Source organism: Camarhynchus parvulus, chromosome Z, assembly GCF_901933205.1.
Source record: "Camarhynchus parvulus chromosome Z, STF_HiC, whole genome shotgun sequence".
Lineage (NCBI taxonomy): Eukaryota > Metazoa > Chordata > Aves > Passeriformes > Thraupidae > Camarhynchus > Camarhynchus parvulus.
The window spans coordinates 35,692,231-35,764,319 of NC_044601.1; the positions used below are offsets into that span (position 1 = coordinate 35,692,231).

The 72,089-nt window shown below is 38.6% G+C and overlaps 2 protein-coding genes across 2 annotated transcripts; both read left to right on the forward strand.

Moving 5' to 3' along the window:
* Positions 1 to 5,559: 5,559 nt before the first annotated feature.
* LOC115915765 (cryptic protein-like) lies at positions 5,560 to 9,281 on the forward strand. The gene is made up of 6 exons (XM_030969442.1): positions 5,560 to 5,672; positions 5,832 to 5,881; positions 5,995 to 6,171; positions 7,041 to 7,155; positions 7,263 to 7,372; positions 9,157 to 9,281. The coding sequence occupies exons 1-6, from the start codon at positions 5,560 to 5,562 to the stop codon at positions 9,279 to 9,281; spliced, it is 690 nt and encodes a 229-aa protein (XP_030825302.1).
* Positions 9,282 to 28,621: 19,340 nt separating this feature from the next.
* Positions 28,622 to 37,357, forward strand: LOC115915813 (protein FAM240B-like). Its single transcript, XM_030969505.1, has 3 exons — positions 28,622 to 28,645; positions 35,795 to 35,939; positions 37,279 to 37,357. The coding sequence occupies exons 2-3, from the start codon at positions 35,800 to 35,802 to the stop codon at positions 37,355 to 37,357; spliced, it is 219 nt and encodes a 72-aa protein (XP_030825365.1). The 5' UTR covers positions 28,622 to 28,645; positions 35,795 to 35,799.
* Positions 37,358 to 72,089: the final 34,732 nt, after the last annotated feature.

Consider the following 72,089-nt stretch of genomic DNA (forward strand, 5'->3'; position numbering starts at 1 on the left):
ACACAGCCTCCCTGCCTTCTGCTTCTGCCAGCCCTAGTGTTCATCTGGCAAATCACATCAGGGAACAAATCCAGCAGACCACTTGCGATTTTTTTTTTTTCCCCAAAGTTGAGTTTTCATTCAGATAAACTCTCTACTTCAGCTCATTCATGGCTGAACAAACAGCAGTGACGGCATGAGGGAGAGAGGCAGTACAAACAACCCATGTTGTAGGACAAAGTGGGACTCACCCTTTTAGCAGCAGCAGCCATTTATCCTGCCTAAGTTCATCATGGACCTGTGGCACCAGTTAAGTGGTGCCAGTCACAACATGGATTATCTAACTTTCCTGCATATTACTTTCTCAAGTCAATTAGTGGCCAATTCCAACTAAGCCAATGTAAGCCGTTCTTAACATGGAGTGAAAAAAAGCTGTTTGGGTAATTTATACTGTTCACTCACATGGTGCATGCATACACAGAAATGCAGAGGCAACAACAGTAACCTCTACATGATCCTATAGGACATTCCTGACAGTAATAATACCCGGTCTGACCAGCCTCTGTTGAGAAAGCTCTGTGATACTGTAAAAATCATTCCGTTAAATTGTGTCGAAATCTTACCTAGTCTTTAGAAAGAAAAAAATACTTGGGTAGATGTCAAAAGCCTTAGTAGCAAGCCAAAGAGCATAAAAAAAAAAAAAAGAAACAACTCTGAGGCTGGCTAGTGTTAGGTCTTTCTCTCCACTACGCTCAACATATAATGAGTTAAACACACTCTGAGACATCCCAGTCTAGGTTGCCCACGGTCTGCCCTTTCCTCGGAGAAATATAAGTCACTCTGACTGAGTTTTCCTTCATAGAAGCCTATAATTCCAATATTTCAATAAATGTTCATGGAGGTTCAATGTTTTTTGTTATTTTCCATAATATTATGCATAGCTGATTTAACATTGCCCAACGTGGTTAGAGATCTAGTGCTAACCCAAAGCTGGAATTTTGGAATCCAAAGATTTCTAGTCAGCAGATATTTTGGCTGCACTGACCTGAGTTGAGCAGACCCTGAGCAGGTTTTCAAAGTGCTAGCAGGAACATTCACATTTTCTTCATCCTTGCTTCTGACTGTTCCAACGCTACCTCCAGTCTTTAGGCATCTATTTATCCTGAAGTTTACAGAAATACAGAGTATCTACAGAGCAATACAGTTGGAATGAAACACTAATACACCAAAACACAGCATGTATTATCGACATTTCAGCTCTCAGACTAGTGGTTCACTTGCATTTTGGGAGAGTGCCAGAAGGTGCAGGCCACCAACCTACAGTTCCTGGCACAAACACAAGAGGAATTTTGGGCATCAATAAAGTAGCACCACATTTTCCTATCACACTTACGCACACAGGCTACCTGATCTGTTGTCAGAACTAACTGTGCTGAACACCCCTAATTAATGGTTACCCATCTCCTGTGTATGCAGGGCTTGATTGAAATGCTCAGGAGCAGCGCTTTGGTTGGCTCCACTCTTATCTTACTTGAAGCTGATAAAAGGAGTGTGTCTACCCTTACTGCCGCTCTTCACAAATCCCTGGGCAGAAGCAATCACTGGCAGATTCTGTCAAAAACAAACAGGAGCACTTTTCTGCAGTGGCACACCAATCTCACCTCTGGTGCAGTCAGGCAACAGCAACACCAGCAGAGCAGATTTCTCTGTCCCCATTCCTCTGCCTGCCTTGATGGTGAGGCTATGGGAAGAAGGAAGAAACAAGGTACCAAAAGCAAGAAATGTTTAGTCTGCTTTACAGTTCTTCTAGGTTGTTGGCTCTTGCAGTTACAGGAATGGCTTCTGATCTTAAGCAAATAGCACAGGGTGGGAAAATTGATCAATATTTCTTCACTGGCAGCTGCATTTTGAATGTTACCACTAATATAGGGCTGGGAATTTGGTACCCAAAAAAACTCTCAAGGAGAACTACATTGACACTGCATTTTAGTAAAAAAACCACTATGTGATGTTCCTGTATTTACGTATCTCTGTTTATGTTTTCTCTGTCTTCCATCTGTGGAATGGGGAAACAAGAAGTTAAATAGTAAGTGACAGATACATATTTATGTATCTGAATATTGTAACTTAAAATGATACTACCGGTTAGACCTAACTGAAAATGATTTTTTTTTTCCTAATGCACTAGCAAATAAATACTAGAATAACTGTAACTACAGCTCTTCTTTTCGAAGTCAAAATACTAGCCCCATTATACTGCTAGAGAACTCAAATGAAAACAAGAGTTGTTCAAATTGCAAGTATTTTCCAAAAGTAAACATTTTCAAGTGTGGATAATACATACACATTTTCTGAATACATGCAAAAATTACATGTATTCAGAAAACATGTATGTATTATCTCTTTTATTTGTCTGAAACATTTTTTAGTCCTAATTCAGAACAGTATCTGTTGTTATGACAGTACTTTAAAATATGATATGTTTTAAGCAAGCACCTAAATTTTTACATGTTTAGTTTAGAAGTCCTTGTCAATCACAGCAGGTAGGGGCAGACAGCATAATGGTGAGACTAACTTGTCTCTTCAAAGTTGCTGCTATTTAAGACAGGAAAACCAAAATCCCTGCCTGAATTAACATGTTGTGATTTTATCATAACATGCTTTCTGTGAAACATCTTATCCACAAATGTTAGGATAAAAGTTCTAGTGCTGATTTAGCTGAATTGCCCACAAATGTACATCACAGACTCTCAATTCTAAAAGGTTTGATACTTCAATACAGGTCTGGAACAAGAATATAGCTTCATCTAAATCTGTTTAAGTTAGTAACATAAAGCACACCATGAAACAAGATGCCATGTAGCTAAAGGGTTAGCCTGTATCTACAAGAAAATGGTTGAGCTTAGAACAATTGGAGCCAATTATTGCAGCAGCACTGGGAATGCCTTATCCCCTAAAACAGGTGTAGCCCTGCAGAGCATTCCCTGCAGGCATTCCCTGAGGAAAAAACCATTCTAAATCTTCAGCAATGCTCTTCTGTCCTCTTGTTGAAGACCAGTGTACCCCCAGGAGACATGAAAGTTCACATCATCACAGAATCATAGAATGTTCTGGGGCTGGAAAGGACCCCCAAAAATCAGTAAGTTCCAACGCCCCTGTCATAGTCAGGGATACCTTCCACTAGACCAGTTTGATAAGGGTCTCATCCAGCCTATCCTTGAACACCACCAGGGCTAGGTAATCCACAACTTCTCTGGGCAATCTGCACCAGGGCCTCCGCACCCTCACAGTAAAGAATATCTTCCTAATAGCTAACTTAAACCTGCCCCTTTTCAGTTTAAAACCATTGTCCTTTGTCCTGTCACTATCTCACCATATAAAAAGGTCTTCACTGTCCTTTTTTCAAGTTCCCTTAAGGTACTGGAAGATCATAATGAGGGCTTTTCAGAGCCTTCTCTTCTCCTGGCAGAACTGCCCCAAATCTCTCCACCTCTCTTCATAGGAGAGGTGCTCAATCCCTCAGAACACCTCATGGCTTCCTCTGGACCTACTCTAAGAGGTCCACATCCCTCCTGTGCTGGGGACCCCAGAGTTGGATGCAGTGTTCCAGGTGGGGTCTCAGCGGGGCAGAGCAGAGGTGCAGAATCCCCTCCCTCAAGCTGTGGTACACACATTTGATGCAGCCCAGGACGTTTTTGGCTTTCTGGTGTGCAAGCACTTGATGTTGGATCATATCCAGCTTTTATCTTCTAGAATACTCAACCCCACAAGTATGCTCTCAGTAAGTTCTTCTCCCCATTTGTTCTCAGGTCTGGGATTGCCCCAGCACCTTGCAGTTGGACTTGTTGAAATTCATGGGCCCAACTCTCAAGCTTGTCCAGGTCCCTTTGGATGGCATCGCATCCTTCTGTTGTGTCAACTGCACTGCTCAGATTTGTGTCATTTGCAAACTTGCTGAGGGTGCACTCGATCCCATTGTCTCTGTCACTGAGGTAAACATTGCAGAGCAGTGGGCTCAAAACAGAGCCTGAGGACATCACTCATCACCAGCCTCCACCTCAACACAGAGGTATTGACCACAACTCCCTGGCTGCAGCCAGCCAGCCAGCCAGCCAGCCAACTCTTTATCCATTGAACTGTCCATCCATCAAATCCAGGTGTCTCCAATTTGGAGATAAAGAGCTTCTGAATAGCTTGTAGCTCTTGACTGCAGTGTTCCAGTTGTATGACTTTTCCCACTGTTTCCATGATAGCAATTACGGCAGAGTTTTCTAATTTCACAATGGTTTCCAACTTCTCTTGCTTGTTACCCATGCAGTGTATAGCTGTGTAAGAGATCATGTCTTAAATACATTCTCCATCTGCTTTAGTGCCTCTTTAGTGCCAAGAGGGTTAACTTTAACTAGGACAGCTATCTTTGTAAATTAAGCCTGTCTTTGTACCAAACTGGATGAGAAGTTATCACAGCTTCCAAACCATTCATTCAGAAGGGGCAAATCTGACAAATGACAGCCACAGGGACTTACAAACAAGGGATGATGTCTTTAGTCAGCGCAGCCGTTTCTTCAGTGAGGTCTGACCCATACTTCTGATGTGATCTTGGATCTAGCCAAGGTGAAACTTGTACTACCTTGGTTTGCAGTGACACAGTGAAAACATCCCTCTTCTAACGCCCCTCCAAAACAAAACAAGTTGTATTGCTTCAGTTTCCTGCCACAACTTAAGTAAAGGCCGTGTGCATTTGGTGGTACAAAATGTGGAAATGTGATGAGAAAAGCCTGCACAGAGCTATTTTTTAGCACTGCCCAGCTGCAGGCCTTTTTGCTCACGATACTGAGCCATGGCAAAGCCATGTGAGTGGTCCTAGCCCATTTCAGTACACACAATAAATTATATCTAGGTATCTGCTGATACTGCATAAACTCAGACTAGGAATACCCACTAATGGGCCTGATTTTACTAACAGTAAAAATTTTCAGAAAATGTTTCAAAAGGTTATTAACAGCTCTGGTGAGACAACAATCCTCCCTCAAGGACCTTATACTGCTTTTTCCAGTATTTTTAGTAGAAATCTCAAAAGCAGGTTTTAAGGATCTCTGCTGCAAAGTAGTACAATCTCATAAAGCAGATCCCTCGTGGAAAACCCTGCAGAGACAAGGCATGTAGGTAGAGCTGAGGCTTTTTAACCTTCCTCATATATATCTACTCCCGTTTACGATATACCTATTGCAGTTCTGATTAATGATTGTTTGTTTGTTTGTTTTTGCTATGTACTATATGGTGATGCAAAGTTTTCTGTCTTGAGAAACGCACTGGGCCTGAGATCTTCCGGCCTTGGGCTTTTGGCAGTGCTCATGGGCTCTTAAGTCTCCCCGCACCTTGCTCCACCCTCCAGCAGCGCATGTAAATCGAGGGCTGGCCAGGGAGTCCCAGCCCCGAGGGATGTTCCTGGCGCCCGGGCAGGGCTCAGACAGCGGCATGGCTGGAGACTGAGCCTTGGTGCAAGCTGGACAGCAGGAGGGAAATTCCGCCAGTCCCGCTTTCCCTGTCCATCGGTGTCTGCGGTGTGAGGACTGCTGCATGCAACAGCCTGAAGTAGAGGGCTCTGGACGTCTTCCTTCTGCTCAAGCTCTCCCGGAGGACCTCACGGCTATTTCTGGCTGCAGGAAAATGTACTGGGGAAATCATGTTAGGTAAGCTCGCTTGAGATGTCGGGGACCCTCTCTAGCCAGGGATGCTCATTCCTTTCAAAAGTTCACATACTTACCATTCGTTTTAGTGTTTGTGTCTTATAAGCGCAAATTTACTTCTCATTTGATCTTTTTTTTTCTCTCTTTTTTATTTTTTTACAGAATTCTTTTCACTGTGACTCTGGTCTGGCAGGCTGTTCATTTAGAAAAAAGTAAGTGAACTTCATATTTCTCCCCGCTCCGCTGTGTTTTTCTTCTACATTTACAGCATGCATTTCTTCATCACAAACTACCTTTCCCTTACATATTTGCACTTCTTGTCAAGGCCCTGAAAAAGAAGAACAGAAAGGAGTTGTGAAAGGTCTCAATGCTACAGCCCAAAAGCAGCAGCCCAAGAACGAAGGGACCTTTACAAATGCGCTCAGTGATATGAATCAGAGTTACGAAAGTAAAAGGCAACAGAGTTCCAGGTCTTTAGTACCTTTCACTGGAATTACAGAGAGTAAGTAACATTATTTTTGTAAACAATGACATAAAATTACTTTTAAAAATTTTAATATAGTATTGCTTTAACTGTTGTCCTGGAAGATTCCAGCCTATTAGTTTTCTGTGACCACCCATTTCAATTATATCCATGGCCACTTAGTAAGTGGTGATAAAAATTTAAGGTAGAACTGAAGATCTCTCACTTGCAAAATTGTTAAGGAAAAACAAAGAAGAATACTAAGAATGAAGAAGTGCTTGGCACTTCGTGTTTACAAGAGCATCTGTAAAATTTTGTAACATTCTGTTCATTTTTTAGATTTCACGATATCTAATGGCCATAAAAAATGTTACTTTTATAAAAAAGGTTTGAGCTACCTGAAAGCAACAGTACTAACAGGAAAAAAAAAATTATTCTGTTTTTTTTCCATATACAAAGTTTTAGATTGATGCTCAACCCCAGGAGTCTGAGAAAGGTTTAAGGGAGCATTTCCTCCACCTCAAAACCAAGTAACTTCCCAGTTTTTATTAAAAAATAAGTATCACTTCCCAATAAAAATGCCCCATTTCTTAGTGTGATTGCAACCTGCATCTGTCAAAGTGAAATATTTCACTTGAGCACATCCTACTGCTACAGAATTTGTCAGGCGTTGCTTCTTCACCATCCTGTAATCCCTAGCAGCTTGTTTCTAATCCTTAACTAAACAAACTGGGTTTAGCTGAGCAAACACTACTAACAGGCATATAATTTTATTGTCTCTGAAGACAATAAAACTAGATATCCTTAAGAGACTTTGGCAACTGGAGAGACCTGAGGGAACAAGTGAGGAAAAGGTGAGGTTCAGAGCCCCTGAGATGCTTGTTAACCTCTGTAATATTGTCTTGCAGGTAAAAAACTGAACAGACGCTGCTGCCAGAATGGAGGGACTTGTATCCTGGGGACCTTCTGTGCCTGCCTGAAGTACTTCACCGGCAGACACTGTGAATATGATGAGCGGCTAGGGTAAAAAAAACCAGTCCAAAATCAGAGGAGATGAGTGTGGTGCTCTGAAGGGTTGCTTTCTGTGATGGGATCAGGGACGTACCAAATGTCTCCCTTGTCGTTGACAGAAACTGCGGCAGCATTCCCCACGGCATCTGGGTGCTGAAGGACTGCTGGCTTTGTCGGTGTGCCTATGGTACACTGCACTGTCTCTCAGAAATAAGGCAGAGTAACTGCGGTAAGAAATGGCATTAAATCAAACATTTTTAACTCCTGGGTGACACAATTGCCTTCTGCAGTGGTGGGGTACTTGGAGGATGCAGTATGTGCACTAGTTGGACTTCTGCAGTGGGTTGCTTTGCTTTAGAGAATGAATTAGTGAGACAGTAAAAAGCACTGCTCTTTGACTACATAGTACAGCACAAAAGACACTTTCAGATATTCATAATTCTGTACAGTAGGAAACTTTCCACCATTCTAATTGAAGGTTACAGAGGTTAAACACTTCTGGTTCAGCAAAATCTGTACACCTATGACTTCCCACTTAACCAGGACAATTTCTACAACTAAACTAAATCCAAGCACAAAACATGTTTCTAAGGCAAAGAGAAAAAACAGTAGTATATATTGGTGTAGAGGAAGTAGAAACTGGTATTTCACTAGAGAAAAAAGTTGTGTCTACTAAACACACAGAATCATCAATCATCATGCTTAAATGACTCAAAACTAATCTGAATGTTTTTTTAAGGTCTGTATCTCAATCTTCAGAATATTCTTGTGTGAGTTGTAAGTCTGAACACACTCCTCACTAAAAAATATATAACCATAATCCTGATCAGTGTAAAGTAGTGCCACCTAGTCTCCTCAAAAGCATTCCACCATTTTAAGTGAAGTCTTGCGCCATCAGCCTGTGAAATTCCCTGAATAAATGGTTGAATATTTTTGAGAACAGTCTGTCAACTAGCATGAGGATTTAAAGAATTGCTATACTGGTATTATTTTCCATGGAGAACTGACTGATCCAGACTGTTCTCAATACTTTTGAGATCACTAATAAGGATTTAATAATATTTTCGCTTCTGTGGCAAAATCAGTGCAAAATATTCTTGCCCTTTCCACCCATATCTCAATCTCATCTTGCACTTTAGTTCACTTGTGCCAATATCACTTCTTAGCAGGGTAAGAAAAGAACCGACTTAAAGGATTTCAAGACTCATTTGCACCCCAAGCAGCCTCTTGTTTCCTGACCAGATTCCTACCTGAGTATCAATGCCTTAAAGCTGTGACTTCTGAGTTGCAGCACCAACTCAGATGTAAATCAAAACATTAAAAAGGTGACATTCCTACCTTTGTAACCCTAGACAGAAAAAAAAAATCCACCAGAACTGCTTTTTCCTTGAAGCGTTCTGTATTGAGCAGTTATATGTGTCATACAACTTGCTCATTGAACTCTTTACGTGTTCACCTTTTAATCAGCCCTATTTCTCCTCATTACTGGAGCAAAAGACATAATGGGTCTCCCTGTGCTCTGTAAAAGCAATCAACTGCTTGCTACTCTTGAACTCAATTTAGGAAAGACAATAAAGGTCTCGGCAGAGAATCCTTTGAGCAGGGACTCCGTGGCTTTCACGTACAAGAGGGTATGGTTTCTCTTCTTTTGCTAAAAGCTAACTCCCTTGCTAAGGGAAGGGTTAAAAGGCGACATTCAGGCTACAGTGCTTACCTCTTGTGAAGTTCTTCCTCTTGCTTTTGCTTGGTATTTACTTTTGATTATTCTGAGATTAATGCCTGCAAGAGCTGATAAGTGCTATCAGTTGCTCCTCAAACGATCATTGATGGGACATCTATTTACATCTCTCCCCTGAGAATAGTCCCTTTGATTGGCTTTAACAGCTGGTACCTTTAACTTAAGTACCTGTGAGATGTCAGAGGAGTTTTCAAGTACGTTGAAAAACCTTATGTTTTCAAATTTACATACTTACTTATTAACCATTTTATTTTCTTGATTTTATTTCTTTTAAGAACTGACATCGGAAACAGAGGAAATTATCAGGCTGTATTCTAATGGTTTAAGATTACAGCAAACAGTGTTTTCAGTCACTTGCCTGCTCGCCGTCCTCTGGAGTTCTGCTAGCTGGCAGTTGTGAAACTGGACAAGTGGAAATATTCAGGGTTGATACAGCCCTCACCATGAATCATACATTTCTTCTATGAGCTACAGAAGACTCTTCTACCTGCATGTTGGAGGCAGATTAAGGTGTATTAGTTAATGCTGAAATACATGGGTTATTATAAATTCAGATTATATGAATGTGAAGTATTTATTATTCTATTATTATATTAATACTGCTATCAACGTCTGATTCTAACGATCTTTATTTTCAAAATACTGCTCTTCCAGTGGAAGCAACCCCCCCCAATATTCTATGCCTGAAGTATTGTAAGTTATAGTAATTTCCTTTGTACACAGTACAACTCATATAACAAATAAAACTGATTTCATTTCTGAAAACTTTTTGTTTAACTTTATTTAAACTTGAAAATTCTTATCTACCATTTGTCATTATATTTTATCTTGTAAGAAAAGCACAGGGGAGAATGAGCAAACAGTAATTTGACACCGTAAGGAGGGGTTTAAGAGTAGATATCTTTCAAGCTCTAATACAAAGAATTGTAAAAGTTACATAGTCTTTCTTCTTCTTTCTTCTTCTTTCTTATTCATTACAGCAAAATTGAATATATGCATAATCTGCATGGCAGGAATCATATGTCTATTAAGAACACATAAGTGATGTTTATTTGTCTTTTGGGGTTTACTTTATATCCTAGAAATATGAATGTCTCCTTTTTTAAAGTGACAGCAAAGGGCAACTTTGTTTAACTTTTTCTACAGCAATAACCAATTATATATTGATTTTTATATAATTTAAAAATTAGTATATCTAGGCTGTAAAATATAAAATGTTTGTAAGTGCATTTTAATGCAAGTTTATAAAGCAGAAACAGGTTTGTTTTGAAAAAAAATGCAAAGATAAACCTAAAATGTATCTTTATCCTTTTGGAGTGGAGCTACCACATTGAAACAATCAGATTCATAATTTCATTTAATAAAAAAGCATTACTGATAAAGAAAATTCTTAATGTCTTTTAAAAATTCCATATATTTAATCCTCAAAATTTTAATCCTTTCTTATTTATTTGGTGCTGCAAATCGAGACAATCCAGTTCTTAAGCAGAAAAGGATGCAATACCAACAAATGATATAATGTAGTGCCTGCCTTTAGATATATGACTACTCAGAATCAGACTTTTATAGAGTAATTTTTTAAAAACATATTCATGTTTAATACTGCAAGTATTCAGACTACTCCTTCCCATCTCGAGACTTGTGCTGAGAGACAAGGCTTCTCACACTTCACATAAGATACACTAAACTAGAAATGGTCCTTTTCCCATTATTTCACACAAATTGGTCTGTACCCATCAGCGTGTGTTTCCACAGACAATCTTAGGATATAAGTAAATATCAAAGAGAGCAGCTGGAGGAAAATAGCTGTGCCTTTATTTAACAGATGCTGAAATTTCAGGAATGCCATTGTTAAATCATCTTGGTTTGCCATAAAGCATACCTGAGAAGTCTGTAATACAGCTTGTAATGTGATTCAAATAGTCTTTACTTTTTAAAGGAAAATACATAGCACAGTAAAAATACATCTAAAGTAATAATTATTTTTTATCCCTGTAGAAAGCATACAGAGCCATTAAAGATTGCAATTAACAAAAGAAAAAGTGTTTTAATACAGGTTTTACAACAGAACAGCTATTTCTGTTTCAATAACACCCACAGCAGATTTAATCATGAAAAACTGAACTGGAATAACTCCGTATGTAGATAAGCCTATGTGCCTGCAAGAGTCACCCCGATGAGGCTATTCATTATTGTGTTGGTCTGATTTGCAGAATTAGACCAACTGAAATGTCTAGCAAAATTGTATTTTCCTGCCATACCAAAAGATTAGTGCAGAGCATCAAATTAGATGCATGTTCCTGTTCCTACAGTCTCAAAGTATTGCATGGGGAACTTAGATGCATAAGTAGTTTTAATCATGTCAGTGCAATTTATTACTGACTGAATGCCAGAATTTGAAAATTTTCTCTGGATGAAAAAACAGAGTTTTTGTTTGTCTCATTTTAAGATAAGAATTCTCTTTCTATCTTATCCCATTGCATTCTGTTACTGGAAAACCTGAAAATTCTGCTTCAGGATGGTTTTATATCAACCATACTATGGCAAAACTACTCCCTTAGTGTCAGCTCTGGATGATATTCATCTTGTCTTTTTGTCAGAGCTCTGGAATTGGTGAGACATAGGTAGAAGTCCAGTCTGTGTTTCTCACATACCTCTGAAGCAGAGGCAGCCACAGGAGTCGAATTAGAAGAAAAACCTATCTCCTTAAGTTAAAGAAAAACAAGAAGAGTGGAAAATGAAAAAGCATGCAGAAGCTGTCCCATGCATAGTCTCTTTTGCAAATAAAAATGTAACTTAGAGGGAGGAAAACAGAAAGCACTGAGGAACAAAGGAAAGCATACAGTCACAATCTTTGCTTGGGTTAAAACTGTCTCCGCTTTTATCTGTCTCCAGCTGTCTGCAAGAGCAGATAAAAGAAAGCATTATTTTCCTCCCCTGTTACCATCTAGGCCTGGCCTACCTTCTAACAGTGCAATTACAGGCACTTTGCTAAGGTTTGTTTATAGCAAACAGCAATGCTTACTCTTCAGCTTCATGCTAACTCACAGACCACTCTGTCAAACATGGCACATCCCAGCAAAGTAGACATCTGTCGCTGCAAGTTCATGCATGTGCCTTCTCTATATACAGCCATATTTGTGCAGCAGGAAGACCCTCAAAGAGAAGTATTTATCAGATGATCCACAGGGCCCCAGAGCCCAAGATCTTTTCCTCCTCGCAGCTGACTCCAGAACTAAAACAAATGGTGCTGCCTGCAGCTGGCCTTAGTGGCTTCTCCCTTGCAATTGCTCCAGCCTCCATCACTCCTAGGGGCATGCCACAGCTGATAAGAGCCCAAACCGGGTAAGAAGGTGGTGGAGAGACTGCCTTCTCTGCAGCCAAGAGCCCTGGAGCTGGAGCTCTGCTGCTAGGCACAGACCTGCAGGGGGATGCTGCCATCTGCCCTTAACACACTGCCTGTTTAAAGGAAGGAATTCGTTTTGCATAAGGCCACGTAGTGCACCGAGGCACACACACAAACCTGTAAAAGCTAACTTTGAGGTACCAGATACTGAGGAAGTGTCACTTACATGTCTCTCTGAGTATCTGATGGTTATCTCCTGAGATTACTTTATTCCCATCAAGGAGATACAGGTTTCTGTTGCCTCTGAGAAGTGTTAATGGTACCTATAGGTGCCAATAGCCTTCTCTCACCTAGAGAGAAGCCAGGCAAAACAGAATTAGAAGCAATTTCCCACACTTGTTTATGCAGAGTTATTTGGGGGTCCTTTTTATTTTTAATCGGCATATTTGAGATTGCTAAAGTTGTATTTTGCTATTCATCTTTCATTAACTCTCATAGTGTCAGGTCATTACACCTACAAATTTCATACACCCGAGCAAATATTCAGCACCTTTATATTTTGTCTTCCATCAGTTGGAAGGGTAATATAATACAGCAGGCTGGCTCACGTGTTGAGTAGCCCTGTGAATTAGAATCACATAATAATAGAATATTCTGATTTGGAAGGTACCCACAAGGACCATCAAGTCCAACTCCTGTATCCACACAGGAGAAGCTAAAAGTTAAAGCATATATTTAGGAGCATTTTCCAAAGTTATAGGTGTATATCTTATGGAGACCTATCTAGCTACCCTGCAATCATCTTCTCTAATTCACCGTCTGCCTCATCTTTTACAGCATAGTCATGTACAAGCATGGGAGACTTAACGACAACACAGCAGCTGTATACTTGCCCTCTGCAAAATTACCTAGCTTTGTGCATACTCCTTGTGATTGCAAAGCACCTTCTTGGTCAGAGAAGATATTAAAACCTGTAATTCCCTCTGCATTTGGCTGATTGACCTTGCCCTTGGCTTATGCTGCTGTGAGGGTGACTTCTTGATAAGGCCGTGAAGCTGCCATATCACTGGAATAAAACCAGATGCCTTATGCATGTTGGGTCTATCATTTTTCTTCAGGTGCATGTGGGTACAGAAATAGCCTTCATTAGCAGCTGTCTTCATCTGCTGCAACCCAACCATATCTTTACAAAACTACAACTTCTAATCAAACTGAAGTGAGGCTTCAGTTCAGGTACTATTTGTTTGATAACATTTGGATGAAATGCTGGGAATGTACTATGAGGGCAAAAGCACTGGTAAAGTCTCAAAAGCAAACAGCCAGAAAGGCACTGGCATTACAGCTAAAGGAAGCACACTGTCCAGCTGAGCCTCCAGCAGCTGATCCCAAGGACTCAGATCTCTTTCTCTGACAGCTGAGATACTTCTCTGAGCTTCACACTTTGTCTAGGGCATAGCTTGTCACCTTTCACTGGCTTTCTGTGAGCAGAAATAGGCATTCAACCTGTGAAGCTCCAAATCAAAGAACTGGGTCTGGCAGGACTATGACAGTCATTTTCAATGCATCCTCACAGAGTTTTCTGTCACTGGACAGCAAACAGCGCTGAACATTAAATTCCTTTGTAGGCATGGCACATAACATCCTGCATCTCTTACCAGCAATGTGTCATTCTGCCTGTTCTCTACAATACAATGTTTGTATCTTCCCAATAAACAGAAAGATTCCTTTGATCCATCCTACTTATAAATCATTACAAAATATTATAAACAAGAATAAATCTCATATATGCATATATATGAGAAAGAAACAAAAGAACAAAGAAACTTTTTTCTCACCAAAGCAACAAATAGCTCTATCTCCTGTGCTGACATAAAAGCTCTTGTCAAATTCTAGGAAGTTCTGTGGGGAAAATTGTGTTTCATGTTTTTGAATCACCCAGATTAAGTCCTTTCAAAAATATGAAAAGGAGTATCAGGAAAAAAATTAATTAAAGATAAAGAAGAGGTACAATGCTGAAAAGACACTATTCGCAAAAGCATTTTTATGCACCACAAGCAGAGAGTCAGGATCAAAAATAAAAATTTGTGTCAAAGAACCTTCCCACCTGATTCTGTACATGAATTCTTTTAAAGAGTGTTTCTTGGACAAAAACCTTTTTAAAAAAACCCAAAAGATTATCAGACTTGTCAAGTCCTATGCTTACATGTCAGTCTTGTTCTTCCAATCCCCACATTATGTTTCCTCAACTCAAATTTGTTTAATATAGCACCAATACTGAAGATACTTCTTATACAAGAAGGATATCTCCTGGAAAACAATGTGCCTATACACCTAATTAGCTTTGAAGGTGTGTTATGAAGGCCATGTGATGTTAAAATGGGTTGAGCTCGGTTTTCCTCTCTGTTAGGCTGGTGTTGGTTTGCTAAATCATGTCAATAACATGATGCATTTTGGTAACAGAGACAGAAATTTCTTATTGCTTTTAACATCAGTCTTTAGTGGAAATAAGATATACTGCAGCATGTTCTTTGCTCTGTGTCTCTGCCTTCCACTGCTCTTCACAGAGGCTATACCCCAGCACCCTCTGTGTGGACATTCTCTGAGTAGAAAAAGACTTATGCAGATATGCTGTGCAGTATGTCTCCAGCAGTGCACGCAATAATTCTTATGTGTGTTTTTCTTTTATCTCGGTGCACATGATATGCTTATCACTAGTTATGCTAACCAAAAACAACTGCAAAAGTTCAGCAGCGTTAAAATATATGGAGGCCAAACTCCAGTCCAACAACTCAGGGAATCGCAGAACAGGGGATCACCCATGCAGGTAAAACGAAGTAGCAAATATGAATTCAAGAGGCCAAGTATATATACCCAGTGTTGCAACCTTCTCAAATAGTTTGAGTAGACAACAGGACTACAGAGGCATGCGTCCTCTGTCATCTTTGTAGTTGTATCATCCACAGTCAGACAGGTCCATTCACTTATCCATCTGAAATGTTCTTTTCTCATTCTATTGGCTTAATTCCCAGATCTTTGCTGACAGAGGGATGCAGCAGAGACATGCAGCAAAAGTGAAGGGGGACCCACAGCTAGACAAGCCAAAACTGGTTTTGGAACCACTGCTTTAATGTTAACAGCTTAGTTAGAAAGATTGTCAGTCTTAGCTTCAAAAAGACATCAACATGCAAAGACAATGTGAAAACTAAATGCTAATGGGCAAAAAATCTGCTCCTGAGTTTCCATTATAGTATCTAAGCAGTACAAAATCCCATGGGAACAAGAGAAAAAGATCATTATTTACTTGGCAGTAGTGACACCATTAACAGAATATTACATAGCCTTTTGTAATCTTCTCGTTGTAAATGATGCTGAAATGTGTAGAAGTTTCAGGAAAAAAATAGACAGGTATGATTTAACATACAAAAATAGACACTCCAGTGAAAGATGTAGCAAATTCAGTTAATTATGAAAGCAAGAATTATGAGTAACTTGTTCTCCCAGAGGATCACATGGGAAGATACTGAAGCCCATAAGTTTATTAAAATGACAGAGCCATTTTTACTGTTTTACACAGAACTACCCCAATGCAGACAGTGTAGCTTTCACCAGGAGACAAAAATGCCAGTGTTAACACCAGTGTTAAGAATTTAGATTCACTTAGTATTTGCAGAAAAGCTGTTTGTTAAAAGTCTATCAAGCAAACGAACTGGCATGAATGTTGGGGAGTGTGTGTACGTGTCCAGCAAATGAAGGCAGTTCTGGAGCAGGCTTTGATGTCACAATCAATGGAGGTTCCACAAGTGAAGAAAGAGAAATCCTGAAGAAAACAAGAGAAGAATATGAGGTATTATTAGGTAGCTGTGGGCTGATTAATTGTAAACACTAACATTAAAAGCCATGTACACGAATTGCAATCAGCACCATTGTGTTAAAACACAGCTATATCATTTGCAGTGTGTAGCCTCTAGTGTGCCTACAAGCCCTGACCAAGGCTGAGATTTTTCTGTGCTGGGCACTGTGCAAGTGCACAGGAAGAGTGAACCCACCCTCAGCAATTGATACACTGGTGGATTATTTTCTTACAGTTAACAGAGTACCTGCCACTGCACTCTGGCTCCATATTCCAAGACAAAATCCTTAGTGTGCACACACACCTACTTCAGTCATGTTTCATGAGTCCTGTTGGTTTTAATGTTTATTTTCCATCTCCTCTGTACTGCTCCTCAATAACAACATAAGCACCAGTCACCAGGAGATGGCATCATTAGAAGTTAACAACACTGACTCTTAAACTTGGCAGTGAGATACAAGTCTGAGACTGAATATAGCACTAATGACTGAATTCCTGAGCCTCACAGTACTGATAAAAACTAACATTCTCAAAGCAAACCATAGCGAGTATCCGAATGTGGATTTCTCAAATGTTATTTTCAAAACATGGAGCTGCTATTATCTGCTGCTTTGGCTACTAACCATGTATCCCTCAGTATGAACTAAGGCTGAGCATATTGTCAACACATAGCAAAGACCGTTCTTACTATGGAATCCGTGACAGACAGCTTTTCCTCGGCAATTAAGAAAAAGAAAAATCTTGGGCTGGTAAAAGTAGCATACAATTAGACAAATGTTTTCACAGACAACATTTATAAATGTTATGGGAAATAATATATAATTGTTCGAGTGGTTTTCATATGATCATTCTACTCGTGTTAAATCAAACTTGCAGAAAGTGAATAAGCTTGATCTGTCCTACTGCAGGGATGAGTAGTGATTCTTGTATCACTGTGCAAAGTCTTAGAGAAAGTGAAATAATTGCCTTTAATCTTACTGTTCTATCAAAGAGACTAAGGAACTCACTTGCTGGGTTAAGTGTGTCAGAAAGACAAATTATACCAGCTCTGTGTGCATGGATTCTGAGGTGTTGAATACTAATTTTAAAGGAATTTTATCAGATAGCCAGATGAAAAGAAGTAACAGGGACTTGTTACATTTCAAGAGTATATGCTTTCCCTGGCTGCTGGCAATTAAAGTTTGACAGCTTTTCAAGATAAACATATAAAATAGGCTTGAAAATATTTGTTTGTTAAATATTCTAGTCTTAGGATATTTTATGGAGTGGAGGTAGGAAAAAAAAACTATTGTATTTTGATAACATCATTTGGAGGAACCATAAATAAGTACACGATGATAACTTAATTAAAGTACTTCACAGAACTCAGTCTTATAGATTGATGATAAAGAGGAAAATGTGTCAGTGTGTGAAATAACATTCCCAAGAGATAAATTAGTTATCTGTGGCATTTATTGTTTTTCCTTAACATTATCATGCCCTGACCTTGATATTCTGCCTTTGTAATTATCTTAGATATAAAAAAATATTTCTTTAATAATTCAAAATATACTGGAACAGGCACTGTCATATTGGCTGCCTGGTCTCTTTTACTGTATCTTTCTGCTCCTGAATACTGATGAGAACTGCTGCTAGGCAAACTGAAGGGTTGCTTTAACCTTATAAAAAGCTATGAGTAAATAGCTCTGCCTGTGAAAACACTTTCAGGAACTAAGAATAAAATAGACTAGTACGTCAGTTATGCCAGTGTATCTCAAATCACAAAATTATTAAGGTGAGGAAAAACAATATGATGCTTTGGGTGGTGAACTTTCTTTTAGTGAGTTGATGAAAGGTCTGTGCTGGATGTATATTTTCCAGCTTCACGCAGTATCTTTGAGGCTCCAGCTAGGCTAACACCATACCTATACACCCATTTAAAAGCAGCACAAAAATACCTTCAGGTTTTTATCTGTTCTTCCAAGAATCTTTCACATATTGGTATAATACAGTCTCACTACATATTTGTTCTCTCCTTGCCCCAGTCTACCTGCAAACCCACACACATTCAACAAGTGCTACTCATTCATTTCCAAAGAGCATAGTCAACTCTTCTTCAATGTTGATATGTGAAAATGTTTCCTGCCCAAAATGCTTCTAGCTGTCACATGGAGCTGACATGCTCACAGGTCTGTGAAGGATCATCTCCCACAGAGTCTGCCCTCTCCTACAAATTTGGATTAAGCTCAAGAGATGCAAGATCTGATTTCTACTCCTTCTATAAGGTCACCAAGAAGAGCCAAGGGAGCTGAGTTTCAGGAACAGCCTGAAGTAAGCAAAGATCAGCTCTAAGAGCCAAAGAGCCAGCTCTAAGAATTGATCAAACAAGAAATTTGAGTAACTCTTCTTTTAAGGTCACATTTAGGAAAGAATAAGCGCAGAAGCAGTAATAGACTTCTAAGCCTGGTAAATGCTACTACTCATCCTTAATCTAACCAACAGAAATTTAAAATAACAGAAAGGAATTTTTAAGTTATGGCTGAAAATTGCAACAGATTATTTTATAGATTGTGGGTAGGATGGATTCATTTTAGTTGAAAGGTCTATGCTCCCCCACAGACTGACTTGCAGGACATTTCTTTGTTCCCTTTTTTATTCTCCACCAGTGTTTGTGTTTCAGGAAGGAAAAACAACCCAGAATATACAACTAATATGGTTTTTAACCATTTTTGAGTAGTCTGGTTGAAAAAATCACCCCAAATTTCTCTTTGCATAAGTGGTTGTGGTGACCATGAGTGTGGAAATTCATTCCAAAGATAAATCTCCAAAGCAGAGGCCAGTTTCTTCACATGTACCTGGTACAAATAGCTTGTGGTGGAATTCTGAAGCATAAATTCTTCTTGTTTAGTGAGGCCTAAAAATACGGAGATATGTACAAAACACATAGGAATATATTATGGGTACAGGGGTGAAGTCACAGGGAAAAGGGCCTATGTTACTTGAAGAAGGAGTCATTAACCTGTGTGTTACGTCGGCACATTTTTTTATTACCTCCTGTTTTTTTGCCTCGGTGCATGCAGTCCCCTGGTGCAGCTAGTTAGAGGAGCTGCTCAAGGACACAGGCAGCTCCTCACAGGCTCACACAGCTGTCAGTAGGTAACTTCAGCCCCAGCTAATGGTGAAACCATGGCAGCCAAGGAGGAAGTCGTCATATAAGAGTAGTCACTTTGCAGATGTGTAATAGGAGGTCATAGTTGTGAAGAGGAGGTGCTGCCTATCAAATTCCCCAAAAGGCTCAATGTCCTTGAAAATAAATGGTGAACTCCCTTAAAAACCTTAAAAAATTAAGTTTCAAAGTAGTGGTGGGACTATTGAAAAACAGCTCCTAAGGATGAACATAAACAAGATCTGGTTTTGTGATGAGAATCACAGATGTCTCCCAACTGCCTACGCAAGATCATGAGTATGAAGTCAAATGGGGGAGTGACAAGGGATTCCAGCTGCAGTCTTGGCACTGGCAGCCTTCTTGTCAGGATCAGAGGAACCATTGGTACTGATTTCACGGGGCTTACTTTATATTGAAGGAGGTTTCTATTTCAGGCCTATTTCTTTTATAGGGTCATTGGTTTGTGTAGTTACCTTAACACCAGCACGTAAGAGGGATTTTTTGACTCTCTGCATCAACAGTCTCCTTGGTCCATATGGCTTTTCATTCTCAGACCTGTTGAGCACTCGTGACTCACCAATGTGCATTCTGATTGCTGACCCCATGCTGCCAAGAAAATTTACACAACTTGGAACAACTGGAAAAAGGGTAGATGCAACAGGAGAACAACCACTTAAGGACTTCTCAGAGATTTCCACACATTCTTGTTTTCACCCTACTAGTCCAAAGCAGTCAAGTTAATGCACTTCCACTAGGAATTTCTACAGTCTTCCAACACTTTCATCCATAAGACAGCTCTCTGACAAGAAAGTCAGTGACTGATTCAGATGCCCGAGATCTACTTGAAAGACATGAAAGACATGTACAGCATGTACAGCAAATATACAGCATTAATGGTATTCACAGCCAGAAGGCAACTGATACATAATACAGTCCAATAGGGTCAGGTTCCCTCATCCCATTGAAATAGGTATTTTCCCAGAAATTATTGATATGGTAAATTTTTGTGTACATGTACAACATAATGGCTAGAAACTTTGAGCAGTTAGCCTATAGGAAGGACTAGAGAGAGAGAGAAAAAGAAAGAAAAACATTCTTGCTTTGATCATAAAGTGGTACAGCAGACATATTTGCTGAGTGGTGAAGCCCCATGGGTATTGTGTTGTCCTGATCAGAAATGACGATGACACAAATGCTGACAAGAATAATCTCCCCTTCAAGACAAAAATTTTCTAAACACAGGTGGAAAGCAAAAAATATATTTCCTCCTGCTGCTTATAGGTCTTCTTTGAGACAGTAAATAACCTTTAAATACTTAGAAGATTCTAATTTTCCTGGTTCATAAAATGAAGTTGTTCATTCTTCTGCAAACCTAGAAGAAGATTGTCCTTATCCTCTGCTGTTAGATGGAGTCATAGAATCTTGGAATACTTTGTGTTGGAAGAGATGTTCAAAGCCATCTAATCCTATGCCCCTGCCACAAGCACTGATACCTTTTACTAGATCAGGCTCCTCAGAGCCCTGTCCAGCATGACCTTGAAAGTTTTCAGGGATAGGTCATCTACCATGTACTTGGGCAATCTATTCCAGTGTTTCACTAGCCTCATCATAAAAATATTCTTCCTGTATTTAGTTTGAATATACTGTGTTTCAGTTTGAAACCATTATCCCTTGTTCTTCAACAACAGGTCCTACTAAAAAGGCATTAAGGTAGCCATGACCCTTCCTTGTCCACTGGTGTTGTCACCCCATCACCAGAGGCCACTGGGTCAGTCAGGAAGGACTTGCCCTTAGTGAGTCATGCTGGTTGTCTTGAATCACCTCCCCATTCTCCATGTGCCTAAGCACAACTTCTAGGAGGATTTGTTCCACGATCTTCCCAGACACAGAGGCAATGCTGACAGGTCAGTAGATTCCAGGATCTTCCTTTCTATCAATTTTGAAGACCAGGTGCATTGTCTCCCTTCTTCCAGTTATCTGGAACTCCACCAGACTGCCATGACTTTTCAAACATCATGGAGAATGTCTTGGCGGCTACATCAGCCAATTTCCTCAGGGGTTTTCTGGGATATATCATGTGAGGTCCCAAAAACTAATGTAAGTTCAGGTTCCTCAGGAGGCCATGAACCAGAGCCTTACTTACTTTGGGACGGACTTTGCTCCTGCAGTCCCTGTCTTGAAGTCCACTCATGGCAGAGGTGTAGGAAGAGAGGAGGTTATTGAAAACTGAGGCAAAAATGTTGTTGAGTACCTCAGCTGTCTCTTCATCCATTGTTACCCATCTGCCAGTCATGCCAGTCCCATCAGGATGGGATCCATCCAGACTTGTAGTTAGAATAATAAAAGGCAGACTGGTCTCTTCTGTCAAAGCTATTCTTGAGCCACCTCCTGGTGGCTTTCCCCATATCTGAACTGTGTGCTTCATCCATTGAGATCCATTAACCTATACTATGCAGACAACAAGGTGCTCAGCTGCAGAGTAGCAGTTGACACAAGAGGGATACAAGCAGAGGCCAGGAGCAGGACATTTAGTGACCACCACCATACCTCTCCACTAACACCTCTGTGTGCATAAGGAAGGAAGACAAGATGATAGTCCAGAGAGCAGAGATAAGTATGGGGATGTGCTTTGAGAATACAACTAAACCGACATGGCTCTGAAGAATTTTCTAATATTCAATCTTGTACTTAGTTCCTGGGAAGAGAGGTTATTTCTTGGTAAATCAGCTGTATAACAACTTTAGCATAGGTCAAACTTGTACTGAAGAAATTTTGTCTTCAAGTTAAAGACTTTGTAAAATACATTCTGTGAAGGTTTTTGTAGTAAACACTAGGGATATAATAGTTCCTTACATGAATTTGATTGATATGTTTGACACAGTAAACATTTTAAAATTTTATCATCAGTACTTGTGTATACTACAGACAAGGAAAGAATTTATTCTGTTCATGTTCAGAAAAATGTTTGTAGCTGATGCAATGTATTATTTCCTTTTTTATTTTATTTAAAGTTATTGTGGTCCTCTCTCAACAACTATGAACAAAACATTCAACTTCTGATACAAAATATTAGGCATTTAAATCCATACTTAGGAAGTGGCCTAAATGGTCATAGCAGTCACACTTAAAACTATTTATCAACTCATCTAGTTTGCATTTGCTATATACATTAATGCAAGGGAAAATAAACAAAAACACCCCGCCATTTCTATTGGCATTCATCCCTCCTTAAAGTTGTCTGTTTGATGACAGATCTGTGTCTCCAAGCTGGTTGACTAAAGCAGAACTTCTGCAGTGCTGGGGTTGCCAGAGTCTGCTACAGTGTATTGGCCCAGGCCACTCCTTGCTCTCCTGTAGTTAAATGATCTTAATCTGCCATGATTTAGGTTTTACTTAACACATACCTGGTGCCTTTGTAATCTTGCCAGCAATCTTGCTCGATGAGGACTGTATTAGCAAGAGCCTTTTATACTGGCAACTTCTGGCGGATAATGGACGTTTTAGGCCTGTGTTTTCAAGAAACATGTTGGTGATAGACTTTCATATCCGAATTACATTGCATTTCTGGATTGAGTGCAAGAGCTAAACCAGACTTCTTTCCAGGAAGCACACAAAAGGCAGAATGGGCCCTCAGATCCCACATTCATGCTCAAATTCTCAGGCCAGCCAAAGTCTGGTCTGTTTTTTTAATGAGGATACAGTCTTAAGAGAGGACAAGAAGCAGCAAAAGACAGCCTGCTTATCATCTTGTTTAACTGACATGGTAAAGCCCTGAGTCACAGATCTCTGATACACTGGTAGAAGCAAAGTACATCTGTGCTTGGTTCTAAGTAGAGTTTGAGTTAAAACTGGGATCCAGTTGGTGCACAGCAAGGGTATAGCAAAGCAATCCTTGAGGTATTCACAAAGGAACTACAACCACAGATTAATCCATGACCATGAAAATCAGATTTAAAAGCCTTCCTCTTACCTTGCCTTACCTTCTTCCCAAGTAAAATAGCTCAAACTCATCCAAAGATGGTTTGACCTTCCATAGAGAAAACGGCGAAGTAGTATTGCCTCTATAAGAGGTACAGAGTGCTCAAATATTTAAGTTCTATGGGATATTAAAAGATGATAAAAAGTCATGCAATCAATACACTGCCCTAAATTTCTACTTCCCTATCATCAAAGTATCTGACATCATCACATGGAGATTAACATCAACAGCAAAATCCCTCTGAACCTTCATTAATTTGTTATCAGTAAGTTTGCTGTCTCCAACAACTCCAGTTCAGCCGATTCAACTATTTCTAACTGAAGCACCTAAAATTAGGCTGTATATGAACAATAATGCTATATTTAAAAACCCTTAAGATGCTGTTTACTCCACTGAGATACTGCTTCTCTCCACAATTTTTATGCCCCAACCCCAGCTCAAGCAATACGTACACTGGAGCAGGATCTACATTGGCTGATTTTAACAGAGGATCAAAAATCTCTTTCCTGCACTCATTAAACTGATGCCTGAGGGTGTCTAGAACAATTTTTTTCCTAACTCACCTGTGGTAGTAAGATGGAAAATCATCCACGTCAAAATCACAGGCAAATTCAACACATCATAGAAGCCTTTCTGGACAGGTCACCACAGAATTTCATTTGGACTGGAAGGTAGTATCAAACACATAGAAATGCTAGGACAGGGCAGGTGATGCTAGCAGCTTTTTCCTTTCTTGCAGTAAACTTCTCCCCTGCAGTGCACAGTCAGGCTAATTACACTTTCATAGGGAGCATCTGTGCATCTAGCAGCTCCAGTATCTAAATTTCAGCTTGATGCAATTTAAACTGATTGAAAATTTTACAGTCCTGGAAAAAATAGAAGCATGGAAAAGATTCAGGTAGACAACTGATAAGAGCATTACAAAAAGCTACTAGTGGATCTTACCTACCTAATTTTTCTGATTGCACAAAGGCAATATCATGATTACAATAAACACTAAGCAGCTTCTGTAAATGTTTCAGGGGTCATGTAACTGGTGCCAATAAGAAGTTTCATTCAGCTAATAAAACATATAAGCTCTTCATTCTGCCACTTTACTGACCTTGAGATTATCCTGTAAGAGGTATTTATAAAGAAAACAGTTGTGTGTCATAGGCATGGATGATGTGATGTATGCACCATTGAGAAGGCACTCAGAGGAAAAATCCTGTTTAGATGAAAGATATTATTTTATTCCATGTGAAGTGAAATTCCAGCTCCTACTTAATGCTGACTTTTTTGATGTTATTTAAACAAGTCTCAACCACCCAATCCAAGGCTTGACCCAAGAGAGGAAAAATGAGTTTGTAAGCCTCAGAGAAATTAGGTGACCTTTTCAGTTATCCAGTCATGACAATTTTTAGTCCAACACTGTGTCCTACCCAGCAGGCAGAGCTAAAACCTTTTAAGCAGGTGTGTTTTCCCCAGATGTACTCTCAGAGATGCCAACACAACATTGGTTTAAACCAATACATGTGCAAGAGGGGGACATGGAAACATCATGCCTCCAGCACGGTATTGGCTGCAGGGCAGTCCATCAATGATCATCCTGCCTGCTTTTTCACTGTGGAGTACTAGACCTGATAAAGGACCAGTGGTGGTTTTCCAAGGAAGGTTTTAATATACTTACACTGCAAGTATTTACAGAAGCATGAAAATCAGTTAACAATCAGCTTTCTTGGGAAGGTACTGTGTTGGGTTTGTGTGGCCAGGTTTTAGTATCAGCGAGGGACACAAGGATATTCTATGAGAAATTCTGTATCCAGTAGACCCAGTCCCTGGCAACTTCAAATACAAATGTGCCACTGGCCAAGGCTGGGTCAATTAGAAATGGTGGTAACTTCTCTGGAATAACATATTTAATGGAAAAAGAAGTTGTTGCGCAGATGTAAGTGTGGCCAGAGAAGAGAACAGCCCTGTAGACACCAAGGTCAGTGCAGAAAGAGAGGGAGGAGCTGCTCCAAACATCAGAGTTGAGATTCCCCTGCAGCCCCTGGTGCAGCCCATGGTGAAGCAGCTGTGCCCCTGCAGCCCGTGGAGGTCCATGGGGATGCTGAGATCCACCCACAGCCCGTGGAGGAGACCCACATCAGGGCAGGTGGATGCCTGAGAGGAGGCTGTGAACCCTTAGGAGGCCCTTGCTGGAGGCCTGTGGAGAGAGCATCTCAGACTGGAGCAGGTTTTCTGGTAGGACCTGTGACCCTGTGGCCTGTCCTTGCAAGACTGCACCGTGTGATCCAGGCTGGAGCAGTTTGTGGAGGACAGTTTCCGATGGAAGGAACTCACATTGGAGAAGTTTGTGGAGAACTCTCTCCTGTGGTATGGACATCACTCTGAGGCAGGGGAAGGACTACTCTCCCTGAACAGGGACACAAACGTGTGATTAATTGACTGTAACCCCATTCCCCATCTCCCCATGCTGCTGGAGGGGAGGAAGTAGAGTTCATGAAGAAGCGAGGAGTAGGGGAAAGGTATTTTTTAGATTTACTTTACTTCTCATTATTCTGCTCTGATTTTGTGGGTAATAAATTCAATTAACATCCCCTTTTCAAGTTTGTTTTACCTGTGATGATATTTGGTGAATGATCTCTCCCCAGCCTTTATCTCAGCTCATGAACCTTCATCATATTTTGTCTCCCCTGCCCTTTTGTGAAGGAGAGTGATAAAGAGCCTTTAACGGATGTCTGGAATCCATACAGGGTCCAGCCAATACAGAAAGACGCATAAACTGATCAGACTCCTAATTTCCATCTAAGTAATCGACTCCATTCTAGAATTTGTGAAGTTTGAAGAGGGCTGCTAGAGTTTCTGTGACCTGTGCTCCACCTGGACTTATGAGGACATTGTCCAACAGTGACAGAAACCCCTCTTCGCAACTTTCCAGCTGCTATTGCATCAATCCAGAACAAGGAGGATGTGAATACCAGGTGCACAGTGAATACCAAAGGAAGTTACCCCAACGACACAGTACAGTATCTGCTTAAAAAACGTACCTCTCCTGATTTTATATCCTCTAGCATCAAAGAAAAAAGAAGCATGAGATGTTTACTTAATTGGCAAGATTCTGTGAAATGCCTTTTCCTTTCACCTCCTCTCCTTTAGCATCAGGTCTAAGAATACCCATATGGTGAAGGGTCCAGGGTGACAAAATACAGACTAAGTGTACCAGGATTACTTGTGCAAGAGTAAGAGCTGACTGCTACTTTTATTTCCAACTCTCTCACACATGAACAACAGCACACAGTCAGAACACTAAGACAGGATTTGATTCCTGCAGATATGTAACACTTCAAGCATGCCAAAGGTCTACATTCCATCCATTATTTTGCAGATTCTTCTGTGGTCTCTGCTAAGGACATTAAGCAGGTGCTTACAAGAACTTTTGCATACTAGAGATGAGAGCTGTTATCCAAGAAGTTTCTGGTAAGCAGCTGTGAGATATGCTTATGAAGTAAACAAGGGCTGAGGTGCACAAACAGCTGAATAGTTTTTGGGCTGTATATAAAGGCTGCCCTGCTTTTGAGAGTGAGCCATGTTTTTCAAATCACCTGTCACCTGAAGTGTTTTCACATATGGGTAGCCCAGCAGAGTACAAGTTCCGTCCAGGATTACTGGATGCACCATTTGTCTTTCACTAGAAATCACTGTGAATACACAGATTAAATGTTCATTGTAAATACAATCAGCAAGTATAATAACATATCTAATCTACTGCAGATGACCAGAGCATGTGCAATGTTATATCACATTTTGGCCATCCTTTACACAGGGCATCTAAACTGCACAAATGCCCATGCTTCTATCAGAGAATATCTGACCAGAAACACATGTTCTGGTCTGATGAAGCCTGGACACTGCAGTTCCCCCCTGAAATTCGATCTTTGCAAGTGTTTATGGAAGGTATTCACTACATTATAACATTAGAAACTAAACAAACCCTCAAATTCACTGCAAATTTAACAAGATGTGTTTAGCAAACAGGAAGTGTTACTCAAGCTCTGAGTCAAATGGCAAGGAAGCAGTTCTGTTGGTCTGCAGCACCATGGTGGTTAGCACCACTTCCCCATCAAGCCTGGGCTTCGGCTTCTTTTTATAACACCATATTATTTTAATATTCACCCAGCAGATTGTATTTGTTTGTGATTTCTAAAGGCAGCCAGAGTTTGAGCTATTTTTCCAAAAATAATCAGTTTTATCTATTATATGTTGTTGTTTTCTTTTTTCAATGCCACTTATGTGTAATGGTCCTAAAGCTCTGAGACCACATTACCATTGTTATCACATGTGTGGAGGGACAAGTTGATTTCTGTGTTCTCATATGATGTGAGGTGGAATTAGACACACTGGAGAAAGCTAATAGGTACTGTTTCTTAGGAGTTAAATTTATTGATCAGGTTTTGGAAATAACTGACATTTTCCTTTACAGAGAAAGGCTGTAGCTCCTAGGTTTTGCACAGGCTTTTTTTTTGTTGTGCTGTAAAGGAAACTGCAGAAAAAGTAAATAAGTAAATATGAACTACAGGAAGCATCCATCTAGTGGCTGCTGCTTTTGCTACTTGAGGTCTGAAAAATTACAACAAAGAGAGGTAAGGTTAAAATAATCAGCACTTGTATAAGAACTACTTAAGCCAGCATCACATATGGTACATTAGCAATGTAGATGGATTTAATGAAAACTGAAATAAGTGCATGCATATGTCATCAGCCAAACTACAAAATGTTTTCCTCAGAAAATGAAATGTAAAGATATAAGCATTCATCTTTAATAGACTTATAGCAACTCTAAATTGTAAAAGTAGTGCTGCTTTAATGCATTTCATGAGCTAATGCTAAACATACAGACAATTCCTATGACAATTGCCTTGAAGAGAACAGATTTTGTGATAGGTCATAATCAAGCACACATCCTTAGATTAAACACCACCAAGGTAGTGCATACTTCTGTAAGTCACCCTGTAATGCAGAACTGAGTGTGATTTGTCACACCATTTCAGCCTCCATTACAGCTAAGACACTAGTGTGGAATTTTTCAAGCTTCATAGGAAGATTATTAAAATGGATAACATTAGCAGGCATTTTAAAGAAAATTCTCATCACTTGCCAAGTCATGCTCTTTGAGGTATCTGCCAGTGTGGGAGGGATGCATGGTCTCAAGGGGGCCTGTGTTTCACGGTCATCTCAGGCAGGGGGCTGCAAAGTTCATTAAATGATCTTATCTCACTGTTGGTTCTGTTCAAAATAGCCTTGATATGATGAAGGATTTATGTTACCCACACTTCAAATAAAAAGTACCGAGGGATGCATTTCATTACTGCCCTGTGACACTGGAGAAGCCACAGCTGCAGTGGTAATATTCCTCGTTTGTGTCACACAGAGAATTTATTTGCAAGAGTCCTGCTCCAAAGGTAAGAAAGTATTTGTTTTTGTAGTGAGTTTTCCCTAATAATGTCAACAAGAAATGTATTTGTTCTGTAACTTTAATTCTCAAAAAAGTATATTCTAGGAAAGATGAGAGTGTGAGGGAAATGCCAGGGAAGAGTGCCCAGTTTAGCAGAATCCTAAGGAAGCTGAGTAGCATCGATACAGAAAAAATGTTTACAGATAATTTCCATGTCACAATCCTGAATAAAACACCAAGAGATATGGCTGTACATTCTCAACTGATGGACTAATGCTAGCCAAGGTTACATGCACACATACACGCACACACACACACACACACACACACACACACACACACACACACACACACACACACACACTCTCTCTCTCTCTCTCTCTCTCTCTCTCTCTCTCTCAGGTTTTTAACTGTGATCTGCTGCCTTGAGGCATTTTAATTCAATGGTAGGCACCTTCACATGAATCAGGAAAGATTTCTCTTGCATGTTTTCTCTGAACTGGATGATCTAATAAAGGACATGAGCCCTGGGCAAAATTTATCTTCTTTGATCCTACACCGAGTCTGCCTGTACTCTAAAATCAAACAACAAAGCAAAGTGCATTCAAGATCCTTGACCAATAAATATTAATTTATTCTATATGCTTGATATTATGAATTCAGTAGTTCATAGGAGCAGGCTTCAAATATATCCAGGAGTGGGGAAAGTCTAATGATTAGAAACAGCAGTTGATCTCCTGAGCAAACCACAACCTCCTTAAATATGCCTTAGATACTGAAAATTAGAAGTCAATAAAAGTCAAATGAATATATAGAAAGCTCAGGAAAGGCACTTGGACATTTATTTGTTGCATATAACATTTGAATACCTGTTTGCTTATTGCTCGCCTCTATGCAACTGCCACCACAGCCCTGTTTGTGTGTGCTGGTGGCAGGATGTATGGGAATGCAGGCAGCTGCCACAGAGAGCCAAATGCAGGGAGCAGAAAAACCTGGGTAGCAGAGGGGTGAAGAAAAGGTCATCCAGGGATCATTTAGTAATACCTGCATGAGGGCAGTTTCAGGCATCACAATGTGAAAAAGACATTAAACTATTAAAGAGCATCCAAAGGAGGGCAACAAGGATGGTGAAGGGTCTGAAGGAGAAGCCTTAGGAGAAGCAGCTGAGGTCACCTCATTTGTTCAGTCTGGAGGAGACTGAGGACAGAATCCATTGCAGTTACAACTTCCTCATGAAGGGAGAAGGAGGGACAGACTCTCTCTTCACTCTTGTGACCAGTGACAGGACACAAGAGAATGGTATGAACCTGTGCCAGGGGAAGTTTAAATTGGATATCAGGAAAAGGTTCTTCATGCAGAGGGTGCCTGGGGACTGGAACAGGATCCCCAGGGAAGTGGTCACAGCACCAGCCTGACAGAGTTCAAAAAGAATTCAGACAGTCCTCTCAGGCACATGGTGTGACTCTTGGGGCTGGTGCTGCGCGGGGTTGGGAGTTGGACTTGATGACCCTTCCAACTCGACTTACTCTATCACTCTATCAAATGCAGCTGCAGCAAGAAGTGGAAAGAGATTTTTCCATATGGAACAACAGAGGTGAGGAAACCAGCCAGAAAGGTGTTTGAAAGCACAGGTCCAAATCAGTCAGGTTATGCAGGAGGGCTGGCATGGGAGGTGAAGAGGATGTGATGAGAAACTCAATAGACATGATGCCAGAGAAGGGAAAATCAAAGAGACCTTTCACAGAATCCCTTGACTGCAGGCTGAGGGAGACGAGACAGTGCAGAATGGAAGGCAGCAAGTAGCAAAATATAAAAAACAGGCATGGGAGCAGAACTAGGATAGTAACAAATGAATGGGTTACCTGGAGGAAAATGAAAGTATTGATTCCTCAAATGTTTCGTTCAAAAAGTTTTAAGAATTTTAGTCTTCAGCCAGAGGACTGCTGAACCCTCTAGTACAGAAAATCAAGGCACAGAATCAGTTCCATCCAGTTTGATAATTCCATTGTTCAGGTGTCTGATATCCAGAGAAAAGTGAAAGCAGAAGAAAAGAACAGAAGCCCATCAGATGAGAAGAACAGAATAAAACATAGTGCATGGTATTCAAAGGCATTGATGTTGACACCATAGCAGTATGAGATGCAAAATCCATGTAGCTACTACAAGCCTTGTCTTAATATGTTTGTCCAAATTTTCTACAATTGCAAAGCATTTGAAGAATAACTATTCTCCTTATTAGAAAAAATAGGCTCAGATCCATCACTTCTCACAGAAAAGCAATAAAGGATTGTGGGAATTAGGAGAAAGGATAATGGTTGAATAGAGATTGCTACATAGTACTTGAGTGAAAACATTTTCAAATATTAAAACTGTTTAATGTATCTGCCAGAAGTAATTTGCTAGGTGCCCACCTGTAACTCCTACTAGTATTGCTAAGTCATCTGTCAGTATGGTAGTCATTTTCATACACAGGAAATTCCCAATATGTGGAGAAATCCAATTAAATTGATTGAAATTTATACCCAGAGAATAACTCCCTGACTGAACGCACTCTGGTAAGAGCATGTATTCCAAACTCTGCCAAATTATGAAACACTGGTGGCAGAATAAATAACTTACCTAAAATGCCCTCATTTCATGGCAAACTCCAGACAATACTGTTTGCAAAGGAAAAAGCACAGATTGGTAGTAATGCTGAACTGCAAATGAAAATGAGATTGTACAGTACACATGGAGAGTCACACATCTTTGCTGACACTGGGACAGTTAGGGACTTGTGCGCACCAGAAGACCACAGCAGTCTTCCCCATCCTCAGGCTGGTGCTCCAGATCAATTCCTCCCAAAACTGCTCATAAACAAGGCAGAAAGGAAGAGGAAGCTGTGAGAGCAAGCTGTGAGAAACTCTCCCACAAGCTGCTCACGGGTGGCACTCATGAGAGAAACCACACACACACAACATGCCATACAAACCAAAGGGTACAGGGCATTAAACTAAAGTGCTCTCTTCTGCCTCTGAAGAGTTTTAACCAGAGTCTGGAGGCCCAAGTTAGACTTGAAACCAGCATGCTTCCCTAGGCAGGATCTCAAAGGAGGCATCAGTCAGCCCTTTGAGATATGAATTACTGCCAGTTGCAGAAGCAGAATATAAATGACATATCCTAGACCCAAGGAAAAAGAGGGGAATCATGAAGATGATCACTAGTCTTCTTTTCCAAAATCAAAACAGATTTCTGATGGGTTTTACATCAAACAGTACTACTGGCATAGATGGTATTCTCTCCTAAATATATAATTCAATTTTTATAATTTAATGAATATATAATAACCATAGTCACAAAGCATGGTCCAAGTAAAGTCAGAACAATAAAATATTGTATTATTTCTAGGGAAATGCATAAGACCCTGAAAACTCTGACTGACTGTGCTTTGTAAGAAACACAAGAAGGAGGAAAAATAGCTCTCCTGACTCATTAAAAGTTTTATAAATTTTAAAACTACATTTCACATAACAATGTGTTCTACTAGAGGAAGAAATTCCACACTTTTCTTTACATTCTTTCTTTTGCCTAAGAAACTTTTGACTTCCAATTCTCTACATGAAAAATTGTTTCTGGTGGTGGTAGTATTTTCTCACAGAAACAGTGAATTTTAGCCTCAAACTATTGATTTTTCTTTTACATAGAAGTCGAGGTGTCATATCAAATTGATTTTACATCCCTCTTTTGTTCTACCAATATAATTTCTGAGTTCCAGCTCACAGTACTAGTGTCACAGCTTCCCTAACTTTGTAAGACCTCCTTTAGCAAATTGAGGCTAGATAATACCAACTTGCTCTAAAATTATTAAATCTAAAAATAAGCAGTCATCGTTATCATGTGTTGGATAAAGCCTTCCTAGAGGTTATCATGTTTTTCCTTTCATTTGAGAGTGCCTACATTTGTCCATTGCAATCATGCCTGTCAGAGAAGATTACCAGAAAGAGCCTCTCATTATTGTTCTCTTGAAGGATTGTCACTAGAGGCTTAAAAAAGCTTATTTAGTCCTAGCTGTGGCAGGGCAGTTAAAGTCAGAACTAACTGCAAGGTCTATAAAAGTGCATCAGAACTGTCTGTGTGCTTTAATAGCATGTTTCTGCTCACCTGTTGCATCATACAGAGGTTTTTTGTTCAGGCTGCTTTGGAGGCTGCTTCCCTGAAATCTTTTCCATTCTTCTCTTTCCCTGTTAAATGAGGCCCCTTATCCTAACTACTCTGAATGAGGCTTCAAGGCATGAAAATAAACTGTTTCCAGGTGATAACCGCTGCTGCAAAGACATGATACAGGCTTAAGTCCTGTTACACTCCTCTGAAAATAGCTGAAGTATGAGAGAAAAATATGAGAGCTGGAGAAATAGTGACAGACTAGGTTTGATATCCCTGGCTGCTCACATGCACTGGAAGTTTATGGTTTATAAAATGGATGGGAGGACAGAGGTGAATTCAAACATCTATGCACATGACACACAAAGGCAAAAGAAACCATATGAGTTATTTCAGTGGAGGTATTGGGCAGTTCCTACAATCACCATGAACAGGCTCAAACAGATAATTCAAAATATAAGGTAATTTAGGATAAGGTCATTCTACAGTTCAGAGAAGCAAATGCTTCCATATTTACATACTGTGTTTATCAACAACATATAAGTATTAGTAATGATGCAGAAATTCTGATGTGTTCAGTAACTTTGATCCTACTTGTACATATTTGGGAGTTGTCCAGCCATAAGGGAAATGAAAACAAATATTAAGAAATGAGGAGGAGAAAATTTGGCACCAAGATAGCCATATGTTAAGACAGTATAAAAGGTTAGGAAAGAATGACTTGGACAATGGTGTGCTTGATCAAACACACACAAATACTATAGATCACAGAAAAGTACTAATTCCTGTCCCTGCTCCACCTCACACACCTAAAAAAAAAAAGAAAAACAAAAAAAGAAACGAAGAAAAAAAAGGCTCCCAAATCTGTAATGGATAGCATTACAAACACTTTGTAGTCTCAACAGAGTTCTAACATTCTTCTAAATACTGCCAGCACCAGATGTAAAGCAAATAACAATGGAAACTACTTCTGAATATCTCTTTTAGTGGCTTTAAATTTTTTCCTTGTGATTTTTTCTGCTGTGGGGGCAGGTGTTAGAAAGATACATTTACAGAATGCACTAAACCCAGTACCAAGAACATATTCAATCATATCAGGAGGCATAACATTAAAAACCAGTAAATTATATGTATATTCTGAAAGTAAATGCTTGTGCTCAATTACACCTTGTAAAAATGAGTTCCATAATTTTGCCTTATTCAGGAGTGATATTTACTCTCATATATATATAAAAAAAAGATGCATCCACAGTATATTAGACAGGAATTCATAATAATTCAGAAGGATGAAGTTATTATGATTTGCTATCTCTTCTGATAAGGAAACCTGAGGACATTTTTTCCTGGCAGTTTATGTTGGAGCCCCAGGTATGTAGGGGAATTTTTCTTCCTGCACTTCAGAAAGAGTTATTCTTAGAGATTAACTTCTAGAGTGGAAAGTCCATTAGTTTTACTTAGATGGCTTTTACCATATCTTTCTCATACCTTTGAAGATTACTCCTAGTACACAAAAAGTTTAAAAGGGTAGTAACTGCCACCAGGGAAGAAATATTTGGGTTGGCATTGATATATATGTGTATATTTATAGAACACATAAATTTTATGAAAACATGCACATGTCTTAAGTGAAATTTTTGACCTGAAATTGGTTAGCCCCTAGCACAGCAATACTTGCAATTCACATTACAGACTAATGTCAACAATTATACATCCAGCTATAATTTGTTCAGGACCAGAAAATATGCTCAGTAATTCTTTTCTGCAAGACTTGGGCTCAAGCATCGTGCTTCTATTATTTGGAGGCCATGAGCTGATGTGTGAAGGCTTTACAGGGAACCACAGGGGAGTTACAGGAAAATCCTAGCAAAAAGGGGAGACCTCTTCAAAAGGGCTGATTTTATCCTCTGCTCACAGAGTCTTTATAATGTGTCTGTCAAATTTTCACAGAACAGCCAATTATGTAAAGATAATCAGTTCCCAGTTTTGTGTTTTCTTATGATGCCTGGCAGGGGAATGGCAGCAGTTTCTTCCAGCTTTTCCAAGCTGGTCTTGAGGGGCTTGTTTACTATCTCTCTATGGCTCTGATTAAAATAAATTGCAAATAATATCCATGAATCCAAACAATGCATGAGAGGGCCCTAAATACTTGTTAAAAAATTAAATTATCTGGAAAATATTATAATGGCATGTTCATGCAAAAACACATAGCAATTTGAAAGACAGCATGGATATACTAATTTCATATTTAATGAAGTTTTGAAAGTAAAGATACAATTTTCTGGCTGCAATGTGGCATACAGGGAATTTACTGTTAGCCCACAAAGAGTCATCCTGAGGCAAATATTCTTTCCCTAGGATAAGATTCACTCCAGAATTTATTTTAAGATGACATTAACTAAAGCTGAAAGTACAGAATCATCACAGATACAAGAATATATTCAATAAATTTGAACCTATTTGAAGAAGAGGGGAAAATAATTAGTAAACAAGGTGGGTTTTGCAAAGTCATCATCTTATGAAATTATGTACGTACTTGTATATATATAAATTTTCTACATTTCCAAATAAAGCTAAGTGCCAGAATGATTAAAAGTGAATCATCAGAATAATAGTTAATTTAAAATTTTAGAGACATGAAAATAATGGGGCCAAAAAATTCCATTTTATATGGCAAATTTTTTGTTTGTGAGTAAAAAGTATCCTAATTTCTAAATTACAGAATACAAGAGCACTGTCCTGATTTTGAACATAAACGTCACAGTTAGATGAAGGTGAGAGATATTTTAGGTACACAAGTAAGAATTCAGATCACTGTAGACAGCATATCCTTAAGCGTCAGAGCTAGGAAAGAAAAGCTTAAATAATGACTCATGTCCACAGTTATCCTGATCCTACTAAAAAAAGGACTGTGTGACCCTAATGCTGAAAATCCAAAACATCAAGAATCTGCTTTAGCCATGAAAATGGATGAGGAAGCAGTAAGTTGTCATACAGTTGTTTCAAATTTTTCCTTTAGAGAAAATGAATAGCCAATATATGCGTCATGAGGTGCGGGGCTGTGAAACCAGTGACCTGAGGAACTTCTGGGAAAAGACCATCGAACAACAAACTCAGTACCTGCAAAACGAAAAGGAACGTCAGCGAAGAAGCGCTCTGACAAAGTGGGTAATCTGCATCCAGAAAGCTTACCTGAGTTTGCATTGTAATTATTTTTCTTTAAAAAGTAATACCAATACTTAAGTCGTGCAATGAAATCTAAGTAATTTGGGTTTATAGAAAATAATAAAGCTTCCCAAGTTAGGATGTAATGCTAATGTGTTTAAGCTATGGCATCATAGAATAGGAGAATAATTCACTCTGATTCCATAATGAGTCCAAAGCATAGAACTTTCTGAAATTACCGGGACAATATTTAACAGTGCAGACTTGTCTTGAACGTGAAGGCTTTGGTTCAGAGTAAAGCTAGCACAGATGTGTACCTGGCCCATATTCTTACGCTGTAGCCTTCCTTTCACAAGCAAATAGTTTGACTTGTTTAAGATTGTTTAATTTGTATATGGTAAATCCACCATAAAGCAGATGATCCAAGCATACTGACTGAGGCAAACACCATTCATAGGCATATCTACCTTATTCAGCCACATTCCCTTTGATCAGTCACTGCAAGAAAGAGCAGTCTGCAGCAAGATCAGCAGAGTTTTACTTCACATCAACTCTCCGTTAGTTGAAGGCATATGCAAAGATATATACTTTTGGTATTTATTATATTTTGTCTTGAGGTCATCTAGTGAGAAAGCAATTTCCCAAAGCCTTCCTCATAGCTCTCTTTGCATTGATACATGAAAAATTAGAGCAAGGACAGCCTTACATTACTGACCCTGGATGAAGGAACGCTAGAATAGGTCTCCAGCATGTTTTATCCATTTGTGACTAACTTCATCTCAATGTTGCAACTCCTCAACTGGGAAATTCCTCTCTTTTCTCTTTAAGTCTTTCTGTGATACCTAGATATTATCAAAAAGAAAATAAAGGCCCACATATTACTGAAAGCTACCTGTTATATGTCTAACAGAGGCTCCAAGATGTGCCTAACAGAAACTTCTAGATGTACAGTGTCTCCAAGCTAAGCAGGACAGAGGAGGAGGGAGGATGGGGAAGTGCTGGGTGATGTGACCCAGGAAGGGAGGCTGGGGAAATGCTGGGTGATGTGACCCAGCAGGTGGCAGCAGGCAATCTCCAGTACTGGCGACAAATCACTCTAGTACTCGAGAGAGGGCACACTGGAGATGGAGATGAACCACAAAGCACAGGTGATCTCTCACTGGGATTTAAGAGCTTGTCCTGAAGTACCATCCAGCAAAGAGCTCTAAAGTGGCAGGAAAATTTGCATGACAACTGGGAAAGAACACCAAAGAATATCATCAGTAGAAAAGATGAAGAGTATAAAATCCATTCCATGTAAAATTATGAGGACAAGCTGATCCATATTTCTGTCCCTAGGCTCAGAAATGAATGGATGGAGAGGCTGGAAAAACGGATAAAGATGTTGAGGACCCAATCTGAAGACTCATCCAGCTGAAGAGCCCACACTCATTGCACATTTGGGGGAAAATAAATCTGTTTTGTAGGAAAGCATGATGTAAAAGCTGAAGTCAGTTTTACTCCGTAGCTTAAATGAGCTATAATTAATTAGCTGTCATTGTTTGAAGTTTCATATGTGAAATGTCAATTGTTGCTTTCAAGACTGTGCATCTGTCCCTTCAGTTGATAAATGGAGAATGTAGCACCCTGAAGTATTTAACCCTAATCAATCATGGTTCTCTGAGATGTAGATGCCTGGGAAAAGAGTTTAGTTACACAGTTATGCTCTGCAAAAGCATTTCCTCAATATTTTAGGCTTCTGTATAGACTGACTGTAATATAATAAATTTAGATGGTTTAATGAATAGTAGAGATTTTAATTTTTTACACGACACAGCCCAATTCAGACTAAGGAATATAGGACATGCACAATGCCACCACATCCCTCTAGTGAAGCCCAAACTGGTAGGAGCTACAGATCCTAGCTGCCAGGTGAGAAGTCACCTGTTAACTTGTTACCATACATGTTTTGATAAACAGCTTCTGTGAGACAACTACAAGAGCTCTCTGGTTAACCCACATTAACTTGGTCAACCCACATTAGCTAACTTGAGACACTATATCAGCATTGGTAGAATAACATCAAGCTCTGACACTATTTCTGGTACCTGATCTGGCTTGTCTAGAGGTGGATTGATATCTCTGTTTCACAGAGTAGCTTGGTGCACTCTCACAGCTCTCTGTCATCATGAGAGACAAGAAGGTTTTTTCTTTAGCACCTTTTCCCTCTAAGACCCAATATTTATCCCTTAAAGACCTGTACTTTCAAAATTTAGCCATTTTCCTCTTCCACATTTGTCATTAGTCAAAAATGTCTCTTGTCCCTTTCCTAATGATTCATTAGGAAATGTAACATTTCTTCCAACAATATGAAAACATTTCAGTCAGCTGTCATAAATCAAATCACTTCCTTTTAAGGTGACTGCTTTATTGCCACCAAATGATTAGAGTAATGTGCTGCAAGACAGGTTGTTTTGAGAATGCTAAAAACTCTTTCCTGTATCACTTTACCTTTTAGTCCCTTTTTATAAGACTGTTCATTACCACTCTGTTACTTCATATTGCTTCAAAGCAAAGAAGATTTGAATTGCCAGTGAGGCAAGAAGAGAACAATAGAAGGGCTTGGAGTTTTAAAATATGTAGCAAATCTGCTCTTCTTAAACCAAAACAAAAAAGTTGAAGTGTTATTTTTTTCTTCTTTATCTATCACCTTTTAAATCCGCTTTTGTATTTTGTATCCCAAGGCCAAACAAAATTTATTGTGTGAATTTGAACATGTAAAAATGCTTAGAAAGCCTGAAGAATTAATACAATCATGAAAAAAATTATGATCTTGGGGCACTAATTCAGAAATCAAGGTGTCAGCAGGTATGCCCCCAAACTTAAGAGCAGAGTTTGCCAAACACCAGAGAAAAGCTGCTAAGTCCATGTTCTTTGGTTTATTTTTATTCTTAAACAATTTTAAGAGTAACGCCAACTGTGAATTTGAAGGATCATAGCACAATTACAATAAAGCTGTGCTTAAGAAAACAGTCACCAGATAGCGCCACAACTTAATCTTGGGCTTTAGTAAAAAAGTAGATTTCTTTGAAAATGTCAGCTAAAAAGTTTCAATTCCCCCAACCCCTGCCTATGCCTGGTGCTTACTGAAGCTCTAGTCCGACTCCATCATTAAACAGTTTGGGGATTTATATAATTTTGTCTGAAATTAGAGCTTGAACTGAGCTAAGAGAAACATTTTCCAGTCTCTCATTCATTGTAAGTTATGGCTCAGACTGGGAGGTACAAAACTGGGAATCAGAGTCGGCATATTTTAAAAATCAAAGCCATGGCCCTGGAATAAGCCTTTGTTTGCTTCTCACATAGCTTAGATCCTTCTTACTATTCCTCTCATAAAGTAAATCAGAATGAGGAAAAACCATAGAGAGCTGGGAAGAAAATATGCCAGGAAGTGACTTCCATCCCAGTTCCTCATTGTTCCTGCATGGGTTATGTGGTCACTTAAGAATGCTCTGGAATAAGTCCCTATCAGGATAGAACACCCTAAAATCATCTCTTTAAAATGACAAAAGGGAACTTATTTTTTACAGAACACGTCTATTCCAGTTCAAAGCCAAGAGGAGTTCTGAAAATATGTTTCCAGAATTAAGCCACTTTCCTTTGAGCTTTATAATTCCACCTACAGTGTTTAGATTAATTATTTCAGGCTCAGTTTCCAAAGTGCTAGATTCAGGACTTTGGGCCATGTAATCTTCATTTATTTGAATAGTAATAAAGTGTTTTGATAAAAATCCACCAGGATAATGCAGGGGTAATCTACTTAAGAGTTTTGTAAACTACCACACAAAAAAGAATACATATTGAGGAAATAAATATGATCTAGAGTTAATGAGCAAAAATAAAGAGTGTGAAAGCAAGAAAATTTAAATCTAAGTGTCAAGTAACAATCTTAGCAGAAGCTGGAGCAGACTCCAGGATAAAAGTGGTTCTGACAATTCCAAAACAAAAATATTATTTTTTTCTCTACCTTGAAGGCCACAAGAGAAATTAAAAGGAGGAAAAAACAAAACAAAACAAAAAACCCCAAACCACTACAATATCTGTGACACTCGGAAATAAGACATGACATTATAAAAATGACTAGAGAAACATTACAGTAGGAATGGAAAAGTCATCAACCAAAACCTGATAAAATCAGCTGGGTTTTATAAAGTCATTATGGGTAGAGAGGATGCTTAGGTACCCTTCAGACAATTTTCTTCCAATATGCAGTTTCAGAGCAGTGCATTATTCAACTAAACAGTTTAAACTTAACTCAAATGTTTATAAAATACCTTCTTGAATACACACTTCATGTCTTTTGATTTGTTTTTTTTTCTATCCAGATTTTCACATTGCTTTTGAGTGTAACAGCAAGAGATTTCGAGTTATGCCAACTTGATTTTAATAGATTTGCAATTAAAATGTGGTAGATACTTTCTTGTCTTCCTAGCTTTCATTATTTTGCCACTCCTTTGCTTCATCCTGACACTGAGAAGCAAGAAAATGCATGTCACTTTCTCTTACGAATGCATGATACAGAACATTTTGGAAAAGCTTGCAACAGTGACAAAAGCTAAATGTAGTAAAACTTTACCATTCTCTGAGGCAGACACTAAACATTCACCACCCAGCTCCCTTTAAACAGGATTTATGGTAAGTATGCTCCATGCTAGCGCAAGAGTGACAGATGCTCCATTTTAGTCATATTAATGATCCTCCTAGTGTATGGATAAGGGCTGACAGCTGTGAAGAATGACTGTGTCCGTAACTTAACAGACTTCTTAGCAGTTTAGCTCAAACTGAGATAGCTTAAATACAGTTCTTCACTCAGGAATCCTTTCTGCTCAATGTCTTTCCTTAACCAAGGATCTCCTCTCTGTAGGTCTCTAATCAAGGAGCAAATAAGCATAACACAGGTACTCCAGACAGATTTTGATTTTGAACAATTGTCACAGGTCAGGCAAATGGGAGATGGTCCTGCAGACCAATGCAGCATCACCCAGCAGGCTTCAGCGTGACATCCAAAGGTTTGGTGCTTCCTATTGCACAACAACTTCACATCTGTGCAGCTATGCCTCTTTGGGCTTCTAGCCGCATTCATTAGAGAGGAAACAGATGTGTTGGCCAGTTCTGAGGTGCCTGAAATGGTCAGCAGTAAAATAAATCCACCATACAATACCAAGTTCACCTCCAATGTTCTGTGTTTAGTGTAAATTAATTTCAGCCGAGCTGTTTTGCACTCTAGAGAAGCCGACAGGCTACCTCAGACTTTGATCCTATACTCAAGCAATGTGAAAGATAATCCCAGGCACATAGAGCTCACTGTGTAAACAGTACAGAAACAGCGGAGGGGGAGTGGAAAGATGGGCTAGAGCCAGGGGTCAGGAAAGAGCCATGGTACCTGTGCTGGGTACAAAGTGAACAGTTGCTCTACACAGATAACATGATCCACTATGCAGCACAGTAGCCCAGTGCTTCAGCTGGAACTGAAATACACAGATAATTTCTTCTAAGAAACAGATCTGAAAAATAAAAGCATGCAGCACTGGTCCAGGAAAGGTGCTGGAGCTGTGATAAAATATACTACATGTCAAGAGAATCGCTATTCATGTAACTGGATTCTCACCTGAAAAGTTTGGAGGGGTAAGGTGACTTCGGGAAGGGAAGTTTAAGACTAAGAGGTAATGTCTAAAAATGAAGAGTTTTGAGGAGATTTGGCTGATGGCCTAATGTTGATTACAGCTCTTATTGCTTGGAACTCATCTCTCACCATTCTAGGTTACACATGGAGCCTCTTCCAGGCATGACTGCTGGTGTCAGCCAACCCATGTGCATGTTAACCACACATGATCTGCAGTCACTGCTCCACAGAAGTTACTTTAGAGGTGAGTCTGGACTCAAGTCAGAGCATTGTGTGAGTTTCCCTATACTCAGACAAGACATTACTATATGATTAAAAACAGCAGCCACTCTCTTCTTGCATGAAGACAACTGAGTTTGGGTCAAACTGACTTAACAGCCTACATGCAGGACTGGTTATGGAGTTCTGAAGTTTCAAGGCTGATGAGAAGTACTCATATCCATTACAATATATGTCAAAATATAGATAGTTTTTGAATGGCCTTTGGATTTATGGGTCTGACTTGAATGCCCCTTCAGATGAGAATCCTATCATTCTGAGAATGGCCCTGTGTGTCAGGGCAACCTCTGTATCAGTACAGGCTGGGGGATGTTGTTCTTGAGAGAGGCCCTCCCAAGAAGAATTTGGGGATACTGGAGGATGGAAAAATGGACATGATTCAGCAATGTGCATTTGTAATCCAGAAAGTCAGCTGCACCAAAAGCAGCATGGTCAGCAGGGCAAGGGAGGGGATTCTGCCACTCCTCATTCTAGTGCAAGCCTACCTGGAACACTGCATCCAGCTCTGGGGCCCCAGCAGAGGAAAATGTGTTAGAATAGGTCTAGAGGAGGCCACAAAGATGGTCACAGGAATGGAGCACCTCTCCTATGAAAACAGGCTGAGAGAGTTGGGGCTGTTCAGCCTGGAGAACACTCCAGAAAGAACATGTTACAGCTTTTTAGTATTTTAAGGGGGCTTAAAATACTAAAGAGATGGAAGGAGGCATCCTACCATGGTCTGTAGTGACAGGACAAGGGGCAACAGTGTCACACTGAGAGAAGGCAGATTTAGATTGTACATGATCATGATTTTTTTTTTTTTTTAGTGAGGGTCATGAGGTACTGAAACACATTGCCCAGAGTGGTGATGGATAGGCCATCACAGAAAGTGTTCAAGGTTAGGTTAAATGGGGCTTTGAGTAAGTGGAAGATATCTTGCCTGTGAGAAAGGGGTTGGAACAGATGATCCTTAGAGATAAATCCAGTCAATCTATGCATCTATGATTCTGTGATTTTCTGATTCTATAATTAGAGCAAAGACAGCACAGTGCCTGCAGTAAGAAGGGAAAATCAAATTACAGTACCCAAAGACATGCTCTGTTGGTGAGCCTCCAGAGAAGACAGCTGTGCTGCACTTATCTCACAGCTCTTTATGTTTAAGCCTTGCATTTGCAGGGCCATTCTCTGTTGACAACCTGCTGTCTATAGCTGCTGGTAGCCATTTGAAGAGTTAGCCCTTTACAGGAAGAGTTTATAAAATGCTGCCAAAGGATACCCTACTTAGATTTCATAACTTACTCTTCTGACAACACAATTATTTTCTAATGAATCAGTATGATATCCTCAACCAATCCCACACAATTCACCCCAGAAAATTCATCCAACTTTTAGGATACATGTTACTAATGTGAGCTACCAGAGCATTACTCACAAGTGAAAAACCCCCTTAGCATTTTGTCCTCTTCTTGTAACCATTTTCTTTTTAGTGAACACAGTGCACAAGATCTATGTAGCTGCTTTAAAAGCATTGAACCTTTCCCAGAGGCTTGTTTTTATTCCCTTCTCGCTCCTTGCACATATTCCTTTTTGCAATCTCACCACTGTTCTGTGTCAGAGTGTTCAGTGCAGTAGCCCTGATGTCAGAGGTCACTGGTGAAGTTTACTCTTCAGATTTGAGTGCTTTGTATTTGTGACCCTTTGTCCCTTCTCTGCTTCAGGAAGGAGAATGAACAAATCCACCAAGCAGACTAATAGCAACCTGCCAACATTCGCTGTAGGAAATAGAGCTGGTTTTGAATTGCAAAACTGGTAGAGACTTTTCAGGCACTGACTGACTGCTTTAAAATGCTCATACTATCTCTAAAAGCAGGAAGCAGACGCCAAGTGTTTAAATAGTTTTTCTTCTCTTTATCCCAGGATGAAAGTTTAATACCAAATTCTATCCCAGAACAAATTTTTATGGAGGAGTAATAAAATCTTTTGAAATGGTGGGATTATAATAGAAATGCTGACTCAGCCTTACCCATGGACAGGAAAGAGCAGTGCTGGTGTAATTATTGAATGCAACCTATCATCTTCATGGTACTCTAAGTCAAAAGGAAAATGAGAGATTTTGCATAATGCTGAAAATCTTTAAGGGCTTTGATGTTACTCTAATCCTACACTAACTAATAGTTTTTTTAATGTCCAAGTGATGTGAATGAAACTTCATAAGGTGCTTAAGGTTATTATAATTAGAAAGTTGAGAGCAGAAGCCAGGTGGGAAAAAATGCTATCTCTATTTGACTTGATTTACCTAGATTAAGTCCTATTGTCAGAATATTTAAGCAGCGTTTCATGATTTAGATAATCTTTTAAAGCGGGGCATGGGTAGTCTATTGAAAAAAAAATTTGAGCTGAAATCAGCCCATAAAATCCTCATATTGTATGCAAGTTATTAATAGGCAGTGCAACACTGAAGGCCAAATCTTGGGGTAGTGTCTTTGCCTACATTGAGCAGCTTCAAAGATGAGGATCAGTTGAGTCAAAAGCAAGAGTAGTGGGACTCTGTGGGCTGTGGAATGGTCCCATGGATTGTATCATCTGCCCCACCAAAAAAGAGCTCTGCATAGGGCTCTTCAGCCCTCACTAGAGCTACACGTGTACACGTTTGCAAACTGAAATAGTACCAAAAGCGCTGGGCACCTGCCTTTGGAATTCATATATGACACAACAGCCCAAAGTCTGTCAGATTAACAAGGACGGGTGAGCTAGAAATACAAAGGCTTTTTTACAGCTCTTGGGGATCCCCTGACCTGAAAGAATACAGAGACTTTTTATCCCAACTGATATACAGTGTGAAAAGTAACAACTGGACTCATGAGGATGCTGCTCAGCACAGTCCCTCAACAAGAGAGCCTATTTGGTCCATGAATGTCTCTCGGTACCCAGTCATTTGTTTATTGAAGGATTCTCAAGGAGAGCTTTGCTTTGATTCTTAAGGTTTCACTTCACTGAATGGAAATCTTGGAGAGCCAGAAAACCAGTCTTTTCCTGAAAATTCCTCAAAGCAAGCTCACAGGGTGATCCATGAACTGCAATTTAACAAGTAAGCGAGCAGGCAACCACTACCTGACATGAGTCTTGCCCTGCCCTCTAGTCTACTCACCTCCCTCCTTGGGCTGGCAGAACTGCTGGGGAGGCTGTGCACTGAAGCAAGCCTGAGCGCACATCCTGCTGAAATAAACAGATATACATATATTTTTGCTCAGGTTGTTTATGACAGATCTGCTCCCTGATGTTATTCTCTCCCTGGTCACATACCTGCACAGGAGACAAAGAGTGCCAACACCATGGCTGATGAAGACCAGAGCTGAAAACGAAATCCTGGCTACTCAATGCAGACTCTGATCTGCCCATACCAACCTATTAAACATGCTCCAGTCTGTTTCAATAAAAAGTACTTCATTAATAACTGTTTCAGGTGCTCAAAAAAACAACAAAAAAAAATCATGCTACCAAACAGTAACACACCTATAATTCAGATAGTGATTTGTAGTTATAGGTCTCAAAGCATTTACAAATGAGAATTGTTACCACATTATTTCACTGATAAGGAAAATAAGGCAGGGAATAGTTATGTTTTAGGGCACATAACCAGTCAGTGGTGTAGCTTGGTTATAGTTGAAGCTCTGCACAGCACACCAGCCTTCTATCCACCAGGAAACAGAGCCTGTTTGCTAAACACAATCAAAATGCATGCAAAATGGCCAAAACATTGCAAACTTACAGCAGGTATATGGCTTTGGCTCATTTCTAAATCACATGTCTCAGAAATATGGTTTACTCCATCCATTTTTTCCCAGCAAATCTGTTCTGGACAAGATCGTCAGTTCTCTTTAAACTCATGTTTCATTCCTCTAATCAGATGCGGAAAAACAGGATTTTCCCAATATTGCTTTTGCAATCTAAGCCCTCCAGATTTTGGGGGGCAAAACAACTAAAAAAATCAAATCCAGCATATGTACAACACAGAGCTAACAATCCTATGTGAAAATTGATACAGGGTGAATTTTTTGAAGACTGTCTATGGAACAGCTTAGCTGGAAGCTCATAGTTTTGGGCACCTTCTGTACGAAGCATTTATTCATCCAACACCTGTTCACAACAAAATTCAAGAAAGGAGCCATCAAGTCAGAGACTATTATATTAAAGAAAATAATTATTCTTTACATAAAAGTTATGAATATCACAAATTACTTTTATTATTATGATGATGATATTGATCTCTTCTTCTATAATTTATTTGGTTCAAGAGCAATATATTTTCAAGAAAATGGAAATAAAGCTTCTCAACTAGAAATTATCTGAAATAGTCTTTGCTTTACTTGAGTAGATTGGCTCTCAGGAGCAAAAGATTGCCTCATAGTGCTATATTGATGTAAGGGTTTTCTACTTTTGTAGCTTCAGCTGAGGTAGAAAAATGATTTAGCCAAGTATGGTGCTACTAGCTTTTCCTCAGAACACCAAATGCTGAAACTCATCTTGGACTTGTGTCTCATTTAATTTGATCTTTTTTCTTCCAAAGGCTTAGGAGACCCAACGTGCAGAACTAAAAAAGATTAGAATAAGATATGTGAGATCAAAACACAGCAGTTACATGACCTGAGCTGTTTCCAAAACCTCTGTCATTTTAGCCTAAATGTCCCCCTAGATGTCCAAAGCTCTTCTACTGGACTGCTCAGAACTGGCCCTGCCTAAGCCATCAGGCATTTCACTCATGCCTCAGTCAGGCATGAATATAGGCAATGCAGTAAACAGGACCAGTGTGGGCAGCATATTTCTCACATGTGCCAGAAAGAGCCCCTCTTCTGAAGAACATAGTGGAGACACAATACCAGCTTGGACAGAAGGGATTCTGAACAAATATACAAGGAAAAACCCGTCCATTTCATTAGCTGAGGGATTATACCTAACAGTTATGGCAAATTCTCAGATATGAGAAGATACAGGTTTTCCTCAGCAGATTCCTGACTACCTCTCTGTGAAAAAAAAGGAAAAGCTCAGCTGTTTCATGGCATTTGATTTCAGTTTTGAAAAAAAATATTTACTACCATGAAACTGAGCATGTGTATATATAAGCAATATATGAAAGGAAACAAGCTTTCCTAAACTAATCAGTTGCATTAAAAAATCTTTTCATATTAGGAAACTGATGGAAGAGGGCTTCCAGGATCTCCTAGAAGTCTCACGGCTTCATTTTGAAATGGGGTATATCAGTTTTTTGTCCCTTACAGGCAATAATCCACCCTATCCTTCTTCTCTTCCAAGCATAATCCTGCTGGTAGTGTTAGGATAAAATCCCAAGGAGAGGTTTAAGCTGTTTCAAAAGTCCAGGCTGAGATCACAAAAGATTATTATTAAGAATTTATGACTGTAGTGTTTCATGTTTCAGAGGCCATTTTCTTTCATTTTATCCCCTCTTCATACAAGTTTTCAGCTCACTTGTAACAGCTGTTTTTCATTAATGGGTAAACAGCAACTTTTAATCAAATAATGAAGGTACAATGTACTACTCCCCATGACAGCTTAGGAATAAGAATGGTGACCCAGAACAACATTCTGACATAAACTGCTTCCTTAGAAGACTCTAATCCCCATTAATTGCCATGTTTAAAAATTATTCCAAACTCACTCTGAAGCAATTAGTAAAGAACACCACAAATGAATGGCTAGAAGCTTCCTAATATTACTGTCCAGATTACACTAACTCGCCACTGCAAGTTTCTCCTCAGAGAGAGGATCTGCTTCTGATGTAGGATGAAGAGGAACACATTAAACTGAACATGATCCTGATTAATGCAAAAGCAAGACAGAGAACAGTAACTGCGGTTTATGCATTTGAGTCATTGAGCCTCTTAGACCATTTCTTTTTGTGAGTTTCTGCACTGTTGTCTCCTTTAGCTCATGATTACCTGGCTGTCCTCACTAAATTACAGTCCTTCTTTTTTCATCTTCATGAGAGGTCATGGACCTATTCCCATCTTTCAGAGAGTCTTTGAACTACAACCTTGTGAATTTGAGACAAAAATTAGGTGAAATCCTCACCAAGGTCAAGCTCACCCTGCCTCAGTCCTTTGGTGGCTATCCTCTCTCCTTTCTACTTCTGAAAGTTTTTATACTGTGTGGAGACAGAATGATGATTTACCAATCTGTTTGATACTGAGATAGTGTCATTAAGGCCATGGCTCCATGGCAATACTATATAAACTTTCCTCACTTGCAGGAAAAAATTGAATGATTAAGCATAGTAGCATCCACCATACCTTATCTTACTCTTACAAAGTGTTCCTAGTAAATCCTTTGCTTCTTTGAAGTTCTACCTTTTTTCATATTAACTGGTTTGGAATACAGGCAGAATTCTCAGGTGGGAAAGCCACGTCCTTACCATATCTCTCCTCATGATTGTAGCACATCTACAAATAATATAAAAATTTTATGAGAAGTAAAACTAACATATTCCTCTGATTAGCTTCTTGGGGTTCATTATTTTTCCAGTGCCATTTCTGCACAGCTTCTTTGGCAGCGAAGTCCCAGTTCTGGATGATGTAAATTTGACAACCTTTAATAAGAAACAGATGGTAAATGTATTTGCAGTGATGCAGGTGGCCAACTTTGACTCAGCTGTTTCATAAGGATGCAGATGCTACTCTGACTCAACTAATGGAAGAAGAGGAGCAGGGGATTTAAATTTAATATTTACTTTGGCAAGCTATGTATCTGGATCAATCTGATTTGGAAAGTGACACATCAGGACGCTATCATCTAGAACCCATTTAGGCAAAAGGGTGGGGTAGTGATGAAGAGCTGGAAGAGCTGCAGAAACAGAAGAACTTCTAGGTTACAAAGGCCAAATGGAAACGTGAACCAGGTTCAGCCCAAAGATGCAGCAGCAGGACACTTGTCTTGAAACCTCCCCTTAAATGAAACAAATACAAGGACAACCTTCGCCTGTGAGTCAAAGCAGCACAAACTGGCTGCAGCTGCAGCACAGACAGCTCAGCCCCTTTGTCATGTACTGTTGGTCTTAAGACATAATAATTGTTGTAAGGTGGGGGATAGGAGGGAGGGATTGAACCCCTCATTTCTTTGTTAATGAGAGGGATCACTTCTTGCAGCCAAGTGAAGGGAAGCTTTCCTCATTTGGCAGAAGTCATGTCTTTGCGTTCTCTGGATAGGGCACGAGAGTAGTGTGGGAGTATCTGGAGACACCAAGTCTTTAGGGACAATGCTGGAAAATTTTAACCTTAAAAGAGAATAATTTACAGACACCTTGTCAAAAGGTTGAAAAATCCTGAAGATGGGTAAGATTACTCTGGAAGAGTAGTGTGTCCTCAGTATGGGTAAGAGGAGCAAAAGAAATAGTGGCTGCATATTCAGTCCCAAAAAAAAGATTTTCCTTTCACAGTTATGAAAATATAGACCATTGTTATTGCTTTAATAAGCAGAATTCCTGCATCATTTTTCAAAGCTGAAAATATCTGTAACAATATTGATTTCAGAATTTTTTCATGGAATCTTAACCACTCTTAAATACTCTCTGCATTAGTGATATACTTTTGATGGCATTATTAGCATTTAAGATCTTTCTCTATGTCTGCATGTTCTTTAAAGATAATGCCAAGAGATATATTTTGTTGTCAGGCCCACTAATACACATTTGCTGCATACATGTGGTCAGGGATTCAGCGCATAGAGTGGAGGGGTCAGAACAGGAAAGACAAGAAAGAGCAAGCAAAGGTGGCAAGTATAAACAAGAACAATTAAATATACCAGGGAAATAGGTATAAAACTTCAAGACAATGATGGAGATTCTACTGAGGTTTATACAGTCAGAATTCAGAAAAATGTTCTTACTTCCATCTCTTGTGGCAGAGTATAATTCATCCCTGCAGGAAAAGTCTGAACACCTCGATTTTAGTTGAACTGTAAGATTGCACAAAGCACTTGGAGGAAAAAGTTCCCACTGTAATACTTTCACACAGGCTGTTAGTGAGACCTCCTCTACATTCTCTTCTTTCATAGTATGTGTAAAATTTTTGTGCATGATCACTGTGTCATGTCCCATAGCCCTGGAGACATACATTTATGTTTCTGCCAGTCTCCCTCACAGACAGAGGTGAAGGTGGCCGCAGTTTGTATTAGACATGTAGATAGTCTTCTGCATTCTCCTGTGCTTCCTGTTTATTTGTGAGAGAAGACACTGCTTAGGGAGGCAAAGGCTGCGCACAGTAGCATCAGGAGGGGCCACTTATGGTGTGGAGCTGCAGAGTCTGGATCTTTTCAGATTACCAATGCAAACATTTGTGGGATCAAATTGTAACACAGATCACAGAAAAAAATCTGTATTAAAACATTTCAAAAAAAGTCCTTTAATCTGTATTTTCAAATAACAAATTATTTGTTCTAGAAACAGCATGTGTGAGCCCAAAAGACTTCAAAAAGAGGAATTCATTGACATTTCTGTGATAAAACATGGCTGGGTAGGGAAGAAACTTAACTGATTGGTCTTCACTCTCATCTGCTTCTACAGAGACATAATTGAGCCCCGAAGCTTTGTCCGTTTGACATTTTTGACTAGAAATTAACTTTACTTGTGTCAGTATCATGCATGACCTCTCCTTGAAATAGGCAGCTCTTGAAAAATAAGGCATTATATTCTCATTCTGAACTCGACCAGTAAATGGAGTTTTCTAAACACCAGCTAGTAAGTTTCAATTGATATTTGTTTGAATGGACAATGCCATTAACCTACTGTGGCAGTGTGGTACAAAATAATGAAACACCTGGGTTTTACCTACATTTAGAATAGATATACTCCATGAAGCAATCACAGAAACAACCATGTTCAGTTTTACAAAGTGAGGCCTTGTAGAGGCTGAATGTATCAGTTTTTCTTCACTAGATCTGTTTTTTAGTCTAATCATAAAGTCCTGTTGGATCAAACACAATGACTGGCTGAGCAGTGTTGATAGAAACTTGCAGTATGAGCCAAACCTGAAAAAAACTGTGAGATTCCTAAGTATGCACAGAAAGAATTAATTAACCCCACTGAAGGGACATTTTTCCAGTTCATTTAAAAAAAGTTTCACAGCAGGAAGAGTCATAAGAATATACCTAAAGTATTCATAATTTCCACATACAATTTTACCTTTATCTGTCAATTTTAGCCTTAACATTCTGGGGGTTTGTTGTAATTTTCTTTTGCTTACCTTCACCACAAACTTATGCAACACAAAGAACTTGCATTTAGACAACTTTTAGAATTTGTTCTTCTCCTTCTCTTGAACCCTTAATGATTCCAGCATCCTAGGAGCCTTCATTGCCTTCAAAAAACACATGTAGAAATGCCTAGATAATGGTGCCACTGGGCTGCACAAAATGCACTGCAGGTCTGTAAATTATCTCTTGCCAAAGGTAGAATATGAATTAGTATTTGACATCAGAGACCCAGGTAAAATTTCCATCATCTTATGGAGGAGAGAATTACACATGATCTTTTCCTGGTGTAATATGAGTATCAAAAAGATGAAAAACATAATCCTAGCAACTGTTTTGAAAATGGTTTTATCCATTAGGTAGCAGTCCCATTATCCTGAAGCCATTTATAACATTACTTTCTCAGCAATATGTTTATGAACATCTTTATGTAACTCATCGTGTTTATGAATGAATATAGGCTCATATCTTTCTGTTGCAAGGGAACACTTTCATCTGTTTTTCATAAAAGGTGAACTGAACCACAGACAGAAGTATGGAACAACATGCAGGTAAGAGGGCATCAGCACTTTCTGAATTATGTCTTTGGAAGAGGCGCAATTTACCAGCATTTCTCACCCTCCTTATGCTGTTGTGGTTAGAATGCAGCTGAGGGGTTTCATTCACTACTGCACTACAGGAACACCAGATTTGGTCACACCCTTGGCATACAAATGCACCAACAGCAGAGAAGCTGCAAAATTCATGTAAGAATGAAGCAAGTTAAGGAAATTTGTGATTTATACGGATAAAACTGGAAAAAATAATATGTCAAGAACTTTAGAACCCTATGTTCTAAAGTTCTTTATATTTAATCTGTGGTCCTGCGAAACCATGTTGGTAAAGCTTAAAAATAAACTTTATTTTAAAATAAATCTCAATTGTATCTATCCAAAAGCACAGCCTTTCTATTTTGCCTTGCAGAAAAATAAAAAACAATCAAAAGAGTAAGCAGAAAATAATAATTTTTATTTTAACATGAAATTAGGAAAAAACCCCAACTTTATCTTTGAGATTTTCTGCTATGTTTTGTTTATTAAAAAAAAAAAAAGAAAAAAAAGGAGAGTTTAAGATAGTGGTTAATATTTTGAAACAATGTTCAATATCCTGATTTTACATGAAGTTTTCTAAGGAAATAGCTGATCAATACAAATATTTTACTAACAGACCTTAGCAAAAATCAAACTTAAAAGAAATTATAGATATTAGAGGAAAATTTAATTCAATTAGTGTATCAAGGGCTTTGAACTTCTTCATAATGGCTGGTCAGTACACAAGCTCATTTTGCACTTAGTATTCCTGTGGTATCCATAAACTCCTCGGGGCTCACTGCAGCAACTGCTTATTTATCCTAACTTTTAATTAAATATTAAAAATAGACAGATGTTGCAAAGAATCAAAAAAGGAAATTTAAGGGTTTGAAATTACTCATCTATCAAACATGCTGGCAGAATTTTCTTCTTGAGAGGTGAAATGGTGAAACAGTAATTCACACAAGAGAAATGTGATAAGAGGGCACTGAATCACTTCCAGGGATCATTCAAGGCATGCAAAAGGCCCTGGATTTCAGCCACAAATCCTGCTCGTTTGCCTTGGAATAGGTGACAATGTTCATCTAAACGACCTAGATGTACTGTAATCACTGGGGAGTTTTCAATGATAATGTGTTCAAATACCAACTACTAATTGTTATTTGCAATCATTGAACTAAATCAAAGTTGATAGAAATGACCACTATTTCAATTTGCAAGCCTTATTCTCCTTAAATTGTTCCAGGGTGTTAAAGATGGTAATTGCTTCAAAGTCCTTTGTATGGGTGTATGCAGAAGGTATGGTGGGAAGAGATAACATCAGTTTTGGAGAGTAAACCCTTAGAGGAACAAGGAATTGCTCAGGGAGATTATTCCAGTAGAGCAAAGATAGTCTGTGCTCATTATGTGTCTTAAATACATGCTCTTTCCCTATTGAACTTCAATGCCAAAACCAAACAATCAGTAGGGCTGTTATCCTGGTTCCCTCCCTGATCAAGTTTCCACAGTCCATGCAAAAGGAATGTTTTTTTACGTATTTCATAAAAACCTGTCTGTAAAGCCCGTGTGCCTTCTTCCTGGGTATGTCCATCGGCTGTTAATCCAAACTTCGGGTATCACACGGTGTCATAACCATCCTGTTCTTCACTAAGCAATAATTCAGCCACTGGTTTTTCTGTGAGTACAGAGTAATCTTCGGAAAAAGTGAAAAAGAAAAGAAAAAAAGCAGTATCAAGAACCAGAATTCAAACAAAGTTAAGATGGAGGCTCGGGCCTAAACTCAGCTGCTTGAAGAAGATCTTGGCTTCAGAAAGTGGAGATTTTTCATTACTGCGGTGATACATGAAAGACGTGCACTTTGAGGCACGCAGGAAGGTAAGCTGTCCAGGAGGGTAACAGTTTTCATTGTGTTGCTTTCCACAGAAATGTTCGCCGGCTTAGAGACATTTGCTTAGCAAAAGCATAGCAGGTCGTGGGACATTTTGATTTAGATTAGAGCACAACAGACTAGGTTCAAAATTCCTTTTCAAATCTCCCAGGACAGTAATATTCAGACCTTAATATTATCAAGCAAAAACAAACGAATCTTAAAATTACTACAATAACATAAAAAATATATTCTAAACCAAGAAGCCACATGGAAAATATTTTTAATAGAGCTATGTAAATGTTCTATGAAAATGTAAAATATTACCTTTCAAATGGATTTATCTTTTATTCTAGATATCATAGTACGTTGACCATCTAGCTATGTCATTTACCAGATCTGAGTCATGACAATGGTATTACCTTTTAAGACAAGAGAACACAAAAAAGGGAAGAAAGAAAAAGAGACTTTCACACGAGAAATTCAATTTACTTTAGGCTCTGTTGCCGCCTGAGACCAATTTGGAGCAGGTCCTGTGATAAATCCACCACCCAATGCCATTGCAAATTGCTGGGTTAATGAAGGGAGTTCAAGTAGGGAAATGAGAGGCGAGAGTAGCAAGGTGCTGATCATCTGTAAATTACTTGCTTCAGGGCGTACGATGTTAAAGCTCAGAGAGTGAAATACACTGTTTTTTCTTAGATGATAAGCAGAGGATTTACTTCACTTTCATTACTATATTCCACCAAAACTTCCCCTTCAAACTAATTCATTTTTGTGTACCCAGCAGTGTAAGGTTATGGCAGAGGAATTTCACGTGCAAAAAAGGAGTGAAATACAGGCAGATCAGAGAGAAAACATATGAAGCTTTTTAGTAAGGAAATACTTTTCTAAAATAATGAAAGTGCAGTTTTTAAAATGTTTGATACTGTTTACAGGGGGGAAAAAAACCTCTGGTATTTTTCTTTAGTAAATTCTTGTATATTGTACCTTCACATTTCCTTTTCTAGTAGTTACTTAAAAATGGGGGAGGGAATCACTTTTCCCATAATACTTATGCTATCTGTAGAGAATTATTTGCTTCCCTTCCCCACGTGCTCCAAAACCATAATTATAATTATCTTTCACTAACTTCATATGATAAATTAATAATATTTTTATGAATTCATTTCTCCCATAATTTTATCTTTGCAGTGCAGAGTTTTATAAAGTATACCAATATCTTTTCAAGTGCACTAATTTGAAACTAGTGAGACATGATCTTTATTTCTTGATTTGGTTTTGCTGGGGGTGGGGGTGGTTTCTTTTGTTTGTTGTTGGGTTTTTATAGGCGATAGTTCTATCAAGCAAAGAAAATACTTCGCTTTTATTAAGGAGGTGTTCCCTCACCTCCTCTTAATATCAAGCATTAAATTCACTACTGTCTTATACACCTTCATGCATTAATGGAGTTGTGTGAGCGGCATTACCCTCAAATTCATAGGGTTAGTATTTTCTCTAATGTTGCTCTCTTTGACTTTTTCAGGGAACCAGGCTCCTTCACATGAAGAAGGATGCAGGATTCCCACATTAAGCTTCAGAGTGAGCAGAATCTGATTATGTCATCTCTGTTGCCTGTTTAGGAGTCACAGTGTGTGTCTTGATCCCTTGTGACTCTTCTTGCAAATAAATATATAAGAATCTAGACATTTTAGTATTTTTTATTGTACCATTTCATCTTCTGAACCAATATAACAGTGCTGATTTGAATTGTGAAGCAGAAAGGAAAAAGCTAATATGAGATTTAAACAGATATAAGCTTCTCTATCACTTTCTAAAATTTCAGCTTTGATGCTTGTGACCTTTTAGAAATAATTTCATGTTGTCAGTTTTTCTAAGTAGTGATGTATGTAAATTCTGAGTCTTAGTTGTTCCCAAGAACGTTACTGTACTCTTTTAATTTATTTGTTTAAAGGATGTAAAGGGGAAAATTGTAACAATTCCCCAAACCAAGAAAATAAGCACACACCTTTAAACAATCTTAAGGCAAATTCCTCTGTTCCAAGCAGAAAAGAGTGGAAATCCTTCTGACATCTTATATTTTATTGAGTTAACCATAGTGAGTTGTTTATCATACGAGTATATAAGTTGATTTTTCATGTCCACTGTGAAGATGTTTCTAGCAGGGGAAAAGGGCTTGAAGGCCACGATAGACTGGCGCTGGTACATAGTGATAGCTATATTAGCCAGAACCCAATAGACAAAAAGCCATACATGTTAGAAAAAAAGCATGCAGACCCCGCCGCAAAGGACCTTGACACCACAGTGCGGCTTCTTTAGCAAATGGCAGAAGCCCGGTAAGAGTGCAAGCAGCCATCGGCATCACAGTTAGCAAGTCCTTTCATGAACAGAAGGGCACCCTTCTGTGCCCCTGATGTCATTGCTAATGCCGGCTAAAGCATCCACCGAATTACTTGCAATACGTTGGTCCTGTGGAAAAGATGGGAGATGAAACATCCTTATTCTCTGATTTTTGAAAATTGGTGGAGAAAGTTGGAAAAGGCTGACAATTTTGTTAAAAAACAGGAAGCAGTACCAGAGCTCTGAAACTTGTGTCAAATGCTCCCCACTTTACAGGTGATGCAACAGCTTTAGGTTGTACTGCCAAGAAAACCTGATTAAAAAAAAATGTACCTGATCAAAAAAACATTTTTCACCTCATGCTTCTATTTTGAGACGTGAGGACAGCTTCAGACTCTAGAAGCTGCTAAGGAACAATTGTTCGTATTTCATACACAAGGCCCAAAATGTCAGTTTCAGACACCTCCTGATCAGTGCCTATTGCCTTGGTACATGCGCCAGCAGCACTGGTTACCACCACCTATAAAATCTCCTCTTCCCCTCACCTGGAGAGAAGACAATTTCTAAAATTCTAAGTTTTTGATTCTAAATTTCCAGAGGAAAAAAGAAAATTGCAGTAATAGAGGTTCTCCCATGCCTGCTATCTGAGCTATTACTGTAGGTGAGCCCTTTATTTACCATTGGACTATGAAAGGATCTATGCTGAAAGGTATTGCCCTGCTTCAGAGAGAGCTATTTCATTTCACATTTCCTAACATTTCCCCTAGTTCTATGGAGAGTGTGAAGAACAGATGCTTTTATACCCGGAGTAAGGTGTGTGTTACCAGCTTCAGCTGCAGACGTATGCACAGTGTCTGCTCCCTAGACACATATGACTTTTGTCTCTCTTCACTATCTGGCAGCATCTTCCAAAACATTTTTCAAAAGACACACTAGTAAAGAGAGTTGGTGTGACTTTTCTGCTAGCCCAGAACGGACGTAATTGAGTGCTGTAGCCATCTGTTCAGACACCAGGGTTTGCATGCCTTTTCCAGACTTGGTAGCCAGAAAACTGGATCAAAGAAAGTAACTCCTTCTGTGTTTTTAGAGAACATATGAAAGGTCAGGTCCTTGAATGAGTGCCTCTACAAGCTTTAATCTCTGATTAAGCACAGGAACAACAAAAGCCTGAAGGCAATTGTATTTCTTACTGAAAGATTAATTAAAACTCCTCAGAATGCTGGTTAATTTAGTCTTTGACCTTTTGAATGTGCTAACAAGTCAGAATAACTGTGTAGAATCTTTACAATAGACAAGCAAAACAAATTGTAAAAGCATCAAGCTTAAATTGCTGGCATGTCTGTCTGCAGCTAAAGTGGGTACCTTATTTGCTCAGCAAATTTTCTGCGATAACATCTGAATTTTGGCTGTAGCCCTTAAGCAAGGATTGCTGCCAAAATGGAGAAACCAGTTTCCTAGGGACTTTTAGCATACGTCCAAAGTATTTTACTGGTAGTCATTGGGAACATGATAAACATTTGAAGTGAGCAAAATGTGGAGGATTTTTTTCTTAGAAATAGTAACAAACTTACTTTCAACACATGTAATTCCACTTTCTAGGCTATTATTATTACTCTCATCTTCATTATATTTGTTATTGCTCTAATTTTCTAACTCTGTAGATTCTGGCATGGTGAAGCTTGGGGAGTAGACCAAGGGCAGCTGCCTCCTCTGTCAGTGTGCCCAAGGAGTATTTTCTGTTTTCTTCATGGTCTGAGAGATGGCTGTGGTGAGAGACACAGAACACCCATGTATGATGGAAATTCTTAAACCAGTACCCAGCAGTCCATTCATATTATTCATGACTGAGTACCTCTGAGTCAATTCACCTGCCTAAAGCAATGACGGACTGTTTGTGGAGATTCCTTCACATCAAAGCATTAAATGGATTTAAATTCCTTCTACCCCCATCCTATACCCAGGTGCCCCTGACACTGACCACCAAAATGATGGAAAGCTATAATTCCTACAAAAGTGGCACTTGCTTCTCCCCGCAGAAGAGTGTGGATGTGGCTTGGGGCAAATTAGAGTGGAGCAGATAGGGTTTGGAGCTTTTGAGTGTAGGTGGCAGAGAACTTCTCAGGGGTGTGAAGACCGGCTGTACTAACCAGCACCAGTCCTATTAAAGACCAGCTTGTCACTAGTTCCTTCAGGTTTTACAATTTGCCAAAACTTTTCTACAATAGGCCCATTTGACCCATCACAGTACTATTGAGACTGAAAACAAGTGCAGTCTCTTCCGCCCTACGGTGACCTCTTTAGACCCAGATTTGAGGCACATGCAGGACATTGATTACATAGTAGTTCCTATTTATTGTGGCAATTTCAAAAGAAGTAAAGGTTTGGGGGATTTTTAGTGGATTGTTTCCACATTAAATTCACTGTGAAGTTAGAAAGGCTTGGGAAAATCATATCAAGAGTTTGTAGATTGGTCTAAAGATTGAAACTTTGAATTCTTTGTTGGAAAGAAAGCAGAAAACACTTCAATTTTCCCATGTTCATTAGTAAATAATTCTAATTTATCTGGCCTACCAGAAATTTGTGAATGAGATCTGATGAGTATATGTTTGTGTTCATACAAACGCACATAAATATGAAAAAGAAAAATACATACATATACAGAGACGTGTACAAAGTCAGTTTGTATTGACTTCAGTACCTAGTGTCTATATACACACAATATACTGAAATACACCCACAATATACTGAAATACAAAAACACTGACTTACTATATCCCAACAGAGTAATGTTCAACAAATTTGATTAATGACCAGCATGGTGAGCTTCTTTCAGAGCTTCTTCAATTTAAACAAAAGTCTTCTAAATGCATGGAATTATTTAAGTGTGACAAAGAGGGCTCTTTGTTGAACATTTACCATATTAAGCTATTAATGCAAGAATTAAGCAAACAAAAATCTCAACAACATTCTGGTTACTAAATGTGCTAATTTGCTTAATGGTTTTACTAGGTCAATTGTATTTTGTTAATCTCTCTAGAATTAATTTTTCTATCCACGTTCCCTTGAGAATTTTCCTTGCAAAAGAAGAAAAAAAGCCTGAGAGCTTTAGTACTCTGACATTTTTGTTTCACATTAAAACAAATTTCAGAGTCTCTAGAGGGAACATTACCTCCAGCTACTTACTCCATATGCACTTGCAGAGAAAAATATGGCAGTACTTAAAATGCAACATTCTAGAGAATATCTGAGATTTACATATGAATACTCAGATATTTTCTCTCCTAAGCACCATAAAATCTCATCAGTCATTTCTAAAATGTTCTGAGTGCCGCTGTTTGCTGCTCTTTCAAAATTGTGAACACTGTGTTTAAGGACCCTCCATCATTGCCTGTTCTGCTGAAGTATTTTTTGTGAAGGCTGAAAGGAAGTAGTTTAGAGTAATGAAGAACTTGAAACAACACAGGAAAATCATTCTTGTTTCTGCTTAATTTAAGCTATTTAAATTGAGGTTTTTTGATTGTTCGGGTCTCACAAAAAGAATCCTCTTGACTGGATGCAGGTTGGAAACAAGTCTGAAGGACGGAGCGTTCAGCTGAGCACCTGTCTCCTGCCTTGCCGATTCCCACCGCTTTGGCAAGTGGGAGTCCTTCATCCCTCCCTCTAAGGAGGGACAGACAGAAGCAGGACCGTGGCCCTTGACCTGCAGCACACTTTGTGTATGGAGCTTCAGAGAGTTGGCAGGTCCAAACCTGACTGATTATCTGTCTGTGGTGGGAGGATTGCAGGACACCTCCATGTCTGTCTTTGCACTAATGGCAGGGCTGCAATACCGGAGGGTGCATTCCCCAGGACCCCCTAGTTCTGGGCACCTTGAAATGGCCTTATTGCGTCCAGCAACTGGCATATGGTTCAGTATTGAAAGATCAGCTCTTCCAGTGGAAGAAAAAATTTCACATGCTATTTAACTAAAAAAATTACATATACTAAAAAAATTTCATACTTTTTAGTTACTTTAACTAAAAAAATTACATATACTAAAAAAATTTCACAATTTATTTTTATCATTTAGCTTTAAATGATAAAGCTAAATGATAAAAATAATCATAAAAATGTTGCTTATTTCAGCCTCTGAAAAGATGAAATTGAAGATGTTTTCATAGTGTTTGTGTAAAGTTTTTGTTGTTAAAGATTATTGGCTCATTTTGTGGGGAGTTTTGGTGTTGAATTTTTCCATTTTATTTTCCCAGAGGAAACTTTTCTTTTGAGTCATGGTTTTTAAAGTTTGTATCTTAAATATTTATCAGGGGTTTAGGTCTGTATTTCACCTTTCTAGTTACTTCTTGCATGCGCAAAGAAATTTTTATTTCAAAACTAATTCTAAGATTTAACATATTCTACTTCTTAAAAATTAAAAGCATCATGTCCTCATGAGAATATTTAAGATGCATTTTCAAAATGTGAATTACGTAAAAACCCACCTTGTTTAACCAGACAATTCAGAGTAGAGATATTCTGAGCTACCAGAACTTTCCTTCAAAAACAAAAATAACATTATTGATTTTCTTGCCGTCAGCACTTTTCTCTTGGGGTCTCTACTCAGTAGCACTTATTTTATTTCTTCAGAGCTAGAAAATTCACAAAAGAAATACTTACATCTTAAGATAAAGATGTATTTATTCTTACTGTGCACACTCAGAGGCTTTTCAGTTCTGGTAAGTAATTAAATGATCAAATAGTTCACCTTCTACCTTAAAGAGTTTCATTTTAAACTAAAAATAGGACAGGAAGATCACAAAATTAAATATCATTTCTACTTTTTGTACCTTTTTAGTCTAGGGAAGAGTCTGAATTTATTGCAGAGTAGATTTATACCTATGCCCATCAGAACAGAGCTAGCACATGATTGATGTCAAATGCTAAAATATATGCCCAATGACAGTTTATTATCATTTATTTATTAAGTCTGATGTCTTCAAAACTGGCACCAATTGAATGAAAGCCTGATCTTTCCATAAATCTTAGGAATGTGTCCTTGTTGACGCGTAGTTAGTATGTAGGATTCATAGTATTAATATTTATCTAAAGCACACACAATATCCTTGAGTCCTGGTTGTTTCATCAATTCTCAACATACTCAGTGACTGATTTATTTACTCACAAGAGCAGGCTTTTTGGGGGGTTGGAGTTTGTTGCTTTGGTGTTTTGTTTTTATTTTTCTCTTTTTTTCCCAGAAAGGAATCAAAGAAATAATAAAATATCTTTGCCAATCCTAACAGAGATAGTTCAATATACCTAAAACTGTACCATATCCCTCAATACAACTTCTACACAAAACAGAACATGTTTGACAGCCTCATAGTCAGTGAGGGAGGTGTTTGAAAAACAGGTTATGATTCCTGCTCAGGAGGGATTGCTGCATAAGCAATGGTTTCTCTTCCAAAAGTCTTCCCTACATGCAGAAGTTAAGTCATATAACTACTCTTGTACAGACCACCAGTAACACAGGTATAGCCCAGAGCTGGGAAAATGGATTCATGCGCAGTTCTATCAAGCACCGCAACAGTCATTTTGGTCCCAATGTGGACTGTAGAAACCTTGTTTAAGAACATGTTAGATGATCTTGAGAGAGCAGATGTAAAGAAATGAGATCACAAATATCTTAACCAACATTTTTGTCAAATATTGTCTGCCTCCCCATAGGGCTTAAGAGTTTTTGTCTTTTCCTCCTTTAAGGCAGTGGATTTGGAAATTTATTCCACCCTCTCCAACCCAGCCTAATGTAGGATAAGTTCTTTGTTTGTGTGGGACAAGTTCTGTTTTAAGCTAGATTTTCAGATACACGTATACAGTTGCACTCAACTAACTTTGCCAACAGTTTCTGGCTCTACACTCCCCATCCCCAGCCACACAAACATGTAGCAATATTCCCAATCTTACTAATCTAATAACTGATTTACATTGCTTCAGGCTAAACAAAACAAACCAGCACCCCATGAGGCATCCCATAAAACCCCAGCTGTCCATCCACATCTTACCTTGTTATAAGATAGCCACCACTGACATGTACTTAATATAACAGCAGAAAGTTGTGTTAACCCTTTTTCCACCTTTTTTTCCATGTTCTTTCTAGTAAGGTTTAAATTCTTAAAGGGTTGTATTTTATGTATATTTTTTCTTATAGTTGTATAAATAAGCCAAAATGTGAAAGAAACTAGAACACTTAATTCTCCACCCAGTGTTCATTGGGTTCAATGGAGGCCAGTTCAATGGAGTGTAGTCTCCGCTATTTTTTCTCATCACAAACAGAGAATCAGAGTTAACAGAGAGAAAAAATGTTGTTTAACTTAGTCACAATTAAATTCATTTCTACATTGTACACAATACACTATTCCATCATGGAAGTGATCATTAGTTTTTATTAGACAACAGAAGGGGATGGGGCAGATGGTTCACAAGATTAGAAAAGTGTTAGTCAAAAGACAGCAAATAATATACTTTGGCTTTTCTCAAGAAATCTATTCATTTCAAATGGTATTCCTTAACATTTCTGTTACCAAGGCCATTTTTCTTATTCCTTTGAAAGACACCTATTTTTCTATTCATTATCTTACTTTAAGTATTAGCTATATTGAAATAATGGGCATTTTTCAATGTCTATTATTCTTATTTTTTTTTTCTCTCTGTACTTCTCTCTGGACTGTGAGAAAAGGCAAATTTCACTACAAAAGTCACAATCAAAGCCTTATTTCCTTAGCAGGAAACCCATCTTCCTTTTCTCTCAGAGAAGCACAGAGCCCATTTTGTGTGTGCAGCTTATCATTCTCCTGCACAAGGTTAGAAAACTAACAGGCTCAGATCTGGGTTTAGACCACAGAAGCTTCTCTGTGGGTCTTGCCAACCACACAGACTTATGCCAGCTCCTGCATTCTCTAGCGGAGAATGTTACCATAATATTTGGCCACAAAGGTATCCCAAAGCTCCTGGTTTGCTCAGCAAGCCTGGAACAGACACATCAATAAATTAATCTGCAGTTTTACATCATTTAGAAGACACCATATAGCCCTGCTCAGTGTTGTCTGCTGAGACAGCATCAAAGACAGTCTGTGGTTAGAAAGGCAGTGCAGACAGCAGTACACAAGATCTGTGTGCTGCTGATGCGTATAGAAGAGTGTCCATCTCCTGGACAGACGCAGGAATGGCTGCCTGGAAACTACAAAATCCTGAATGGGGACCCAGTGTTTCTGTCTGACTTATGCTCTTCTCTCAAATTTGTAAAAATATGGATTGTAAGAGAACACAGATTGGAGGTCTCATCAGAAAAGCTATTGAGAGAACACGTCTCTTACCTGATACATCAGGAACAGCAGAAATTTCAACAAAAAAATTAGTGTCACCACATGAAGAAATCCGGGACATTTCTTCTGAAATGGGGTCATGAACTCACAGGACTTGGGTTTCTTGATGTCCTTCATGAACATTTAAAACAATCTGTGAAAGTTATTTGAGAAGCCACCCTTAGGACTGAGGTCTCCTATCAGATTTTTATTGTGCAGTTGACAGCTGCCAAGTGTTGCAGACATCGCATTTCAAACCCCCGTCTTTTGAAATGCCCACCTTTGAAGAGGACAGCTAATTCCCTGTACCAGGATGTACTAACTCTCTGTGTTTCTCTTTGTATATCTGCCTGTCTGATTTCACACTGTACTTGCATATTGTTGCTGTGAAGGTCGAGTAGGTTATTGATTTTATTACAGGTCGAAAGGCACAGCACAGCTTCATAAAATTTCTCTGTTCAAAACTCCATGTCCTTCAGCAGGACTTTTCATGTCCTTTCGCAGGACTTTTGCAAAACATACAGTTGTAGGTTTAGACCTCAATAAATGGTACTGTCATTATTATTTATACTATATCTGCACTATTGGACACTGCGATAGCCAGAATGAACAGATGCTCAGGAAATTATTCAGTGGCATATGGCTGACCTTGTCATCTCATAGAAGGTTTTGTAACACTGCTTATATTTCTTTTTTATATAATTATAGAAAACTATTTCATGTTTGCTCATGCTTGCTGAGAGTAAGGAGGGCAATAAATCTGGATTACAGAGGAACATGAGGACAGCTTACAGCAACAATGTGGTTTAAATGAAATGTCTTATCATTTGACTTCAAATTACATTATTGTAACATTTTGGAGGCTTGAGTGAGCAATTATAGAAGTAATATATCTGCAGCACTACAGAAACACAAGTACTTACAGAAAACTAAAACTAAAAACCAGAACAATTTTCCTGAAAATCTTGCCCCAGAAGTATTGCACATATTTTCAATCACCTCATAAAATCTGCTGTTTCTTATGGTTGAACTGAGTCCCAAAGATCACCTTAAATGATATATCAAGTTGGACTAGATGAGAAAACTATCTCATCTTTAAGCAAGGACAAGAAATTACAGTGGCAGAAACCACAAAATGTACTACAAAAGTCTCTTCAGAGAAAGGGTAATAACCTACGTTACTGGTATGCAGTTTTTTGACACCCATGAAGACACTTTGTCTTCATGGACATAGGACAATGGATTATTTCTCAATCACAGAAATGTTACTATTTTAATACCAATTATCTTTGACTGTTAGTCTTTAAGTCATTGATCTTTTTTCTGTTCCTCTGTCAAGTTTTGGTCTTTTCATCAAGGAATAGATAAAGAGTTTGGGGAATAAGATCCCTAATTACATGAGAGTAATTAACAAATTAAAACTAATAACAGTAATATTTCATATATAAAGGGCTGAAAATTATTCCCATAAATGGTTTGGATCTCTTCTTAAAAAATTGGCAACACAGCTGGCCACTTTTTCATAGTTACTATTTCTTCCTGAAAATTGGCACATTCTGAGATGGTGATGAGTGACTATGAAATGTGAAGGTTGCCAGCTATAGTGAGATCAAAGATGTCTTTCCCTGCCTGTAAATTGCCACCATAAATGTACTGTCACAAACCACAATGCTATAAGACATGTGTTGGCATTTCTCTGGTCAAGAAATTATATAACCTCATATTGGTTTTCAACACCTGCACTCAAGCATTTGAGTCCTTGGCGGCTCAGTCCCTGAGGACAGCAATGCAGTCTTATGATCTGCTAACCATGAGGATTCATTTCTGTTGTCATGTTTTGCTATAATTAAAACTGCCTGTTCAGTCATTTATAGTAAGCCTGAAAACCCAACTCAAAACAGAGGAGCTGGGAACATACAATTTCCAAGCCTCGCATGGGGTACTCAGGGTATATAAATAAAACACTCTCTTCACTTTTTCCACTCTCATAGTTTTGTTTTCGTCCATCTCTGTGTCCCATTCTCTTGCACCCTCACTGCTCAAATACCTTCCAGCATGTATGAGTTTCTAATCTTGTTTCTAAACCCTAGAAATCCCTCTTCTAAAGAAAGAAAAGGAGGATGAGTATCTCCTGCCTATGGTGGGAAGTGATACAGGATTTGGACTGGTCCAGGAAATCCATAAGAGATAGTTTCCCATTTTTAAAACATTCAGACCAAATCGATTCACATGTTCACATAGTACTGTGCATTGAATCTGGATTGAACAGTGAATTTCAATTATAATAAAATAAATTGTTGGATTATCCTACTTCCAGAGTTTTAAGGCTGGGTCTTTAAGAAGCCCTTGTTTGCTTAGGAGAGGTCTGCTGGAGATCTATTTACAATGAAAACCAAGTTAAAAAATGTAGACAAGAATTGCAGATTTGTGGACATCAGACAGATAAAAATCCGTCACAAAACAAAAACAAAATGTGTAGATTCCATCTGGAATTAAGCCAGGTGCCATCAGGAATATTTAAAAGGTTACATAAATTTCTTTCACTGGGTTACTTCAATTAAGATCATTAAGACTGTCTAGAGATAAAGGAGAGGGAAAAAAAGTAGAGTAAGAACATAAGAGCACAATAAAAAAAAACCACAGTAGAAGCCAGTAATTTCTCATGCTATGTCTGTAGAAGATATAGAGTGACTATAATATCTTGATTCTTCCACCTCCTGACTTTTGTTGGTAGAGCAGAATAAGGTTGCTTTAAAACACACATGACCATTCTCTAAAATTCACATTAAAAGTGAAGGCAGTAGCCATTGGAGGCAACCAGACATTATGTTGATAGGGTTTGTTCTTGCTAAAACAGATTATCAACATCTAATTATGGCAATTCATAAAATAGTAGACTGAATAAGATTAAAAAAATAAAAGAAGAAATAGAGAAAAATGTTGTTACTCACTAGTGACACAGCCACATTAGCCTTTTTTTACAGGGATACTGAACATCTATGGCAAAAGCAGAATATTAAAGATCTCTGATGTTTCCTGATTTCTCCTTCATTAGAAACATCACAAACAACATATTATATCCAAGTATTTGTTCATGCCCAACAGTGGCTCAGAGAAAGCACGTTAAGATGAAAAATATGCAACTCAGAAAAAGTTTATCTCAATCTCCAGTTTAAGCATAGCATAATGCAGGCTCACTGCAGCTATATAATAAATGGATTCCTGGATCAGCTATAGAGCTGCTTTGAGCAAATTACTTTACTCCTCAAAGTCTCGTTCTTTCCATCTGTAAAATGAAAACATTAACACTTACATTCCACATAAAATGCTGCTAGATTTGTAAGTAAAAAACATTACTTATGCTTTCACTACTGATGTCCCAGCCTTGCGTACTGCAAATTTCTGAAAAAAAGCCAGATCTCTTCTGGTATCACCTCAGCAGTGTTAGCTTATCTCTTTTCTTAGTTTTATTGCTTGAGTTGTGAATGTAAAGGGCAAGTTTTGACTTGATGTGCAGTACTGTGCTTTCCAGATCATCTGGTTATATGTGCTCAAAATTCTTTCAACACTGAATTTCACAGGATGGTCTTGGTGAATTTGTTCACATTCAGCTTGCAATTATTAAGTAGTCTAGTAATCACAGTCCTAGCAATGGAAAAAAATGACAATGAGAGTTATGTCAATGCCAGGTTTTCTCAGCTAAAACTCAAAATTACTGGTTTCCAATAAAATAAATATACATGCCATAAATAGGAGCTCATAAGCAAGCGCAGATCCACTGCTTTTCCAACAGAAGCAAAAGGTGATTGTACTTTGTTTTCCTTTTTCCTTTTTTCTTCTTGCTTGAGAATCCCTTATTTATAGGCTTCAGCTACTGATATCCAAGACGTTACAGAAAACATTTCAAGACATAACTTGACTGAAAGAAACAAAACAGTTGAGAAATTGAATGGTACTCTATATTTTATTACTGAAGAAGTTGAAAACTGAAAGGGGAAAAACATCTCTTTTACTGTAAACAAATTATATATTTTCTACATAATGCTTAAAACAAACTTCCCTACTTTCCTTTGTGTCTGCTTAGATATGAGAGGAGATGTGTCTCTGTCATAAACTTTTCACCAACTAAGTGCAGTTATCTTTGATTTATGCTGGTTTCATGAAGATTAAAATTTGACCCTTTTCTTGTATTTGTTTATATAAGACATGAAAAATGACATGTTTTTCAAGTAATTAATAACTGAGAGACCGAACTAATAATAAAGAGCTTGTAAATTAAAATGTCAAGGAAACTAACGTAATATTTGATAAATTACTATGTTGTTTCTGAGGACTACATTTTAATGTTATTCTAATAGCCTGATTATAAAGGGCAATTATTGCATTTAAAGTAGGCTGGGCAGAACGTAACCAGTCAGACCTCATTTTAAATTAAGCTATAACATCTCAGCACAAACATATTTCTTACCCAACCAAAATTGAACTTAATTATCAGAATGTGAGATTTTATTTTCCTCTTTTCTAACATATATCGACAAATGTAATTTCCTTTAATTTTTAAATGCTTTTTTTCCTCACTGTGCTTCCCAATATACCTGTAACCTTTCTCTTCTAGAGCAGTTTACTAATTACATAATTAATATGGAAATTAGTTAGAAAAACTGACAGTCATTGGCACCTGATGAGCTCTTTTACTGCAAAACAGGAGTCCCTAAAGTCTACACCCCTGCTTGCAACCTTGCACCCACATTCCAAAGATGTAGGAAAGCATTAAAAGTAAGATGAATGAAGAAAAGACCAAAAAGTTAGAATTATCTGTTTTGTGGAAAACATATTTTCCAGAAAATCTCTTCTAAACAATTATTTGTCCTCTTTTGCAGCAATTTTTTTTTCCTCACAACAAAAACTTAAGGAAACATATTCTTTAAAATAGCCGTAGGGTACCCAAAACACTGGATTTAAAACCCAGGAGCCATTTCATAAGAGTAGTAAAGTTGAATCAATTTTCTCTCAGCTGCTGGCAGACTGAAGGCAGGTCATTGAATTACCTGTTCAGAACCCCGGAGTTTCCCACGTCTAAGGTCAAAATTGGTTTTTATTTCTGTAATTATCAAAATATTTTTATTTCTCAAAAAATCCTTACTTTTTCAAATCATCTCTCCTATGCTTGTGAAGACATAATTTCTTACTAGCAATTTGTGCCTTGAAAGAGAATGAATGGATGGTAACACTTAAATATGTTTTCAGGCAGCATCAGCTTTTGGAAAGCCCGCTCAATTGTGTGATTTCATCTTTATTATCAGCCTTTAGGCTATCACTCCTTTTAAACTAAAGATAGTTTGGCAACAGGATGGTCACCATCTTTTGACAACAGTGTGCACAAACCACAGTGAAGTAAATGCTCTCACCCACAGCATTTTCCCACCTAGAAATGTCCATCACCTTGATGGACATTTGTTTTTTCTAAATGTTTGTGAACGGTTTTATTTCTGCCTCCTTCAGATGTTGTTTTTCTCGTTTTAAAAATATTTGCCACCTTTACCATTTTGTCCACTTCCCTGGAGTTAAGTATTTCCTGAAATAAATTTTAACTGGGTCAAAAGACAAATATTTGAATAGAGAAACATGGCATGTAGTTCATCAGTGTAACCAGAGACAGTATATGAGAGCATTAGTGAAAGCTGGGCTTTCTTTCATGTCTGAGATAACACAGGAGAAAACTGGTATGTTTTGGCTACAGTGAGCTGTGAGAGTCCTCAGCATTCCTCTTGTCAAACCTGCCACCTAAGTTTCTCAGGCGATAGGTCCCCAAACAATTTCCACCAAAACATGTGTATGAGCAGGGACCTACTCTTCTGACTCTTTAAACCCTCTGGGGTGCATTGGATGCAGAACTCAGGAAATTCTTTCAACATTGCATCTGACAGAGCAGAGGAGCAGCAGGTAGCTGATTATCACGGCAGAGGTGATAATTAGCTGAGGCAAGAGGTGCTGGCCACTGCCTCAGCCTGTGCAGCTGCATCCAGAGTGTGGAAGTGGTGAATGTTCACAACGGGGTGTCAGAAGGGCCTCTGACATTGATGGATAATGTTAAATCAAATCAGAAAGGAGCAATACAGTAAAAATGAAGTCCAGGAACTATTGGATATGTTAGTAGGAAGCTCTAGAATGAAACATTCTATTTTAAAGTGAGTCAAAACAAAGGCATGGCAGAAAATTTAATCCTCTGCTGGCAGCAAAATGCCTTCTAACTTGAGATACCTATGCTTATTTAGAAAGGGATAGAAAGCTATTCTGGTATATTTTGATACTTGCATGGCAGCCAAAAGCAAGAGTCCCTACTGTGTCATGCTCCTCTTTATGGTGTTGCCATGGAGGAAGAAGGAATCCTGGTCCCTGATAAAAGGTAAGAAAATGAGCTTTGTTCCTGTTAGGTTCAGAAACACATGATCACGAAAATGATTATATGTTGGTGTTTTTATTAAGAGCTCTGGGCATCAGGGGTATTCAACCCAAATCTGACTCAGACCATACATTCAAGATGAACATGTTTTTATATTCTATCATTATATAACTTTCATGTTAATTATTAAACCTATATTGTTCTATTGTATACATAGATTTCAGCCAAGCATGGCTTCTTGTGACCCCCTTAACATGGTTTCTCATGATTCTTCTTATGATTATACAATAATTATATTTAATTACTAAACAATCATCACATCTAACAATTCTATCATTTATCATACTGCTTACGCAGGTGCAATGATCTGGCAAAACACAAAGCCTAACATTTTCAGAGTCCATTTTTAACATTTTCCAGGGCCTCACTATCATTCTCACCAGAAATTTCAACATTGTCAGTATCTGTTTTTAAAATAATTAGGACCCAGGTACCCAGACAATGTTCAGTAAGATGGGTCTTATTTGCAAGAAGTATTCATTAGGCCTCAAAAATAAGCGATGCAAATTATGGCAACTGGCAGAGTAACTGAACTGCTGTGCAATACAGTTATGGAAAGTACAGCAGCTTCACCTAGGAGGTCTGCTTTTTGAAAGTACCACATTTTCCCCACAATTTCAGAGTCTTGATTAGTTTGTTTTCAGTCTTACTCTTGCCATTATTTAAGGTCAGATATTTCCTTCTTCAAATCTTGTGCCAAGATTCAAGACCAAAAACAACTAAAAAATGTACTTTTCATCTGCCTAGTTGTGAAATACTGTACCTGGCAAAAAGCCTCAGCTGCTGATCCTTCCATTATTGAGTTTTGGGCCTCATGGAATGGCTTTTGGCCCTTTCACATGAGCCTATCTGTCATTAAATAAAAGGTAAAAGGAAGCATATATAGGGGGACAGAAGCATAAAAATGATAAATGGAAAAGACTAATTGGGTAATTTAATACATTTTTCTGCCATTTTACTCTGATTCCTCAGTGCACTTGGTGGTGCTTTGTTCAGTTTTACTTAAAATGTCTGAGGCAATGAGGTTTTGATCCTAGGTTCCCATAAGAAAATAAATAATTCCCAGGAAAATTAAACATTAATTGTAAGTCAGAAAACTATACTCTTGCATAATTTGTGTACTTATATATTTTCATTAACCAAGTTTACTACTGAAAAAAAGGAAGAAAATGTTTCAACGCCTTGGATACATAAACATGCTGCTATGAGTTTCAATTAACTATACATCTTCTCATTCATGTTGTGTGAGCCCACTTTCTTAGCCAACAACAAACAGTAATTCAAATACACTCAGGTTGCTTATACTTCAGCACTAGTGCTTGAAATGAAAGGGCACTTATGAAGAACTTACTTTCAGGTAAGAATAAATAACAGGAATGCTCTAAAAACCCATCCAGTATACATCAAACAAATGCTGAGAGAATTTCAGACCAGAATAGAAGTAGTTTGTCATAGAGATACAAGCCTGCTAAAGACCCTGAAATGCACAGACTGAACTTCAGGACCTCACCACCAATTGCTTTCCCTTAATGCTGGTTTTTTCTTATCCATTCCTTGTTACAGTAGAAATTTACTTAGACTGCCTTTTGCTCATTAAAGCAACATTGTGGCTCTTCGTTCTTGCTGCGGATTAAAATAACAAGTAGAAAAAATTATTGGAGATCATGGGTGATTTGTCTGTGTGTTTAAACTCTGAGATATTTCTTGACAATAGTCAGTGATTTAGGCAGGTTAATATTTAAGTACTATTTAAAGGAAATAAAGTTTTAAAACACTATCAAGCACCAAGCAGCCTATTAGGACTAAGGACAGATTTGCTACATTCTCTGATTTAAAAGGTAGTCCTGAACAACTTGGTGCCCTAACAACATAAGTAGGATGTGATAAATCATTAGAGGAACAAATCAAAGTAACAGCTCAGTGCAATAAGTCATATGGAGTTGGGAATACCACAGTTATTTATCAGAAATAATTTAAAATTTGAATGTTCAAGTCCATGAAGCTATCAGAACATTAAAAGGTTGCAAATACCACGAAGCAAAGTTGTGTTAAAATTCCATTATGTACCAACAGAATTTTTTATTAATTAATTAATTGAAAATACAAGGAAAACACTGCACTGCTTCCTTAGCACGTCACAATGTAACTAATAGATCTGAACATGTTGATATGGATAAAATATCAACTTGTTCTTATACAAATCCTTTCTCACTGTCAGCTGAAATACACCAGCTCTTTTTCCAGACTTTTTGGGTATAATAATCTGCTTCTTTACTTTGGAGAGTTATTAAGAGTGAATCTTGAACAAACTCGGTACCCTGATGTAACCTCTCAGGGAAGGCATTTCCAAACTCTTTTACCTTAGGATAGTGAAGTCAACTTTTCAGTTCCAGTAATA

Bases quoted from the DNA above. Each gene is read 5' to 3' on its own strand.
- LOC115915813 (XM_030969505.1), top strand. From the start codon at position 35,800: ATGAATAGCCAATATATGCGTCATGAGGTGCGGGGCTGTGAAACCAGT. The intron at 35,940-37,278 runs GTGGGTAATCTG...TTCTGTCCCTAG, and splicing joins CGAAGAAGCGCTCTGACAAA to GCTCAGAAATGAATGGATGG.
- LOC115915765 (XM_030969442.1), top strand. From the start codon at position 5,560: ATGCAACAGCCTGAAGTAGAGGGCTCTGGACGTCTTCCTTCTGCTCAA. The intron at 6,172-7,040 runs GTAAGTAACATT...ATTGTCTTGCAG, and splicing joins TTTCACTGGAATTACAGAGA to GTAAAAAACTGAACAGACGC. The intron at 7,373-9,156 runs GTAAGAAATGGC...ATTTCTTTTAAG, and splicing joins AATAAGGCAGAGTAACTGCG to AACTGACATCGGAAACAGAG.